Genomic DNA, 72,089 nt, shown 5'->3' with positions numbered 1-72,089 from the left:
CTCTTCTACAGCTTTGGCAACATGGCAGATGTTGATGTAAAAGTCAATGGTAGCTGCCGCTTGAGATAAATGACTTGAAATAGTCATGCTAGATTGCTCGACAACCTTGCAGCACTAGAGGAAGCCATTCTTGATAATAGGCCTTTGCAAGACTTCGAAGGGGATCCTCGAGAAGGATGTCAGCAACTCCAAACAACTGTCCAAGTCTAATGAAGGCAAGGAAGTCCTATTGGTGAAGGAAGAGCTCTCAAAGATTTCTAAGAGAGAATTAGCTAGGACTAATGGCTTAGTTTCATTGCTAACTGTTGGAGTGGTAGAAGGCATGTAAAAAAGGCTAGCTAGTCTAGCTTCAAAAATGTCCACTTCTTCTGTTGACATGGTTGATGCAGAAAGGGCTCTGATAGGAGGAAGAGATGGTTGCATAGGGATAGGAGAGGAATATGAAGTATCCCTATCAGTTTCTATAGTCTTAGCTACCAGTAAGTCAAGAGAAAAAAGACTAGAGCTAGATGGGGATAGTGGACAAGGAACTGGTGAGCTACCAATGTCTTCTCTACGGGAATCAGCTATCACTAGAGATGAAGTAATAGCTGGAATTTCCTCAAGAGGGGAAAGAGCAACAAGGCTTGAAGGGAGAATAAATTGGGTAGAGTTGAAGGATAGAAGAGGAAAGTATGGAGTTAAGCCGAAAGATAGGGATGCAGGAATGCTTTGCCTCAAGAAAGGTATGAAAAATGCAGGACCAAGGAGTGGGAGTATTGCTTGAATTGGCTCCACATTTCGACGTCTTTCAACTTCAGATGAAATTGAAGGAGTCCTTATTGAAGGAGAAGGTAAAATAGTTGTTGCTGCAAAAGAAGAAATACAAAGTAATGTTAAGTCTCAGTATCAAGAATTTGAGAAAGGAAAATAGAGACACGAAAAGAAATTACTAGTTTCAGAAGTGGTGGCAATGGTTAAGGAGCTGCGAAGGGTATAATGTTCAGCAGTTTGTTGTTTTCTTACAGCTTCTCTTTAGAGTTCATTAGCAGCAACAGCTTCATCCCTAAGCATTTGTTGTTGCCTCCTCTTCTCAGCCCTCTGAAATGCAATAAGCTCTTTAGAATGTTCTGCTTCTACTACTTTAGCAGATGCTTCGTGAGTAGGGTCTCTAGTGAAATTAGAAAGAGAGACAGTCATTTTCCTACTTCTTTTTAAGGGTGTCTCTTGATCTTTTTCTATCTCTTCTTTTTCTGCTTCCTTTTCTTCTACATGAACCTCAGGTACCTCCTCTTTAGCGTCAAGCAAGAGCTTTCTTTTCTTTTGTTGTTGTTGTTTGCTCTTGAGAAGATTTAAAGCTTGAACCTTTTGAGGAGAATCTCCCTCTGAGGCACGCGCACCACCTACACCAAAGAAAGAGCTATAAGTGAGGGCAAGAGCATCATAAAGGAGAAGAAGAGAAAAAAAAGCAAGAGTACATACTTTTCTTCGAGGCAGCTCGAGTAACTCTAGGAAGAGGTGAGGCAGTAGGAACATACTTTGTAGTGGCAGGCGCAAGAGTTGAAGTAATATGAGCAGTAGAGGAAATAATAGCTCCAGTCCCTTTGGACTTGGCTTGAGGTACATCCAGTACCATTAACAGATCTTGAGGAGGAATGGCCAAGTGCACCTCCATATTGGCCATCTACCAGTTCTAGCACCTTTTCAGTATGTTGCTTTGAGGTATGAAGGGTAAGGACTCAAAGTCAATTAAATCTTGGATGAATTTGGAAGTTGCTTCTTCCAATCTAGATCTTTGAATCTTCAAATCCCTGCTGGTAAGGCTTAAATTGGTCTGACTACAGAGAGGTATACGGACCCCCTGTGAGAGTCCAAATTGCCTAGCAAATTGGGCAGGACAATGGGGCTCAGAGATACACTTGTAAGCTCTGGGGTTCATAGTCCCAATGAATAATTCCCTGGGACTTAGAATAGAGGCCCACATGTTTTTGTGCTGGGGTGTAGGACAGGACCTATCACTCAAAAAGGTCCTCAACCAGGATGGGCCAATATTGGTAGTTTCGAAGGGACGGAAGCTGTGAGAAGAAGGGGAAGCTGGGAGTTGGTGGAAGAAAGAAAAGTAAAAAGCAAAGTTGGAAGGATAGAGTGAAACATTGGCTAACTTCATACCATGAGTGGTAGGGTTTGGCTCCAAAAACCTTAGGCATTTAGATTGTAAATCGGTGAAGTATGCAAAAAGCCAAAGTTGAAGTATCCAAAATGGGCCTCCTTGATTGACATCCAAGGATTTTTCACAAAAAGGGGAACAAGCTCTATAAACATGACCTAGGACGTATGGAGCTAAGGCCACCTTTCTTTGTAAAACAAGGGTTTGGCAAGAGGGGCAAACTCAGGCATGATCCTCTGAGAAGAGGTGCAAAAGAGGAAATTGCAAAGCTAATACAATATCAGTCACAGGGCCCTCTCTTTTGTTCTCAACCTTGACAAAGTCACTATAGGATGAGTTCAGAGAGGGAAGGGAAAAAAAGGGTTTTAAGGTCAGGATAGTCTGGACCAATGGGGGTACCTGTAGGGGATAATCCTAACAGATGACAAATGTCAAGGACAGCAGGAGTCATCATCCCACATCTGAATTGAAAGAAATTGAAAGCAGAATTCCAAAAACAAAGGGTAACAAGTATTAAAAAAGGGTCCTCTGAAATGGTGAATTTGGATAATTGAAGGGCGTCGAAGAAGCAGAGCTCCTGAAGATCCAATGTCCTATCAGGGACGACCCGATCATACCATTCCTCTCACTCTGGTCTCACTATGGGCCAGCAACGATGGGGTCGGTTCATCCTCCAGCTTCCCCAATCAAGACCACCTTCATAAAGGAGACAATGATTTTCTAGATGTGGATACAGAGCTGGAAGTTCTATGGGAATCTCCTTAAAAATGGGCTCAAGCATATATTCTTGTTGTTCATGGCGACGGGGAATGAAGATGCGTCCGTCGATGGCACTTTTCTCACCAGCTTTGTATTTCTCACACTCTTCATCAATGATCCTTTTCAAGGCTACGGATGGACTCGCACGCTCCACAACTGGTATTTTCAAGGAAGAAGAAGCCATTGACAAGAGTTTTTTCAGAAGCCGAAGTTGGGAAAGAGAGTAAAGGGAAAGAGAAAGCCAACAGAAGATGAAGGGTTTGTGTGTTAAGCGACCAAGTGAATTCGGAGCACAAAATAAAAGGGTTTTTAAACCTTTCTCTCTGAAAAACACCCAGTCGTTTTATGTGGGCGGAATTCATAAAGAAGTACTAAAGGTACGAGTGCGAAGAGTTTCCCTCAATATTGATAGTTATAGAGGGAAACGTATCTCAAATACTAATATTAACTTCGAAATAAAATGTGTGGCTTCAAAGCCAAGTTTTGGCGCCAAAATCAAGTGACGAACAACTTCGAAAGTAGGAAGTTGACTTCGAAGCACATTCCTCACCTAAGGGCGCAGGAATGCTCATGTATTTGTTTACTTCAAAAGGATTAAAGACCTGCTTTTAGGTTTCTTGATGAGAGTAAAATCCTTCGAAGTAAAATTTGAAATATCTTGCGGTTAGAGTTTGTTTGTTCTAGGTTTCAAACCAATAGTTGGTTTAGTAGTATACAGAAGGAATCACTTTTTTAGAATAAAACAGTGCAGTCCTTAAAAGAGGTTTTCATATTTTGGAAAATATAGACTATTTGTTCGAAGCAAAATTAATTGATTTGAAACTGCTTGATTGTATTAAACATATGTTGGGGAATTGGATATGATCAAATCAAGTTTCAAAGGGAAAAATTGGTGAATTCAAAGTTCTGATTCTAAAAGGAGAGCTAAGACAAAGGTTATCAATTATACTCCATATGTTGGAAAAGTTCAGATTGGATTTCCAGCCTTTTATTGGGTATGATCGAATCAAGTTTTGAAGGACAAAATTGGTGAATTCGAAGCCTTAACTTTGTTTGTTTTTGACAAATAGGGTAAAATTAGACCATGCCAAATAAAGAGAAAACATCTTAGCTTTATTAAGACAAAAGCAATTACATCTGAAACCTTTCTCGGCTACATATTCAAGTTCATAAAAATAAGGAATAGAGTAAATGACAAGGTTATGGAATTTGTTCCAACTATGGTCAATGAACTTCTGTTCCTTTTTAATTCTATCTTCTCCAGGCTAGGTTGCTGAAGTTTTTTTTGGGTGAATAAGTCATAAAATAAAACAGAGAAATTACAAATTTACAAGGGGCATGCCCCAGGCCCTAACCTACAATTACAAACAAAAACAAACCAAAACTACCAAACAAAATCAAAGCCTAATGAACTATCCACACAAAAGTCACAGACTACAGCACTTTATACAAAAACAAGGTACTCCAAAAAAGAAATGCCCGAGAATACAAATATGTTCATGCATCCTATAATAAACATATGGGACATATGAACACATCCGAACGGGTACTGAACCATACAACATAAAAAGACCTTGCACAGCCTGCAGGTATAGGCATGAAACAAAATACAAACTAAGCATCTAGCAAGCATTAAGTGCAAAACAATAAAGTATATAAGAAACAAGGAATTCATCACATCTTGGGCGCTACCAGTAGCCACAGTCAACAGAACAAACCATCCCACTGTCCCATAAAACATATGACCTGGGACTCTTTCCACGAACCATTTTCCATAGCAAAACAATAGTACAATGTTAAAGAAATAAGGCAAACAATTCTCCATCGGACAGACTCCCAGTGACTGGCGCAACAGTACAGCCTAGTTTGAGACTCCCCATCAAACCTTGACGCCTCAATCTGGACAGCAAAGGAGTTATATCCATTCAGTTGATCATCCCAACAAATATTAGTAGAACCTGAGAATAACAGCAATACCCGAATAATATGAGATTCAAACAACTCACATAACATTGTAAAAAAACAAATCTCACAATATAGGGGAGCTAACGCACTCAACCCACAATTTTCACACAACTCAATAACAAAAATTAGTGTTAGGGCATTGGGAAACCACCGCAACATGTGAGAGAGTAAGAAAGGATTTAAAACAACAATATATGGCTCACCCTCAACAACAGATTCCCTAATAACCCCCAGACCAGCATAAAACCCATCCTGCAAAACAACAAAGAGTAGAAGTTAGCTCTCAATTTTTGGCTACCATCACTCAACCCACATATAGAGAACTCACATCCCTCATTGAGAACCTGCCACACCACATACCTGCAAAATGAAAGAATCATTAGGAAACAACAGAAAAACCTCACTATAGAGCCTGGCCAAACTCAACCCACAGTATTGAGCTCACAGTCACTCAACCCACTCATGGTGCCACTCCTTTCAGTTTTAAGGATGGTTGGAGGCAACCTCCATTCTTGTAAGAACCATATATCAGTTGGGAACCTCTTAATGTTGCTAAGAGCAAGAGCTCTATATCTAACCATACATACAATGTTTTTCAAAAGAACCTCTTCGGGAATCCTTTCATTACTGAAAATTCTGTTATTTCTCGCCAACCAAACATGATACACAGTACAACTGAAAGCAAGCCTTTTGATAATAATGGCAAGGGATTCACCCCTACAATCATCGGCTACCACCTCCACAAGGCCCAGCCAGTCGGTACTATACCACTGCGAGTTACATTTGGAATGCATAGCAGCCCAAACAGTGGATGAGAAAGCACACTTAAAGAACAAATGGTCATGATCCTCCCCAATGATCCCACATAGAGGGCAAACAGGGTTGGGGTTGATACCAAAGATGGCAAGCCTATCTCCAGTATTTAACCTACCCAGGATAGCCATTCAGACAATGAACCCCACCCTAGGTATAGAGTAGGGGCTCCACACTAGATTGGCCCAAGTAACTTTAGGCCATTTCATTCTCCAAGAATTCCAGACAGAGCCAATACTAAAATTACCATCATTGTGGAGGAGCCAAATAGGTTTATCAAGACAACCAGAAGTGAGCACAATATCAGGAGGTATATGGGCAGTAATCTCCCTAACCTCCCAAGAAGAGGCATTAGGCCAGGTCCACCCATTATCCCCCAGCGCAAAGGCAACCTTAGATTGAGCATTTAAAGCAGTATTATGCATTAATCTATTGCCATACTTAGACCACAAAGAACCAAAAGGGTGCCAGTTATCATACCAAAGAAATGTATCTTCCCCATTGCCAATTTTGTACCTAATTAAAGGATACATAACTTCCCTCAAGGATAAAAGCTTCCTCCACACCCAAGATGGATTACCAGGCACATTGACCGCCCAAAAACTTTTACCTTTTAACAAATAAGACTTCACCCATTGACACCACATAGATTGTTCCCCACCTGCCACCATGAACCAAATGTGCTTGGACACAGCAGCTCTATTCCAAATCTCCAAAGACTTAAAACCTAAACCCCCTTCATTTTTGGGAACACAAATTCTATCCCAGGCAACCTTGGCCTCAAAATTTTTAAGCTCCAAGCCAGACCAAAGGAAAGACCTACACAAAGCTTCCACCTCCTTAATAGCTTTTTTGAGAGGATGAACAGGGAGGACCAGTAGACTTTCACAGAGAAAAGAATAGTGCTAATCAATTGAGCCCTCCCAGCATAAGACAGAGTTAAGTTAGTCCAAGATTTGAACCTATTTGTAATCCTGTCCACAAGACCCTTACAATCAATGGCTTTCAGACGGGTGGGAATAAGGGGGACACCTAAGTATCTCACAGGTAACTTTCCCTCCTGAAATTGTATAATCCTCAAAATATTATCAATAAGAGAGGAATCACAACCAGAAAAGAAAACTTGACTCTTCTGAGGGTTAAGAGCTAAGCCAGAGAGAGCCTGGAACTCTAAAAGGCCACTCTTAATGAGTTGGAAAGAAGGGGAATGCCCTTTACAAAAGACCATAAGGTCATCAGCAAAGCAGAGATTGATAATTTTATATTTCCCACATCTCCAATGAAATTTAAAAAGAGGGTCTTTGGCTTTATCATCAAGGATTCTGGCAAGCACCTCTATAACAATAACAAAGAGATAGGGAGACATAGGATCACCTTGTCTCAGCCCCTTAGACCCATAAAAGTAACCATGGACACTCCCATTAATACAAACCGAGAAACTAGCAGACGCGACACAAGCTTTAATCCAATGAATCATCCTAGTGGGAAAAGACATAGCCTTAAGCACATCAAAGAGGAAATCCCAACGAACATTATCGTAAGCTTTCATAAGGTCCACTTTCATAGCACACTTAGGGGAGGGGGAATTTTTATGGTACCCCCTCATTAACTCCTGAGATAAAAAGATATTGTTAGCAATTCTCCTCCCATGGACAAAAGCGGACTGAACGGGATCAATGAGATAAGGGAGAACAAGCTTAATCCTATTGGCAATGATTTTGGCAATGCACTTGTAGATGGTATTACAACAAGAGATGGGTCTATAATCACCAACCTTAGAGGGATTGGGGACTTTAGGAACCAAAGAAATAGTTGTGCTATTAATCTCCTTAAGGAGCTCACCCGAATCAAAGAAAGATTTAATGGCCTAGGTAACTTCAAGGCCAACAACCTCCCAAGCACTATGGAAGAACCCCGCAGAGTACCCATCAGGGCCCGGGGCTTTATTGGGGTTGAGAGACTTAAAAACACTTATTATCTCATCAGCAGTCACATCTTGGGCCATGGTGAACATCTGATCAATAGTTAATCTCTTATTAATAACAGAGTTAACCCTATCAAACCCAACATAAGTATCTTCATGAGGAGTGCCAAACAAATTTGAAAAATATGTAACAAATGCATTTTGGACATCAGAAGGGCTAGTGAGCAGGACCCCATTCTCTAAGGTAATCCCACTGATTCTACTCCTATTCTGGTTGTTTCTAATAGATCGGAAGAAGAAGTTTGTGTTCCTATCCCCCAGGTTAAGCCAATTGACCTAGCCTTTTGCTGGGCAAGACTCTCCTCAGCCTTGCACAGATCGACATATTTTTTATACAAATCCCTCTCATAAGCTTGAACAGCCAGATTCAAAGGGTCCTTCTCAAGCTTAATTTGGGCAGATTCTAACTCAAACTTAAGACATTGGACCCGGGAGGTTAAATCACAGAAATCTTTTTTATTCAAATCTTTCAAAAGGGGTTTCAAAGATCTCAGCTTGCAGCAAGTTCTAAGCATGGGAGAGCCCTTCACATATTTACACCAAATGCTACTAACAACAGGAATGAAATCCTTATGGTCAACCCAAAAATTAAAATATTTGAACGGTTTCCTGAAACTAGTCCCTTTAGGAGCAACTGACAACACAACAGGAGAGCGGTCAAAAAGACCAGCAAGACAGAATCTGACATGAGACATAGGAAAGGAACTAAGCCATTGGTCACTCCCTAAGACTCTATCAATCTTTGAGGCAATGTAGTGGCCACCAGTCTGCTTATTGGCCCAAGTAAACTGGCAGGCACTCTACGAGATATCAACTAAAGAGGCACTAAGAAGAGAGAGATTACATAGCTCTTTAGCAGCGGACCAAGTCTGAGAGCCCCCAATCTTTTCAGAGTGGAACCTAATGGCATTAAAATTACCTAGCCAAATAGAAGGGGTGTTGGACATAGGGAGGAGAGCTCAACAATTTTTTGAAAGAAAGGAATCCTCAAAATATGTTTATTCTCAACATAAACAAAACCAACAGCAAAGGAAATATCAGCTTCAAAAAGGTCGATTTTACAAAAAATGATTTGATCAGATTGGTAAATTGGGTTAATAGTACAAAAATTGGGATCCCAACACAGCCAAATACGACCAAGCGTAGTATTGTCTGAGTTAGAAACAAAAGCCCATTTATTCTTAAAGATTTTCTCAAAAACAATTTGCTCATTAGCTAGCTTAACTTTAGTTTCCAAAATACCAATAATTTTCAGATCCTCCTTAAGGACAAAATTCCTTATTTCTTTTTGTTTTAGAGGTTCTTTTAAACCTCTGATATTCCATGAAGATATTTTAAAATCCATAATGAGCAAAAAGACATGAAAATCACTATTAACCCAAACAAAAAAATCTCAATACTTACCTGTGCTTTTTCCTCTGGCTCCTAGAGGATTTCCCTGCTGCTTTCTTTTTATTGCTACCTGAAGCTGGAGTATTATGTTGCTCCCTCTCACAGATAACAGTACCCCTACTAACCATTGGACTTTTTGCTACCAACACTTCTCTCTCCACCTCCTCTATGATTTGGCTAGCTCTAGGACTCAAGGCTTGGGCCAGACCCAGAATTTCATCATGCACTAACTTGAGTGGAACTTCTTGGTTAATGTCAGGTATGAGACTCTCCCTTAGAAGGGGATCTTGTTGAGGTTGTGCAACACTGGGAGCATTGTGGAGTGACAAAATTGGTTGCACCTGTAGTTCTGGCTGAATATGTGGGTCTTGTTGGCTTGACTCAGAAGCAGAAGCAGAACCGTTACCCTCAGGTTCACCCGTCTTCTTCTTACCTTTTGCCTTGACAGCTTGCCAACCTTCATCCTTTTCATTTTTTGTCTCTTTTTGCATTTGAACTAGTTGTGCAACTTGGTTTATAATGCACTTCTTAGTGTCATGCCCAAACACCTTGAAATATTCACACTTAGCAGGGAGACCTTGGTATTCAACCCTAATTTCAACTACTTCCTCCTCACATTTGACAAAGAAGCTCTGGAGAAGTGTAGATTCCACATTAACCCCCACACAAACTCTAGCAAAAGAAATTCGAATGCCAGAAGAAGTTAAATTATCCATAAAGAGGGAGGTCCCTATTAGGCTTGCAATCCTACTGAGACCTTCAAAATCCCAGTATTCCATAGGGACATGGAATAACTTGACCCACACAGGGATTTGGGACACATACCCTTTAGTTAACTTCATCATTCTCTTCCATCTCTTAAGAAGGAGAAGCTGGTTCCCCACATAGCATGGCCCCCCCTCTAATACCCTCTCATAGGAGTCAGCATTATTGAAACAGAAGAACATGAAACCTTCCCCATTAGCTAAAACCTCACTCAGACCCATATGTTTCCATTGGTTTGAGACACTATTTTTAACATAGTTGTAAGGCAGTTTCTTGTCAAGGAAATACCCCACTAAATAGGATTCCCACTTACCTAGGTCCTCCTTCTGAGGGGGTAATTCCACCAAATTGGGGTTATCAGAAGAGGGGGGGGGGGAGGGATATACCTTAACTTGACTGGAGATCTACTAGGCATGTTAGCCACCTCCGCCCAGGTTTTCGTCGACCCCAGAGGAACAACCTCATGTCTATCTTCAAAACCCTTACCACCTCTACCACGACCACCCCGATAAACGCCATGACCTCTTCCTCCATGATCCCCTTTACTAGACTGACCCCTGTCCACTTCGTCAACCAAACGGACTTCAACATCTTGAAGACCTAGAACATCCGGGCAACTGGGTGTTTTCCCTTGAGAAAGATCCATACCTTCAAGACTCGTCATCACAATCTCGCTTACTGGTATAGAGCCCTCAAGACTTATCCCTTGGGATATGCCCTGAATCCTCGTAAGAGGAAGGCTATCTTTAACCCAATCAAAATGGTTAGTCTCAATACCTTCCTCAACCACATCGCCCCATCACAGATTACCAATCTAGCTGAGAGGAGTGTTCACCACAGTCCCCATCGAAGATCCGAACACAGATGGATCCTGATCCCCTTCCAATATACCATGCTTGTCAATATTGCTCTGCTCCTTCATCCTTTGAAGCCGCTCTACTAACTCATACATCGTTGTTCCAGAATAGTTTTCCATTCGACCACTGCGTCTCACGATATCCACAATAGTGGTGAGATCTTGCTCAGAGATCTGGCCCTCCTCTAAGTTTTGCCCTAACATTTCTGTAGAAACCGATTTGGGGGTTTCACTAAGTTTGTGATCCAAAACATTGACAATATCTACGTCCTTAATTGTCGTAGAGGCAACTTTAGAAACACGATCAGGCTCATTAATTACAGGCAAAAGGTCATTTACTCCAGTCATTTCAAACAAGACGGTTGAAAATAGAAACCCTAGAAACAAGGTGTTTCTAGAGAGAAGCCAGAGTCTCTCTCTCTGTAATTCATTTTCTAGGTTGCTGAAGTTGGTATGCTCTTATTTGATAAAAAAGTTTTTCGGCCTTTATTTCAAACTCTATTTCTTTCAACCCTTGTTCTATCTCATTCATGTCCAAGTCATCCCAGTATACAGAGTCTTTATTTTTGAAATCATTATATTCGTCGATAAGGTTCTCCGCTTCATACCAGGTATGAACTGATCGAGTGGTGGCCACAGAAATTTGATGCCAATGAAAAAGCAGTGGAAGTTGGTCTAAAAACATCTGGAGCACTGGTTGGGCGATGGAGTTGAGGACATGACCCCGAGTCATAACATCACAAGCCCATCGAAAGTTCTTAAGAGGAACATCATCCTTGAGAACATTGAAGGGCAAGTGAGAAAAGGCCGCAAGCAGAAGTTGGGCTTGATATCGCTGAAATATAGTAGGGGGAGATGGAGGGCTATAGGAGGGAAGGAACTAGTCCTCAAAGAGAGTAAGTCTAAGTTCCTCCATCCAGTGAGGGTTTTGCGGAAGAGGAAGTACAGGAGCTTCCATCTAGAAAGATGGAGGGAATTGGGGGTTGCTGACGTAGTCAAGCTAGTCAGAAGAGCAAAGTTTTGCCTTCCGGGCTAAGAATGACAGGCTGTACCCTTGTGCCTCTTCTGGACGACAAGTGGCTTGTACTATCTTCGTAGGCATGGAGGATGTGTACTGTGCTACAAGTAAATTGTCTTCCAAACGGCGTCGGCGGTCGATGGGTACATCTGGGTAAACCACCGAGCTCCGAGCAAAGGAAGGGAAAGTTAGAGAATCAACAAATTCGACAAAGTAATGATTGATTCGCTCTCTTAACTTGGACTCCTCAGGTTCTGGCCAGCTTCTCCAGCTAGAAGCCTTAGAAGAAGAAGCTGCAGCCTCATCCCACGGAGAAAGCTGTGGAACAGAAGAAGAGCTTCCAATATCCATTTTTGTAAAATTTTGGTTTAAAGAATTGTGGACAATAGGTTTGTAATCCAAAGGTTGATAGTTTGCAAAAGCTTCCATGACTTGAATATAGGGAGGTGGATAAAGGTGGCTAATCAATGCATGAAGGTTCTTTCAAGGACGAACATTATTATCAAACAACTCTTCATATGCTTGATCAGGGTAAGAAAAGGTTTGCTTGGCCATCAAAGCTATACCAGCCTTTTCGAATACTGAGATAGTAGGAATGTTCAAAGGATAGAAGAGAATTTAATGCAAATGTTTCATTCATAAATGACGGTTGCATTTCTGAAAAAATGCAAAGCCCATGCACGTTCTACGACGTGGATAAAATGCCTTGATCCACTAATTTCACCAAGTATTGGGTATATTAGTGCGGGGGGTAATGTTGGCTACATATTTTGTACAGGCCAATTACAGTTCAACACGTGGCATGGTGAGGGCAATACGAGAAGATAATTTAAATATTCAATCATAATCACACACATGGCAGTTAGTATTGGTTATTGTGGATTTGCATAACACTGAATCAGTAAAGAGATGCAAGATAACGTGGCTTTAACAGTTACTCATATATTTAAATTCAAAATCAGGAGGGAAGCGTAACTGCAAACAGGGCATAGTGGAGCTAACTATGAGGAAATATGATCAGCAATCATGGAATGATGATTCGACGGCTAGAAACTCATTTTAACGGTTATCATTGAAAAGTATAAATAGCAGAGAAGGCTCCAGAAAGAGCCCCCGAAATTCAAATCCAGAAACCAGTTTTATTTATTTTATTTTCCTTCCAGTTTTTACATTTCTTGTTCTTTACATTTCTGTACTTCAAATTCCTGCACTGTATTTCATTCATAGGAGTAGTTTCAAGTAACTTGTTACTGTAAACTTCTACGAGGTTGAATCAGATCATTGTAAGTCTTTCATTTTTACTTAATGAAATGTTACAATTGTTCTTCATTTAATTATTGTTTGCTAAATTCTCCTAAACAAAGCCACCAATAAAGTCCTCTTCGTTGAAGCTGAAAGAACTGAAACACAATCATTTGATAATTGGTTGGTAATTAATCTTCTGTAAAGACTGATTGATCCTTGCTGACACGCTTAAAATTACAATATTAACCTTTGAAAGCCAAAAAAGTCAACAGATAAATTGTAATATTAGTTATGATTTATTGTGATATTGATTATGATATTATTTTAGTTATAATCCAAAATGTTTTTAAATATACTTTATATAGTGTTTGATTATAATATTTTTTTTAATTATAACTAAAAATAATTCAATTATAATATATCTAATAATTAACCTCACAAACATCATAACTTCTACCCGCGAAACACCTTTCAACCCATGTTTATAATAAGAAAATTAGTTACAAGACAACATCTTCATGCGCACTTACCTTTTGACAATGTCAACTAGTGACATCTCACTTTTTTGGTCAACTCTAGCACAGTGCATATATACAGCCATGAATCTTGAAATCCATTGTATTCTCTGAAGTCAACTCTTTTATTAATATATATATATTAATAAAAAATATTACTTCCAAGATTAATTTCTACTGATATGAAAAGTAAAAAATTACATTAAAACATATATAAATAAATATATTTATTTATATCTATGTTGAGATATAAAATATAACAATTGTATCTTAAGTTGTGTCCAATGCATATTTTAAGCAATGGACTTGTGTCCAATCCATATTGTGGACGATAACACTGTACAAGTCCATGGCCCTTCACAGACCTTAGTTTGTTGATCAAATTCATTCATTTTTTTAAATTTTTTTTAATCATGTGTAGATCATTCACTAAAAAAAATATTAGATTGGTTTTGTACGAGCACGAAATATTCGCCGCAAGTATAATCTTGGTAACCAAGTTCGCGATCCTCCAAACGTCGTCATTTCCTTTGAAATCACATGAACATGAGCTTATTGACGGATGTGTGCTAGAAAATCCCTCCAATGCTTAAGTTAGCACTCAAGGGGCTATTTTGAATTTTTGCCCTCGAAACGCCCTTTTTCGAGTAAGTTTAAGGCGTATTTGGCTCTAACTCTCTACCTACGGGTCCGAATTATATTCCGTCAATTGTCACAAGTCCTATTTGTCATGGGAAAGATGTCCGTGAGAGTCACACGGTGGTTCGGGGGCTGTTTTAAATTTTCACCCCCGAAACGCCCTTTTTCGAGTAAGTTTAAGGCGTATTCGGCTCTAACTCCCAACCTACGGGTCCAGTTTACATTCCGTCAGTTGTCACAAGTCCTATTTGTCATGGTGAAACTGTTCGTGTTAGCCACATGGTGGTTCAGGGGCTGTTTTGAATTTTCACCCCCGAAATGCCTTTTTTCGAGTAAGTTTATGGCGTATTCGACTCTAACTCTCTACCTACGGGTCCGAATTACATTCCGTCAGTTGTCACAAGTCCTATTTGTCATGGGGAAACTGTCCGTGAGAGTCACATGGTGGTTCATGTGCTGTTTTGAATTTTCACCCCCGAAACGCCCTTTTTCGAGTAAATTTTAGGCGTATTCGGCTCTAACTCCCAATCAACGGGGCCGGATTACATTCCGTTAGCTGTCACAAGTCCTATTTGTCATGGGGAAGCTGTTCGTGAGAGTGACACAGTGGTTCGGAGGCTGTTTTCAATTTTCCCCCCCGAAACGCCCAGTCTCACGGAAGCAATGGTCAATCAGAATACAAAAGGTCATATTTCCTTATTCCATATTTTCCCTGTAATATTTACCACAAATGGGCCTTCAACAAGAATGAATAATGTATCTTTAAAAAAAAGTAAACAATTTTACACTGCCTTACAGACCCTTGTCGCTGACCTCAAAGGCATTTTTCAGAGGGGCCCAAAAGTTCAAACCTAAGCATCACACATTTCTAATTAGTGATCATCAACACCCTCTATAATAATACTAGCAGGAATCCCTGCAGGATCAATCTTTTCCAAATTTCAAGTTAATCCCAGAAATGGTAATTCTTTTTTTCCGCATACATTAGATTGCTTACTTACCAATTCTCTTCATACAGTTGGATGCAACGAACTATGCTACGAGGAATTCCTTGTCAAGAAATCATTCACGGCGAGACTGGCATCTCCATAGGCTACAACATCTTCGGGTTCTGGCATGTAGAGTGTTGATGAAGAAGCCTGCATGTCAAAAGCCCAATTAGTAGGGTCATAGAAACAATTAATACCAGCCCAAAACGGGCAAGAAAAATCACCAAGGTTGCAAGACAAACATTATGAAGATAATAATAGCAGTTCCCTTCAATGAACAGGAAATGTACTAACATTTATAGGTACAAAATCCTTAAAATAATGGTGGACCCCCATGAAGCAGCAGTTAATGTCAGAATTTCAAACTAGGAAGTTGCAAATACCCCAAACTATGAATCATTCAACAATATATGACAATTGGCAAAAATAATATAGTTTCATAACTAGAATAGAAAAATTACATCAGATAGTTCAGAATCATTTGATTAATCCCATTTTATGAGCACAGGTTATACAGTTTAAGCCACATGACATTTACCATTAGCGGCACGAACTGCAAGAGCATGTTTTCCAGCCTCATCCTTTTTGGTTTCAACTGATAATCTGAAAGCCAATACAATGCATATGTCAGTTTAGCATTCTATATGAACTCATAGGCTGAAAGAATAGAATGGAAAAACAGATTTTCTTAGCAAATAGACTTAGCTATGTTATGATTCACTCGCATTAAAGGCATAGTAGACACAAGGGAAACAAGAAAAAAAATGCACACGGACGGAGACAAATTTCCATAGGATCCCTCCAGCCATGTAGCACTAATGTTTGCATGACTATGAAATACACAAGAATTCATAAAAGTAGAGCCAAAACCATGCCAAGTTTTTCCAGACATATAATAACATGAACCCAATCCATATCTTTTTTAAATATCAATTTTCAGTTATACATGACATTACCATCACCATCACCATAATTTCTGGCAACAAAAAAAAAAAACTGATAAATTGACCAGGTTTCAGTTGTTCAGGACATAATTCCACGATTTTGACTTCATGAGGTCAAATGTTATCTAGCAAGATGAAAACATAGACCAGATTTCTTCAAGTGTTTCTCAAATGGGATTTACTTTACTTTTTTTTTTTTTTAATCAAGTACATAGCTTGAGAAATCAGAAGAGAAAAGATAAACCAGCTCTATTTTGAGCATCCAGTAAGTCATATATTTTGATTGATTAGAGTAGGTTTCAACCCCCATGTAGTTGGGATAAGGCATCGTTGGGTTTGATTAGGTTTTAGACATTCATTCAACAGTCTACTATCAAGTTTTCAAAATAGTCTTACGCTAACCATCAAGTTGCTGAAATGAAATGTCTTATCAAAAATGAAAAGAAATTAAATTCCTTACCAAACAATGCATCGAAAGGCAATACTATTGTCAATAGTTTTCCGAAGTACTCACACCAAAATTCCACTTTAGCAAAATTCAGTGGTTTTCTTCGGTGCATCTAACTTGGGCACAAAAATATCTATGATTTGATATACAAATAAGTTGACCACCCACACATAACTTTTCATGACAGTTCAAGGTATTAAATAAAAAGCCAAGTACAAAACACAATTTAAAATTTAAATTTAGTCTGCAACATATCAACAAAATTATCAGTGATTGTAACCAACACAATGTAACAACTCCGAAAGCAGCAATGACATAATAAGAGATCAACAAACAAGATCAATGAGAAATAACACGAATGCAAGATGGATGTACTAACCTTGACATTGCTGATACCAGATCTCTGCTATTGTTGGCGTGCAAGATAACACAGAGTAAATTGTAAGCAGAAAATTCCATGTGGCACCCCTTAATTCCCTCCGCATAAAGTGTTTTCAACTGTGATTGACACTGCAAATCGGATGGAAGAAAGTCAGCCAATGCCTCTAATCAACATGAACATTTAAATGGAATCAACATTCAATTTACTGAGCTCCATAAACAATTCTAAAAGAAATTGCCCTAGTTCCAATAACATATGTCGAACATATATCTCATACCCTTACTAAAGTAGTGTCTTGACACGAGTACATTATACATTTAGAAGAGTTCATAGACTACAACTAAAAGCCAAATTTGAGACAAGAGTTTCAACTTTCAAATAATAGAAATTTTCAGGTTTAAAAACTGGAAGTTGTTATCATCCTATTCTCCACACACAAAATAATGCCTATAAGAATCCTAGAGAAGAAGGGAGGCATGGTGCGAAGCAGTCCTGGAACCTACACCAAAGGTTAAATTGGTTTTGATCATGAACAATGAACACCTAGAGATACAATGACAAAGAAGAGTGGTATAATCACTATAAATAAAAATGTTAGGGAGAGGAAAAGGTGAAAATTGACATGGGATGTAGTAGTAAAAAAGGCTATGAATTTATTTAATTTAACTAAGCATATAGCCCTTAAGATAACAAAATTGTAAAAAGGATTTATGTAGCTAAACCCACTTGATTTGAACACATGGCTTAGTTTGGCTTTGATTTTTTTAATTCATTTTCCATGTATATATATTCTACGATGGGCTATGGGGGACCCCTTTGGACAATGAGGGCTTTTATTTCATAGGGTTTTAGATGAGGAGTTTATTTTGTTTTGGCTTGGTCTTTCAACAAGAAGTGTTTTATTCTGCCTTTATTATTGGGGCCCCTGAATGAGGAAGGTTTTTAGTTTGTTGGAACTTCGGACGGAGAATTTTATTTTTTATAAGTTTTTGGATAAGAACTATTTTATTTTATTGAGCCTTTGGATAGGATGTTTTTTTTATTTTGTAGAGCCTTCAGACAAGAAGATTTTTTTTATTTTTATTTTATTTTTGGATAAGATTTATTTTATTTTATTTGGGGCCGTCAAATAATTGGGGATCTTAGGCAAGCAACTATCTCGCCTAAGTGATGGGCGCTGGCCCTGTAGGATACAAGCAACTAAAACAACTATTACCTAGCCTCAAAAAGAACATATTATAAATGTGAAACAGCAGAACAAATTAACAAGGGGCAAATTAACAAGCCACACCAACTGGGACAGTTTCAATGTTAAAATGGTCATACCAAAGCAGGTATCAACCTGATTATATTCTGCCAAGTCTCTAACTTCTATTGCCAAGCGAGCATGAGTTTCATAAACCTGAAACAAAAGTATGAACACTATAAATATTTTCGAGGTACCATTCATCAAAGAATTGGGAATCTAATTCATTATAGAAAAAGAAAGATGGTTCTTTCTGTGAGGCTAAATAAAGATATTCACACCACATAAAAGTGAAACACAGAACCTGCTATGTGCAAGAAGAAATAATGCCCTCCATGTAGCACAGTTATCTGAACAGTATGGGATTTCTTTCTCGGTGCATGGTGATAGGATGAAGGGCTGTAGGGAGTTGGTTGGCCACTGCGGTGGTGGAGAAGGGGGAAGGACTATTGCAGCAGCAGCAGCAGCAACATGGAGTTGCTTTGCTGCGTAGCAGAACAAAAAGAAATGAAAGAAGGGAGAAAAAAATAAAGGACAAGAAGAAAGGAAAGCGAAAAAAGAGGAAACACAAGAGTTGCTGCCTCAGGCAAGAGTAATGAAGACAAGGAAGGAAAGAAAGAGAAACAGAATAAAGAGGAGGACAAAGAAAATAAACGACAAGAGAAATCAATTAGGAAAAAAGAAAGTTTGGGACTGCAATACTGGTGGCATACAAAAGAAAATTAGCATTATCCAAAGTGAAGAAAACTTATAATTACTCTAAACAAGCAAACTGTACACAAAAAATTAAGGTGAAAAAGTTTCAAATTGCTCTAGTCAATAACCAAACAAACTTTAAATACAATATAAGGTGAACATTTTTCAAGTAAACAAGGTTCAAAGATTTCACTTCTGCTTGTTCTTCTTTTTTTTCTTTTTTTTAGATCGGCAAAGAAAAGAATTTATTGTAGTTAGAAGAACCTGTGCAATGGAAAGAGCTACATCTTGAGGAGGAAACCAATACCATTAAGGGTAAAAGAACTCCTGACAGCCAAATGTAAAACTAGAACACAGAAGCTAAAAAAAGACAACTACATCAAACATTCCCCTCATGGGAATACATATCATTCTTCATTGAACCACCACGATACAGCTAAGAGACTCTCCTTTACATGATTTTTTTTTTTTTTTTTTGGCTATGATGATACACCATCAATTGCATTTAAAAATTCTCTGTGAAAGAACAATCAGAATTCAACAAAAGTAATGCAAAAATTTTATCCAAAATGACATGATAGTAACTTTAAGATAAATCTTTAGCTTTAGATGATAGAATCATAAAAATTAATATGATTTGTTCATATATTAAACATCATCTTTGTAATTTTTAATAAATTACAGCCCCATACATTAAATTTTGAAAAAACCCTAAATATCATCTTTGCAAATTTCAATCAATTACAGAGACATCATCTTTGAATAAAATTTGAAAAAACCCTAAACATCATCTTTGACAAAACCCTAAACATCATCTTTGCAAATTTGAATCAAACCAACAATGTCAGAAAAGGGGGAAACAAAGAAAGGGAGGGAGGGAGGGAGAGAGAGAGAGAAGCCTGCAATACGTGTACAAAGCATTATATATACACAGACACACACATATTAAACATCATCTTCGCAAATTTGAATAAATTACAGCCACATATTTGAATGAACCCTACAGCAACAATGCCAGAAAAGGGGGAAACAGTGAAAGAGAGAGAGAGAGGGAGAGAGAGAGAGAGAGAGAATGAGACAGAGAGACTATGAAATAGCTCGAACGAGAGAGCGAGAGACGGACGCACAGACAGACCGAGAAGGAGAGCGCCAAAGAGAGAGAGAGAGAGAGAGAGAGAGAGAGAGAGAACCTGTGATGTGCGCTATGACGGTGGTGATTTGCGCCGGTGGCGGTGGCCGTCGCAATGTCGTCGTACGGTAGGCTACGGTGAGGGGGTGATTTCTGTGAGGTTTGGTGAGGTGTGTGTGATACACTGTTGTGAAGTTACGTTGCCTATCAGAGATCAATGCGCGCGTAGCAAATAAAGGAATTGGCGCGCATTGAAATTTCAACCTTTAGCGACAAATGTGTTTTTTTGTCGGCAAAGGAATAAATTATGCCGACTAACTGCTTTTGTAGCCAAATATCACTCAACAGCGACGAAAATATTAGTCGCCAAAAGTCCTATTTAGCGACTATTTTCTATTTTAGTCGGGAAAAAGCAATATTGCCGATTAAATTTTTTTTTTGCCTAAAATGTGAACTAACGGTAACTAATATCCTGTTTAGTAACTAAAAGTGGAATTCTAGCCGACTAAATTTGAATGTAGTCGCCAATAATAAATATTTTTCGACAAAAATATTTTAGTATCTAGATCTTGAACCAATGCCGACAAAATTAATTTTTAATCGCCAAATGTGCATTTTGTTGTAGTGAGTCTCCACCTATACATAGACAAAGAATCCTTCCTCAGGTAACATAGGGTACCTTCCAATCCAATCTAAAACCAACTAGGAAACATTAAATCCAAAACTTTAGGAATCCAAAACTTTAGAAATTCCAAATCAAATCAAATAGTTCTCTTACAAATCCAATCCAATACTTGATTCAAAACCAAGTCAATGTTTGACTACCTACAAATCCTATTCCAATTAGAAAATAGAATACCAAATCCAAATCATATTGCACTACAAGAATTTACACATTTGCCGACCACTTTTGCCGACCAAAAAAATTTTGGTCGCAGAAAAATTCCATTTGCCGACCAAAAGTAAATTTCGTCGCTAAAAATTCAGACTATTACCGACCAAAATATTTGGTCGCAAATAAGTAATTTTTTGCGACCAAATTGCAGTATTTGTCGCCAAAAATATAAGCAGGAGCATGACATTTAAAAGGGAGCTGTGTATGCTATTTTAGCGACTAAAAAAATTTGGTCGCTGATACCAAAACGACGTCGTTTTGGTATCAAAAATCATTACCCGACCATCAGCTTGGTAGGGGATAACTTTACTAATTCAAACACACAAAAATTGTAGGCGCGCCTCTTTCACACCTCAGGCGAATACGATCAAAGCTCAGTCGCGCCAATCACCTCACCTTACCATCAACCTTGCCGTCCTCCGTCAGCGCCTCCCCACCGTCTGCGCCTCCGTCCCTCGTCGCCATTTCTGTTCGTCTTGGGGATTTCTGATTCATCTACGTATTTTTTTCAACTTATAATAGTTTCTCTCTGTTTATAAAATTCAGGTCTCATTTTTTCTCTTTGATTCCTCATACTCGTCTTGTTCTACAATGTCTCACCCACCAGGGCCCTCACCATCGCGATTTGTCAGAGCATCTTCAACTCGCCCTAAAATCAATTTCAGGTATAAATCCTCTGTGTCACTCTCATGAACTCAGTCTCGGCCTGTTTCTCCCTCTCACTGTCAATGTTTGTGTTGATGTTTGCTACTGGGATATGTCGATTATAAGATTTCGTGTTATTGTTTGTGAAGTCCCCCAATCTGTGATGTTCTTGTAGTGTTTTTTTGCTCCTATTTCTTTAAGGATCCCTGTTTATATTGGGAAATATACTTAATGAGAATATAATTTTTTGGGTGCTTTTGTAAGTTATTTGTAATTTGATTTCCGAACAAATTAGTTGGTTAATAGGATTTATTCCTGAGATTTTTTAAGTACCCTTAAATGAGGCACAGGCTGTACAAGGACTTACCGTATATACCATCCTTTAGAAGTTGGAGTTGAATTTTTAAAAAGAGACAGGGTAGCACATCTTATTTTAGCCAAGTTGGACTTACCATATATGCTCATCATTTTTCAGTTTGAAGTTTCTTTTCCCATTGTGCTAGCAAGTTCACAGTCATGTTTACTCTTAAGGGAAAGTATAATGGTCTAAGTAATACCGTGGATCCGATTTTTTTTCATACCATGGGATGTTGGATAGATTTATATATATTATGAAATTACAGTACTATGTTCAGTAAGAGTTGGGATGCAGGAAAGTTAATCCGATGAGTACTCGTGCGAAATTAATTATGCCAAGGCCCTGAGAAATTTAACCCATGGTTTTGAGGGAGTATTAATCTGTCTGCACAACTAATCCCCTTATTGGTGAATCAAATGTGAGACATTACAAAATTAGGAGACAAATCCTAAACATATGGGGTCTTATGTTTTTTAGTTTAATACCCTAATCCTGACACAATCATGTCGAAAAGGGTAGAATATGTATATGTTTATCTTTCATCTTCAATGTTGATATGTACAAGATGTTTTGAAGCTTTAAGTTTTCAGCCCTTGAACTACTTATCAAGTTTTTATATTGTTCATCCTATAATTGCTAAGAAAGGCTTGCAAATTGTTTTCTAAATTTGCAATTCCATTTTTCCGTAGGAAACAAAAAATGAAAACAATATAAAAGCAATGAGACTTTTCAAACTTCAAAAACAACAAAATAAAAAGGATAAATTACGCGCAAGTAGTCCTTGTAGTTTGCTCTCTGTAGTTTTAATTGACTGACTTTTAATCCTAGATATTGAATTATGTGTCATTTTGGTCCAACTAAAAATTTAGGTTAAGAAACATTGGATGGAAAATTAGCATGTCATGTGATTGGTTATCAAGGGCAAAATAGACATTTTATTCTCCCCTTTCTTTCATTTCCTTCCTCACTCACAAACAGAGCCACCAACCCACCACCGTTCCACTGCCATTAGGAGCCGGCAACCAAACAACAATCCCAACATCCATTTTAGATCTGCAAGACATCATAACTATCGAAAATTATAAAACAAAATCCAATTTCCAACCCTAACATAAAAATCACAACACAAAACAAAACTAACATAAAAATCCTAGCTACCTTTGCCAATTATTTTCAAAGGTATTATTATTATGTAGCTCTCTTTTGGATCCGAGAAAAAGGTTGGGTTATGCGTCTCATTAAGAGCTTTGGGAAGACAATTGTAGCAAGATTTAATATATATATATTATGAGCCATTACTTTACATCTCATTTGGGACATCTAGACAAGATATATAGTTATTATTTATTTTGCCTCATAAGTAGGAGTTCAACTTAGACCATTTTGTCATGCTTTATCCCGGATTTGACATATTTATTTATTTGTATTTTTCATAGCCATTCATAATCTCGTGCTCTTGATTGGTTGTTTTTTATTTTTATTTTATGTGTCAATCTTCATTTCTTAGTTCAAAAACAAATGATACGAAACATGATACCAGCAAATTAACTGTAATGAAGATAAAACACTATATGCATATTTCCTATTTACCTCTTGTAAACTCTCTCTATTGTGAGTGGGAGTTTTGTACACTTATAAAGTAATTAGCATATATGTTTTTTCGGCTGTGAAGCTGTGACTTTTAGGAAATGATTGCATGGGTTAACAAATAATAATAATCGTAATATATAAAAGAAAGAAAGGAAAGAGAAACTATTAGCCAACACCAATAATTGGGATGGACACTAAATAAATAGTTGAGATGAGAAATCAACATATGAAGCATTAAAGTAATTAGTAAAAAAACAATTTTAATGATGTAATTTTCAAAATTAGCTGCTAAATTCAAATGGGTGCTCATCAAGTGCTCGAAAAACAAAAGCAAATGGGGTAATGATTTCCATAATAGTAGGTTGTTTGGCACAAAAAAGTTATCTCATATAAAAAAATATTACATAGAGAGAGAGAGAGAGAGAGAGAGAGAGAGAGCATCATTTAGGGTTGTCCTAGTGCTGGGATCTAAGACTCCAAAGGCAATCTAGTTGATAGGTTAGACTTTTTTTTTAGTGTTTCCCCCATTCAAACTGTCATCTCTATGTTCACTTCCCTATCCTTCCTCTGAGCCTCTTTCCCACACAGAGCCTAACCCTCCCAGGCCCCTACAGACCCCAATATTGATACATCTGCTAAAATCAGCAAAACTAAAAGGCCACAAGGAGGATTGAGAACAAATAGTATTGTGATTGTAACTGTGTGGAAAAAAAGTACCAAGGTAAGTGGAATGTTTCTATATTTTGTGAGGGTTGAAGCTGTTAGTCTTGCTAATTGTCTGCCAGTCTGCTAATAGTGTTGCTGATCTGTTAGTTTGCCAATATTCTTGGAATTAGTCTTCCATTGAGTGTAGCTGGCTGCTTTTGTTGGGCTACTTGAACTAAATTCTCGACATACATTAAATGTGTTTAGTCTAATTATATGAAATTGATGAGATATGTTGTATGTTTTCCAAATTAATAGTGTAATTTATTTATTTAAAACTCAAATGTTGTTCATGTATGTAGAATCAGCTCTTTTACTCTGCTGATTTTCAACTCTTGGCTGCCCCTTGTTGGTCTGATTGTGCTCAGCAGTGGCTATTGGCTGATTTGTTTGTTGGTTCTGTTGCTTCGCTTTGTTTGTTGGTTTCTCACCAACTAAAGCTTGGAGCTTGTGCTAGCTCCAAGCTCCTCTTTATTGAAGAAGAGTTTGGTCTAATATTAACTTGTGAACTGCTGCCCTGCTTGTTGTTATGTTTTGGTGCATTTGATTTAGAGTGTGTTCTGTGCTGTGTGTCTGCTGTAGTGCCTGTTCTGTCTGTCTGTTGTAGTGTACATAACTGAAGGGCTGGCTGTCTGGACATATTTTACTAATTTATGCATTAACAAATTTAATATAGTTGATGTGTATGTGTATCTATGCTTGTGTACATATATATATATATATATATACCTGGACAGATATATACACAAGATTTATATATATAGGTAAATATGCCTTCAGAATAACCGGACGGAGCAAGGATATGCAGTCTCTGTTCAGTTCAGACAGAGGCACAAAATGAGTGAGAGAGAAAAGAGAGTCTCTCAGTCTCTCCCCTGAATCAGCTTTTTAAGTGTAAGGAACTAGTTTCCTTTCTATGTTCCTTTCTTAGATTGCTTCAGATATATGCATTTTTTTCCATTTTAATTTTAATGAAAGTTTTATAATACACACCTGTGTACCAGATCACTCATTATGGTGTTTGTTACATGACATAATGTGATGTTATTTTGATTATAATTTATATGGTTTTTGATCTTAACTCTCACTGATAGTTTTATTCAAAATTGACAATAAAATCATAATTATTTCATTCAGGAAATTCTACTATAAACATCCCCTATCACAAGCACTCCTAAGTTATGCCATTTCCTGTTTTAGTTATGATTAATTTTTTTCTTTAGTTTTGATTTTATTTTAGTTATGACTCGTGTTGTTTGGTTATAACTTTTTTTTTTAGTTATAGCTCGTAAAGTATGAAGGTATGTTATTTTCTTCTTTAGTTATAAGGTGCATATGTACCATAGTTTTTCTCATTTCATTAGAACGAAAATATTATATTTAAGTTCAACTAAAAAATAACATAAAAATTAAAGATTATCATTAAATCTACAAATAAAATTTTAAAAAGCAAGAAAATATGATTTTGTGGACACTTTTATGTTGTATGAAACATGATGTTACTTAGAGCTTTAAAAGTATAAAGATTTTAACCAAATACCACTTAAAAAAAGTGCATATAAATTCATTTGGTTCATATACAACACTACATTTTAATCAAATACCACTGAGTTCATAACATAAAGCAAAAACATCAATGGATCATAACCAAACATCACTAATTTCATAACTTTTCAGAACTCATTTTGATTTAATAGTGGTGACAATTGGATGTGTTTTGGTAACTCATTTTGATTTAATAGTGATGACATTCGATATAGAGTACTAAAATCGTCAAATTGAAATTTGGTGAAGTAAAAGCTTGGTGAGTGGCAGAGGGATGGCACCCTTTGCATTATACAGAAAGAACTAAAACAATAAGAATTAATACAATTTTTGTGACCATAGCAGGGGCCACAAGCCACCCTTAGGCCCCTGCGTTCACAGGTGGATTTGGCAAGTGTGTCATTCAATATAGAATACTAAAATGTACTAAAATGGTCAAGCTGAAATTTGGTAATAGCTTGGTGAGTGGTGGAGTCGTAGATCAAAGTGTCTCTTGATTTGAGTAAAGAAAACAAGTTTGGGCAAGGTTGGAGAGATTTTACTGAAATTGGGATTATTAGAGTTAAGGCAATAAATGACAAATTTATTCGAGTTAAATTCATCAAATTAAAAAATTTCCGCTACAATCTTTATATTATGGACATGTTATTCATCAGTCAAAAATATGGTTGAAGAGTCTTTTTTGCCCATGCTCCATCCCTTCCCATTCTCTCTCTCTCTCTCTCTCTCTCTCTCTCTCCTTGCCGATTCTCAACAGGTTTGTAGAGCGAAAGGATCACACAAATCTCTCTATGGACACCTTTTTTGTCTTGTTCTATCTACTTCCATAAATGGGTAGGATGACATGGTTTACTTCAGCATTGAGTTCTTCAAGCATAACCACTCCCAGGATTGATATGCATCGATTACATATAATACATGTGCATGGTAATTCTGCTTATGTGATGTGAGGCCTATGATTTTTGTGCTATCCAATTGATTTGTGCTATATATTGAGCTCATATAGGTCTGATCTGTCAACTGCCAAACACATTAGAACCACACCACAAAAAAAAAAAGAACATTGTTCTATTATTGTGGATTTGAGTTTTGAACATTTTCTTGCAGTCTTGCAGATTTGATTTTTGGGACTTTTTCCCCCTAGTTTAGATTGCTTAGTTGCTTGCCTTTTGTTAGTTCCTCTAGTTTAGGGGCATTAGTCGGAGAATGTAGGAGGAATGGTTAAAAATGACTTTTTAGTTGTGTTCTTGACTGGATTATACATATGTAGACTTGAGAAGAAATTTTTTATTTAATGAACTCAAGTGTAATGAATTTGCCATCTAGTGCCTTAATAATAATTCCTTTTAAATTTGATATGGGTAAAAAATAAGGACTGGAGATGTTGTCTTTGCTCAAATTATAACTCAAGTTCATATTTGATTAAGAACACACTCCAAACCACTCTCTAGCCTCCATTTTGTCTCAAACTCATATCAAATTGAGTTTATCATTTTTCTACCCAAATAAAGGGAGATACTTTTGCAAACTCAAATTCTAACTATTTGGTGACATGTAGCATTATTTAATTAGCCATTTGCAAGGAACAGATGAGATTTTATTTTAAAATTTAAGTTTAATAGTGATAATGTTATAGATCCATTGAAAATTTTGTTCAAATTTTTACTCTAATCTTTAGTGAAGAGTTGAGTCATGATTGGAGATAAGAGTAACTTGCTTGATGAGGTACCTTCAACTCATTTATATATCTAGCCCTCTACGTGATACTTTCCTTGAATTCTTTTCTTTCCAAGAGTACGCATTGAGAGGGAAGAATTTGTTGGTTAATATTATGTTGTAATCTTGTGATCTTATTGATAATGTGACATATTGAAATCTGTCATGAGTCAGGTATTTGCATTTATTTGTCTGTCAAGCACACCATTAGATAGCTTCCTTGAATTTTGGCTACCAATGTTATTAAAAGCGATAGGCGCACCGAGGTGCCAAGGTCTCTTGGGGCCCAGGTGCAAGACGCAAGACACAAGGTGAGGTGCAGGTTTTACCGAAGTGAGGCGTACCTTGTACGAGAAAACAATGTAGAGAAGAAGAAACGTAGATAAGAGAAGTGGAGAAGACAACGATGTAGAGAAGAAGAGAAGAGAAAAGAATGAGAGAGAAATGTAAGAAGAAGAAGATAGCAACGTGAAGAAGATTTTTTGGAGCTGCTGGACTCGATAACGAAAGCAGGCAGTAGTAAAGTGTTCTTTAGAGATTAGAAATTAAGACAAATTTTTCTTCTATTGTTGATTTGTGGCTGAATGCCCAATGTATTGGCATGTGTACTTAAGAGTGTGGATCTTTTATAGTTGCATCATGTTTAATCAATGGTTAGATTTTAAACAAAACCAATCAAAATAACAATAAAAATAAAAAAAAATAAAAAAAGCCCTCAAGGCGCAAGCCTTGGGCTTTTTTGCGCCTTGGGTTTTCTTGTGTACCCACCAACTATGTTGATCCTACTTGCTAGTTGGTAATCCAGTCATCTTTTTCTATAAAGCCCATGGAGTTGCAAAGAGTTTGAGCTACACACACACACACACACACAGTAGTAAAAGAAATGGAAGCTCCAAAGAAGTACATTTGTGTTCTGGGGTTTCTTTTGTTTCTAGGCATTGCAGAGCTTGGAGGGGTTAATGGGGCTGGTGAATGTGGAAAGGCTTCTCCAGACACAGAAGCTTTCAAGTTGATTCCTTGTGCATCAGCAGCAAAGGATGAAAATGCTACACCTTCTAGTGCTTGCTGCCTTCAGGTGAAGAAGTTGGGCCAGAACCCTGGATGCCTTTGCGCTGTTATGCTTTCCAACACTACTAAAAACTCTGGAGTCAACCCTGAAATTGCCATAACCATTCCCAAACGCTGCAACCTCTCTGACCGTCCTGTTGGCTATAAGTGTGGAGGTTTGTTATATCCAATAACATCCGTCTCTTAATCACCCTTATATTTATTCTCTTGGAAAATTATTCATTACTCTCATAGCACCACCACTGAGTCATATGCACATGCGTGGTGCTTTCGAACTCAATCAATAAGGTTCACCTAAAAAGGATGGTGATCACTGTTTTGGCTGGCCTCCACCATGCCAGCACTGGTGTTGGAAGTTGGTGCTTTGAGATTTCTTTTCTCACCCATGCAATGTTGTTTTTACCATCTTTTCAGACGTAAGAACTTTAGCAAAGAACAAAAGAAAAGAAAAGAAAATAAAATAAAAACTAGCTGTCCATGGTTATATTGCATTGAATTGATTGCTGGATTTTTTTGGTTGTGCAGGGAGTTCTGCTGTTGAGCCACTTTCTTGGGACATACGGCTCAAAATAGCCATTGGTGCAGCACAGGGCCTTGCTTGCTTGCACACATCAGACAAGAAAGTCATTTACAGGGACTTCAAAGCATCTAATATACTGCTTGATGGGGTGAGAATTTATATGATCGTGCCTCGTAAGTTAATGAGTTGGATTTTATACTTGTGTTCTGAAAAGGCACTGACAATAAGAATAAGTAGGAAAAGGAACTTTGAATATGGTGACTATCTTGGAATGGAATGTGTGTCCTCTGTTTGAGTGACAAGGGAATGTAAGAAAAGAGTTGAGTACATTTTTTTTTTGGGCGGGGGAAGGGGAGGGGAAGTTGATCCCGGGGCTCGAACCTGGGTTTTAAGCTTGGCTTACCCCTAGGTATCCATATATTTTTTTTTTGCAAAAATTTGTATCAATTAGAGGGGGAGGGAATGTCAAACTTGTGACCTCCTCCTAGTGAGGAACGAATCGTGAATTATGGCCAGTACTTGTTATCTGTGTTTTCTTAATGACAAGGTCTATAATAAGGTCTCAAGACTTGGGAGAGTGACTTGAGCACTTATCTAGAATACAGGGACTGCCATTTCATCTTTTTAAATCATTCAACAAAACAAGTGGTGTATCAACATCACAATCATGTAGATAGATATTTCCTCTAACGGCATTCATGTAATGAGATTCATCCTGTGCATTTTCCATTGAAACAAACATGACCTACGATAAAATGGGGCAAACATGGAAAACAATTATTCTGAAAGCTTTTGTGTGTTTTGTTTTCTTTTTACAGAACTACAATGCAAAAATCTCAAATTTTGGCTTGGCGAAATTGGGGCCCTCAGGTGGAGAATCGCATGTGACAACACGAGTTATGGGCACATATGGTTATGCTGCTCCAGAATATGTTGCAACAGGTAAATAAGAATCCTTTTTTGTTAAAATGTTTAGAGAATTGAACCATAGAAATTATTCCCAAAAGACATCTTCTATGAACAAGCACATGAAAGGCAAAGGTTCCTGCTTATATGTTTTATTTGGTCGATAGTTCATATGATCTAGGTCGAAAAATAAAAAATAAAAAAACCCGTCCCTTATGGTAAAATGAATTAGTTCAAATTTTCAACAGGTCATTTATATGTGAAGAGCGACGTGTACGGTTTCAGTGTTGTGCTGCTGGAAATGCTGACAGGTTTGCGGGCACTTGATTCCAAACGCCCCAGTGGGCAGCATAATCTGATTGATTGGACAAAGCCCTTTCTCTCCAACAAAAGGAAGCTGAAATCAATTATGGATGTGCAGATAGAAGGGCAATATTCTTCAAAGGTAGCGTTGATTGCTGCTCAACTCACTATACAGTGCCTGGAATCAGAACCTAGAAAACGCCCCCCCATGAAAGAAGTTGTAGATATCTTAGAACGGATTGAAGCCATGAAGCAAAAACCAAAAGAATCCCAAGCCATCTCTACACACTCTACAGCTCATCGTCATCAAAATGAACTAGTGCATATTTAGTATAATCTTTTCTTGTCATCAAAATGAACTAGTGCATATTTAGTATGTTAATTTTGTCGGCAAGTAAGTGAAACTGATAGTCATCTCTCAACCACTCTCTCTCTGCTATTCATTCAGTAGTGATATTTAGTATCTTTTTTTTTTAAATTTTAATTTAATTTTTTTTGTAGCTTTTTTACAAATGAAAGAGGCAGAGAATACAAGACAACGTGAAGAGATGCAGCGGCAGCTTTTTGGACTTCAGAGCATGTTGGCGCAAGTTTTGGAAAATCATAATCCACCAAATTCTCGACAATAGATAGTCATGGTAATTGGTAAGTGTGTTAAACCATATTTGATTATATTTATGTTCAAAGTAAAGGCAAATAAACGTTTGATGAGAATATCATAGAGAAATGATTGTCTTTAAACTAATTTAGTTCAATATTTAAAAGATGGAATTTACATTTTAGTTTATGTTGACTAGTATAGAAACTTCAAACATTGTAATGTTCCACTGATCCAAGGATGAATAGTTAAACAAGAATTTTTGACTGTTCCATGGAAACCAAAATGTGATAGAGAAGGCAAAAAACGAGCCGGTTGGGACAAATAGTTGGAAATAGCCTGGAAACAACCCGAGATCGTAGTGGTCACCTCGGCCTAGATCAAACAAACTTGTGAAAGAAAGCAATGCTTCGATAGGACGCATTATTAGTTATGTAGGACATAAAAGTGTGACAAAGTAGGCAAAACCGGGGCGTTTAGGGTCCAAAACTGCTCTGAATTAGCTCCTCTCTATTGTTTTATTTACAATTTGATAATGGTAGTCATTTAATTTGCTAATGTGACCTTTGCTTTTCATGGACATTTTTCATTATTTGTCCAATTTTAACTAACATTATTTATCTTTTTCTTTGGTATAGATGGATGAACTCGTGCACAAAGCTAAATTGTACAGGACAAATTGGCACTTTTTGCATTTTTGGAAGGATTATATATTTTTGTATAGATATATATGGAAAATATTAGGGTAGACTAGTAGTTATATTTTTGGATACACTACTAGTTATATTTTTTGATGGGTGTGTATAGAAAATATTTGGTAGACTAGTAGTTATTTTTTTGGGTTGATGTACATGGATAAAAATTTCAAACATAATAACAAGTACTTGTTATGTTTTAAATTTTATGCTAGATGAAATATGTAGTTTCGAATTATTTGTGGCTGTAAACTTATAATAGTTGCTGACTTTAATTAAAGAGGTTCAAAAATGGTTGATATATGTATTTTGTTGAATGTTGATGATTCAACTTATTTGTTGGTTTGAATGATTTCTTCTTTTTACAGATTATATTGAATAAATTGGATGGATTATTATAAATTACAGGTTTATTTTGTTGGATGTTGGCGACCAAAATTTGGTTTTGTTTTTATAGTTTTGGCGACCAATTGATTAGTCGCGAAATGTCACAATTGGCGACCAAAAAAATTTTGGTCGCAGAATGTCACAATTGGCGACCAAGTGATTAGTCACGAAATATGACATTTGGCGACCAAACAAATTTTGGTCGCAGAATGTCACAATTGGTGACAGTTTTTTGGTCGCAAAATGTCACAATTGGCGACCAAACAAATTTTGGTCGCAGAATGAGACTATTGGCGACCAAAATTATTGGTTGCGAAATGTCACAATTGGCGACCAAAATTTTTTGTCGTCAATTGTCACAATTGGCGACAAAAAAATTTTTGACGACAAAAAATTTGGTCGTTGAATGTGCTAATTGGCAACCAAAATTATTGGTTGTGGAATGTGACAATTGGCGACTAAGATATTTGGTCGGCAAAAGGCGACTTTTCGCGACCAAAATGTTTTTGCGACAAAATAGATTAGTCGCAGTAATGATATATTTAGCGACCAAAAATTTAGTCGGCAAATCCAACTTTTCCCGACCAACGAAAATTTTGGTCGCGAATTACTTTTGCCGACCCTCAATTGGCGACCAAACTAGCGACAACAAAAATTGGTCGCGGATAACTTTTGCCTACCAAAAATCGACTTTTAGCGACCAATTTTTTTGTTGCCAAAAGTGTTAATTCTTGTAGTGTTGGCAATAGACATTGAGCCAATAATCCAACAAAATCTAACCTATAATTCACATCCCTGTTTGGCAATTGGCTATTTTACTTGATTTATATATATATATATTTTTACGAAAAGATGTGCAAAAAATAGAGAGAGTGATGCGACACCTTAGAGTATTTTTTGACTTTTTAGCTGAAAACCTCACTTGCCAACCTGATAGAGCTTTTTTGAAAATTGATTTTTTAGTGACTTTCAGTTTTTTAAGAAATGAAGTGTAAAAAAGTAGAGAAAATGGTTAATTTTTTCTTTATTTTTTTATTTTTTTTGGTAGAGACTTTTTGATTTTTTTAACTAAAATGTGGTGTTGTCAAAATAGGCTTTAATGTTAAAAGCAATTGTATAAACTAAAATTAAATGTCATTGCATTAAATAACTTACAAATCATAATTTAATTTTAAAATCATACTAACATAATGATAATAATAAAATTCAATAGAACTAATTTTACTTTTATATTAGAAGAAATACTATTTCGACTGAGGAATAGCTTAATTTTAAAATTATGTTAAACATACTAATAAAAGAGTCCAATGAAACTAATTTGACATTTATATTAGAAGAAATACTATTTTGACTGAAGTGGGTATATATTAAATATGTCTCAAGTATGACAAAAATTAAAAAAAAAAAACTTAAATATGTATTTCATATATCTGATACATATATAAAAGTATCATACAAAATACTAGTACCCTATAACTAGCCATACTTCATAAGTTCTGACATTCTATTCCTAAATTTAAATTTTGATTTTTTTTTTCTTTTTACACAATAAAAACCCACCTGCCTCCCCCCCCCCTCAATCCAGTGAGAGGGCAATTCTCTCTTGATTCTGTGAAGAACAATAATTTATGATGAAACAATAGTTTGGGTTTCACTGGTTTACTTGTTTTTTAACATAGAGGTCCTGTTTGACTAAAGAGAATTAATGGCGAGGAAATTAAAAATATATGATTAGTTATTGAATTGAATTAGTAAATAATCTTTTTTTCTATTCACGTTTGTTTGTAATGGATATATAGAAATATTGTAACATCGCTCGGGGGTATTCGTCTGTGTTAAATAGTTAGAAAATCTGGTTTATTGCAGGAACATTTGCCAAAAATGGACTACATTACATGATCTTAGAATCGCCACCTAATATTTTAGGAAAATTAGGAAACCTGTGACTCGTGCCAAGGCCACTGTTCATCGTAACCAAAGATGCTTAGCTCAAAACCTTAGGTATGAGAGGGGAATGTTATTAATTGAGTACCCCAACTCACCTGATCAAAGATCAGCCTCTACTAAACCATGATATGATTTTTACTTACTTTATATGTTCATATTCCGATTATCCAATAAATCCTAAAATTTACTATGTGAAACGTACAAGTATAGACTATGTCATTCATTTTAGAAGAATTTGATTTTATGTGTTTTGAAAAAGTTTTGAAACTATACAATCCAAAGAAATTGAGTTTACAAATATGAAAATCAATATCATTCCAAATTAAGCGATACAACCTTCATCCACCGGCATTCATACAGTTATATCAAGTAAGCAAGTAGACTCATGGTAGGATGCTAAACATAATAAGAAAAAATACACACAAGTAGGATGCTAAAACATAAAAACTTACATGTTTACCGACGTCCCGCAAACAGTTACAAAACAAACTTAACGAAATATGCATGATCTTATATACAGAATCCTAATACAATTCACTCATGAAATGTAACTAAAGATTTGGCTTCTAATATATAACATGTGAATCATCTCAAGAATATGAGTTAGCGCACAAAATCACATACGAATTGCTTAAATCCACAAATGCAAATGTAGCCTAATCAAGATGCATGAAACATGGATGCAAAATATGGACATGATGAAAAGCAAAATATAATATTTATTCACAAATAAGGAAAGCAAATAAAGAACGGAATAGAAAAAATAGGGCGGGAAATTATTACAATACTTTGAATAAATAATTACAAATTGAATGAAAGAGGGAGGCCAAAGATATTACAAAAAAAAAAAAAAAAAAACACTCAAATGAAAACAAAATAGAAGCTTCATGCGCCTTGGAGGCCACCAAAAATTGGTATGTTCAACACCAAAAGACTACTCCATTTTGTCCAAAAAAAGCTAACCAGCCGGCCAAATAGGTCGGCCAACCAACTTAGCCTAGCAAAACTTGTTTTATTGCAATACCGAGAAAAGAACAAATAAGGAATATATAGGTGGCTCAACTAACCACTTCCGGTTAGATTACAATAAAACAAACATACAACTTAAAAGAAAGTGTAAGAAAATGAAAGAATTGACAACTGCTTCCGGTTAGATTAAAATAAAACAATATGAAACAAAAAAAAAAAAAAATGAATTTGAAATCGAAAATGAAAGAATTGAAATTTCACTTTCCAAAGAAAGCTTGAACTTCTTGATTTCCAAACTTCCTCTTAATCACCCTCAAGGTTATAGAATATATTTTTGAAAGCTCAACAAGAAAATCAAGTTTTTAGCTTTAGTGAAATTTTGGGTGGTATGTCAATGGATATTAGTGAAAGGTAAGAAGATGGAGGTTTATATCTCACTTTATATCTTTTCTCAGTTTTGACAAAACAAACTCTTTCTTTGATCCAAACTTAGACCTCTCTTAAATCAAAATTTTCCACCTTTTTCCTTTCATAGCTCTAATGGTCTTCTATATATAGGCCAAGACCTAGGACCCCTTCAATTTTTGAGGAGTCAATTTTGAAAAGCCAAAACTTTTTCATCTTTTTGAGAGCCAATTTTGAATGGCCAATGCCCCTTCCTTTTTTTGAAAAGCCAATTTTGAAGAGCCAAAACCCATTCATTTTTTGAAGAGCCAAAGCAACCCATTCATTTTTTAAAGAGCCAATTTTAGCAAAATTGCTAAATTTTCCAAACAAGAAAAAATATAGAATTTTTTTTAATAGGTCTAAAATAATTTGGCCAAAACGGGTGTAAGGATGGAATTAAAGCTTAAACCTGACTTTTTTGCTGAGAAATTCATAAAATAGCATATTCTAATTTTCATCATTAGGTGATCAAAAGAAAGCGCCAAAGTATTAAGGCCGGTCAAAATGGGGTGTCTACAGTTGCCCCTCTTTGATAGAGCTTGAAGTCATTTCATGACGTGAGTGAATGTCAAAGCATGAAGATGACCCTATTGACAACGCTCTAAGACTTAGGAAAGCAAACAAGATGCAGACGAAATTGGTTGAACCTGAGGGTTGCATACGTATCCCTTTGCAAGGAATTGAACCAGTGTAGTTTAGCGGCAAGATGCAAATGACATGCTCGAAATATAATTTTGAAAGTTAGACTTACTCGCTTTGCGAAGCTGATTGCTTTTAAAATTCATGATTCATGCAATGCAATGTAATGATCATAAAGTTGAAAAGATGGCATATGAAATAAGGAAACAACACGATGCATACTAACTGATGTGAGTACAGTAAATAATATTGTTCAATCATGTTTTCTACATGATTGATGCTAACATGTTTTCTACATGAATGCAAGAAATGGAAATCCAAACATGCTAAAATTGTATGAGGAGAAATATACTATAACCATGCTGCAGTCGTGAAAGGTGGACTATACTCTAACCATGTTGTAATCATGAGAAGAGAAATACACTCTAACCATGTTGAAATCATGAGAGGAGGAAGAACACATTCCAAGCATGCTGGAATTGTGTGAGGAATGACACACTCTAACCACACGATAATCGTGAGAAGAGGAACACACTCCACCCATGCTGAAATCATGAGAGAAGGAACAAACTCCAATCACGATAGAATCGTGAGAGGAGGAAGAACACATTTCAAACACGTTGAAATCGTGTGAGGAATGATGTACTCTAACCATGCTGTAATCGTAAGAAGAGGAACACACTCCAACCATGTTGAAATCATGAGAGGAGGAACAAACTCCAATCATGCTGGAATCGTGAGAGGATGAAGAACACATTCCAAACATGCTGAAATCGTGTGAGGAATGACATACACTAACCACGTTGTAATTGTGAGAAGAAGAACACACCCCAACAATGCTGAAATCATGAGAGGAGGAAGAACACATTCCAAACATGCTAAAATCGTGTGAGGAAGGACACACTCTAACCACAATGTAATCATGGGAAGAGGAACACACTCCAAGCATACTAAAATTATGAGAGGAGGAAGAACACATTCCAAATATGTTAAAATTGTGTGAGGAAGGACACATTCTGACCACACTGTAATCATGAGAAGAGAAACACACTCCAACCATGCAGAAATCATGAGAAGAGAAAGAACACGTTCCAAACACGCTGAAATTGTGTGAGGAAGGACACACTCTAACCACGCTATAATCATGAGAAGAGGAACAGATTCCAACTATACTGAAATTATGAGAGGAGGAACAGACTCCAATCACACTAGAATTGTGAGAGGATGAAAAACACATTCCAAACACACTGAAATCGTGTGAGGAAGAACACATCCAACTATGCTAAAATCATGAGAGGAGGAACATACTCCAATCATGCTGGAATTATGAAAGGAGGAAGAACACATTCCAAACACACTAAAATCGTGTGAGGAACGACATACTCTAACCATGCTGTAATCACGAGAAGAGAAACACACTCCAACCATTCTGAAATCATAAAAGAACGAACAAACTCAAATCATGCTGGAATTGTGAGAGAAGGAAGAACACATTCCAAACACGTTGAAATTGTATGAGGAACGACACACTCTAACCATGCTGTAATCGTGAGAAGATGAATACACTCTAACCATGCTGAAATCGTGAGAAGAGGAACATACTCCAATCATGTTGGAATCGTGAGATGAGGAAGAACGCATTCCAAACATACTGAAATTCGTGTGAAAAAGGACACACTCTAACCACGTTGTAATCGTGAGAAGAAGAACAGACTCCAACCATGCTGAAATCATGAGAGGGGGAAAAATGGTCTTAATCAACAAGCAAGACCCAAATCGTACCTTAATACGACATAAGGGATTGATTTCAACCAAGAAAAGAGAAATGAGTCTTAACCAACATGCGAGACTTAGACCGTACCTCAATACGAAATGGAGGATGGGTTTCAACTGGGTAAAAGAGAAAAGTTATAACCAAATGTTTGAATAATTGTAAGTGATATGAATGGATTGTAACCAAAAGATGCAACACTGTGACAATTGTAACCACAAATGATAGATGTAATAGTTTGTGCGAGTATGATAGTGATTACAAAAACACGAAGAGGTAATATGAGACATACTATATGCAATGTGATATGATAGATGCACAACAATAAAATGATGGATGTACAACAGATGAATACACAAACTGATTTTTTTTTTCTTTTTTTTTTTTCAAAATTTTCTCTTTGTTTTTTTTTTTATTTTGATTTTTTCTCTGTTTTTTTTATTTATTTTTGATTTTTTGTATTTTGATTTTATTGAAAATTTCTTTTTGAATTTTTGATTTTTTTTTGTATTTTTGATTTTGATTTTGATTTTGATTTTGATTTTTTTTTCTTTTTTTCTTTTATTTTTTTTGTTTTTGAAATTATTGGATTTATATACATACCACATATACATATACACATGAACAAACTATATACATATACTGATACTGCAGACCGCCCGAACTCTCCTCCGCGCACCCCCCTTTCGGAGAGGGCGTGAATTGGGTTCTAGCTTCTACAGTTCGGGCTCCTGTCACGGTTCTGAATCTAATCTCGCAAAGTGCAATGTAAGACTGATAAATCACCAAAGAGTCCAAATCTGGCAATTGGTTTTGAAAAATCAATTTTGAATCAAAAAACGCCAAACATGGACTGCTTTTCCAGATTACAGAGTCGCCACCTAAATATTTTATTTTGGGAAATTTAGGAAACCCTGACTCGTGCCTAAGGCCACGTGTCTGTCATCACCAAAGTTGCCTCGGCTCGAGAACTCGGGTATGAGAGGGGAAGGTCATAACATAAGCACCCCCGCTCACCCGATCAAAGATCGGCCTCTACTAACATGATATGTTGTTTTATAAACCTCATGTATTTTTATTCCGATTATTAATCTAACTTTACTAGGTGATGCGCACAACATACAAGTATAGACTAAAATCACGAGAATTAGAACAATTCAATTAATGTTTGTTTTTTGAAAATGGTTTGAAAGAACTACTCGCAAGTAGGCTAAAACGCGGATTTGCCACCCTCAAGTGGGCTTGAAAACATGATTTTGCCACTTCGCAAAGTGGGCTTAAAACTCACAATCATCGAGTTGTCACAATTCAAACAATCAAGCCTTCATCCACAGGCATTCATGCAGTTAATCATATAAGCAAATAACCTCATGGCAAGTATGCTATCATGGCAACACTCACACTCATGCAAGTATGCTAAAGCGTAAACACATACAGTGTACTCCGAGCCAAAACAGAAAGCTAGTTAGAAACAATACATGAATCCTAACTATGCTAGATGCCTAATGCAACACATGCAATATGCAATTAAAATAGGCTCGGCTATCTAAAATGGCATATGAATGCAGCACTCAATAACATGCTTTGAAACACGTATTCAAGTAAGTGTATTGAAATACGATGCAGTTTGTATGATGCGCCGAGCCCGGTGCATGCAATACAAATGAATGATGCAAACATGCGAAGCATAAGGATGCTAATTGAACATGTCCTAAACTAACCATCAAAAGCTGATAAGTAAAAGGGAGAAAGAAGTAGGGATTGGAAGACATGCACACACACGCACCCTTATTACAACATTTGTCCTCTCGACGGAGGGTCCAAATGAATAAAAGCTAAGCTAATCTACTAACTAATTAACTAACTTAGCTAATTAATTACAACACAATTGAAATTGAATAACTAGCTAATCTAAGCTAATTAATTACAAACCGAACTAATTAATTAAATGCTTAACCAATTAATTACAAAATGACTAAGCTAATAAACTAATTAGCTAAGCAATTGGCATGAACGACCTCGGGAAACGAGGGGGATATGCATGCTCGGTTGGCTTCGCCCCGAAAATCCACCGCCTTGCCTCAAAATGCATTTGTTTGCACTCTTTTAGACCTCTGAAAATTGTGCCAGCTTCCAAACTGCTTCTGTCTGATCTCAAGAACATTCTGAGGGCTCATCGGCCAGAGATGGTGGCCATGGGCCAGTAATGATGGCCGGTCGGCTGGCTTGGGTGGCCGGTCGGCTAGGGCATGTGGTTGGTCGGCAACTGATTCCTGAAATTTCTCCTTTTGCTGCAACAGAGCACAAACAGAGGCATGTCAATGCATTTGCAAGGAAATGTGTGTGCAACTACCCTCCTAATCATGTTTCAAGCTCAAAAGAGCATAGTACTCGGCTCTCAAGCCACAAACCACGCATCTCAATGCATGATGACCAAAGAATCAGGCTTGTACAATGTTAGTGAATGCACACATAAGACTCTAAGTGTCATCACCCTATCATGCATGATCAAGGGTGACAACGACCAAGAAACGCAGCACGTTTCATCACTTTGAGTATGAAACGTGCTACATTCCTTGCGTTTGGATTAACTTTCGATCCAAACACATGCAATGCAACAACATGCTTATCTTAGTCATGTTTTACTTGGTCCAATTCTTGTTCACACATTTTAGATTACCACTTAATTCTTTAACCGGTTAGTCTAATTGTGAAAGTCCTCTAATGGGAGGGGCCGACCAAACAGTGGTTTAGGACATGAGAGGGATCATGCCTTTGACTAGGAGGAATCCTCAAAAGAGGATTAAAACAATTTGGGCATAAACCCTACCTCATGTTTAAACACAAACTTAAGGCCAAACAATCCTTAAACAAAAGGAAAAATGAAGAAATGGGGGGGATTGCAGGTGCTTTTAGCACTGAAATGGCATGACAAATAAGACCATAGCATGCAAACACCTCATGTATACAATGTTTAGAACTAAAACGATGAAACTAGTGAAGGACACAACACTAGAGACATGCAATACAATGCTCGAATGATTAAACCAGCCCAAAACAGAGCTATAGCAGGCCAAAACAGTGGTAGAAATGAGCTGAGAAGATAGCATGACAAGCAAGAAAAACATGCTCATGTATTGGCTCATAAATAAGGCATAAGACTCAACTCTCAAACACATTTAAAAAGTGATATACGTAAGAGTATGACACAAGTATATGCTCTGAAATCACATGAGAAATGATACTAAGGCATGCAAACATCACAAGTAAAGCATGCAAGAGGGCCTAAAACTCAAAGCTAGCTAAGGCATTCTCACTATAGGCATACAAGGCAAGCCTCAAAGGACCGAGACCACTCAAAATAGTCCTCAAGCATGCTAAATCAAAGCCAAAAGCATGCTGGAATCAAGCTAATTCATGGTAGAATGATAGGCTAAATCATCACACATGCTAGGCTAGTAAGCAAGATTACACTACAAGTGCAAGAAGCATGCAAGCGGTGACCAAACCAGCCAAAAACAGAGTTATAACATGGCAAATCAGTAGCAAAAACATGCTTAGACCAAGCTTCAAAAGGGTAGAAAAGCATGCTCACTTTGTAGGCCATCAACACATGTAAACAAGAGATGAAGAGGGGGGACCACCCCCTCCTATTTTGGACTCCAAAACCACCTTTCCACCACTGAAATTCCTCTAGAATTCAGTGGTTTAAAGGCCAAGAAAAGATTGGTTTAAAGGCTTTAAAAGATGGCAAGAAACTTAGCAAATAAGCAACAAACAAGAGTGGATCACCTCCATATCTAAAGAGACCTCAAACTACCTTTTTTAACACTTAAAAATAAAGGTTTTTGCAGTTGATAACTTAACCAAAATAGCATGCAAAGGTGGCCAAACCATGTAATTAAACAATGCTTTAAAGAGGGTAAAACCTTACCCTTGAAGCACAGCAACAAAACCAGCAACTTCTGAGCCAAAAAACCAACTTCAAAACCTCCAAACAAGCCTAAAAAAACCTCAGCTCTGAGGTGGGGGTGTTTGGCTAAGGGGTTGTATGAAAATATGTGAAAAAAAGTCACTTTCAAGCACAATATAACACAATATATAAAGAGAGAGAGAATTTTCAACTCTGAAAATTTGTAACCCCAAAAATGGGGAAGAGAGCTCCCCTTTTATGGAAAATGCAAGCAAGAGCTTGGCTTCATCCCTCCATACACGTGTATGGAGGATGCAATTAGTGACCAAAAGCAAGAACAGCTGTCATATAAAATATCTGAAAAAGCAGAAAAAAGGCCCTCGGCCAACACATGTGGCCGACCGGCCATCAGTGAGGCCGACTGGCCACCACTGATGGCTGATGGGAACAAGGCCTGGCCGATGGGCATAGGGCTTGGCCGATGGGTTATAGGGCTGGCCAAAAGGCCACCCTCTTCCCTCAGAAACAAAGCTACAAGCTTTTGGTACACAACCAAGCACAAAACAGACAAATTAAGAGGTCTGAAGGCAAGGCACTCCACCAAGAACTTCAGGTACTCATAACGAACATGAATATAGATGTCATCGAGTGTTTAAACGATGACGTCCAAGTCTTGTGGACGGTCAAAAATGGGATGTCTACAGTTGCCCCTCTTTGACAGAACTCGAAAGTCATGAAATGACGGGAGTGAATGTCAAAGCCCAGAGACGGCCCATTTTTGACAAGGCCGAAGACTTAGACAAACAGGAAAGATAACAAAAGAGGCTCCTGCAAGCAGAGACAAAATGCAAATGATATGCATGATGCAGAACACAACTTATGGTCATGCAAAGAAGGCTGTAATGAAACATCAGATGCAAATGTTATGCAAAGAGATGCTATAGCAAACTTTTAAGTGAACACGCTACGCATGGGAACTACAAACCGAACTACACTTCATGCAGAAAGGATGTAAGAAAATTATGCCATCTTCACTGCGCTTCACGCGGGAAAGGCCAAAAGCAACCATTGGGTACACCCGAGGTCTCAAACAAGATTCCGACGCGTTGCACGCAAAAGGAAAAGGAGCGGTATAAGCATTGGAACACGTTCCAAATGCTCTTAACCAAAGAAGGAGAAACATAGGGACACATCCCAGTGTTTCGGAGTGGTAGAAGCATTTGAACACGTTCCAAATGCTCTTAACCAAAAAGGGGAAAACATAGGGACACGTCCCAGTGTTTCGGAGTGGTATAAGCATTGGAACACGTTCCAAATGCTCTTAACCAAAGAGGGCCTAACACACCGCGCGCACGAGGAGAAAGAACAACAATGCCTAAGGCATACAAGATTAAATGCGATAGATACACAAAGTGAACATGTGCGATAGATACACAAAGTGAGCATGTGTGATAGATACACAAAGTGTGCATGTGTGATAGATACACAAGATGAGCATGTGTGATAGATACACAAAATGAGCATGTGTGATAGATACACAAAGTGAGCATGTGTGATAGATACACAATCAATCTTAACCAGAGCTTCTTTGAATGAACCGCACATACGAAATCGTCTGGTTGTATCAGCTTTGAATGAACTGTACATACAATATCGTGCCTGCATAACGAAAGAAACTCAACAGGTACAATACAATACCATGCATATTCTATGCATGATCAATGTCATGCTTTATATTAAATGCGAAATGCATGTTCCATGCGAATGCGAGAAGTGCATATTCTATGCGAGCAAGAAATGCATATTCCATGCAAGTATGGCGAATGCATGTTCCATGCAATATTATGATGCAAATTCTAAGCAAGAGAGTGAAATGCATATTCCATGCAAACGTGAACGAGAGCAAATTCTATGAAAAACAACAATAATGCATGTGCAAAGCAACCTGCATATGCTATGCAATGTAATCACGGATACATATCTCATACAGTATACATATATTATGCAAGCGGAACAACGCATATTCTAAGCGACAATGCGAAACGCATGTTCCATGCAACGGCATAGAGATGCACATATTCAATACAAGCAAGGTAAAGGCGTGTTCCCTGCAATGTTGAGATACAATTTCAAAACCAGACAAGGCATGCTCAATGCAAAAGGCATATAACAAATGCAAACCTTGCCAACATGGTAAAAACATCATAATGCAACGTATTCAAAAGCAACTTTCGAACCTTGTAATATACAAAAGGATATGAAAAGGATACATTTTGTGCATATTGAGCGCCACACACTGAGAACATAGTTCGGGGCTACCACGAAGGCCGTTTAAGCTCCGAAAAGGATACATTTTTTGGTGCTTTCTTGAGAGATGAGGGTATGTAAGAACATAACAACACCTAGGGGGAGTACTGGAGGCCCACCGGCCACTCTGAGAAGCCATCGGCCTTGAGACTAGTTCATCGGCCAACAAATTGGCCAGTCGGCCAACAATGTGGCCGGTAAGCCAAAAGCAGCAGATTCGGGGCAGTTCAGTCTTTCCGCACGGATGGCTTTAAAAACACAACCCCAAATCACAAATCCTCACACCTTCAAGTCCGAACAACATCCCCTTTCCTTCCTAGACCATTTTTCTCCTTAGATCCGGGCTTTACACGCATTTTCCAATGCCTCTCGCGAAGTTGATTCGCTAAGACTTTTCAATTTCCTTCTCTTTGAACTAAACAAAAGTTGTTTTCGGAGCCTTTTCCTCCATTTTCACCATTTGAGGTATGTTTTCCACAAGTTTGCCTTGAGTTTGATGCCTTTTTCCCAGGTTTTAGCTTTTTTGACTTTTCCTCTTCCCGACAGTTGACTTTTGTTGACTTTTGGTATTTTTTGCCCATTTTGCTCATTTTTCAACCTCTTTTCAGATGGCAGAAAACATTCCACACGGCGGAGCTCCTCCGAGAATGGAGATGGATCCCAAGTTTGAGCCTTTACCGTTAGGCATTCGGTCCTTTGACCCGGTGACGTATGAGCCAGAGGTACATGTATTACCCCCCAATGGCATCCGTCAGTTTAGGAGGTTTACGCGAGGTGCACCAGAGGACCTCTTACTGTGCAAGTCGAAGTTACACTTATTCCATGGCACTTCTGAGGTACACACTTCGTCTTTACTTTTCACAATGTAGATCACATATCCTGGATAGCCCACACTACTCTTCATCTGATTATCCCAAACACACTTGTACACCACATGCCTTGTTCATTCTGAGCATTTTCATACACTGTACTTTTGTCAATTTTGAACACATGCATACACTGCATTTATATCAATTCTGAACACATGCATACATTGTATTTCTGACACTGCCCTGCATCTGTTTATCTTGGACACAGGGAGATTCTCATGCCTTATGAGGCTACGAGACCATTGCCGCACGGGACTGGTACATAGAGCTACTCGATGCTGTTCACCACATCATCGATGAGGCTGGTTTTGGTGCATTCTGTATGGGACTCTTGTGCCTTACTGCGAGTCGGCCTCTTCTAGGCACCTTAGTGGAGAGGTGGTGGGACACCACCAATTCCTTCCATCTCTCTACAGTAGGGGAGATGACGATGACTCCCTTCGACTTCTCCATGCTCACCGGCGTAGGAGTAAGGGGTGATCTGATCCCTTACGACACTGATATGGACGAGTGGGATGCTGCTCAGATCTACTTGCTAGGGACTCGCCCACCTCTCTCCCGACTAGGGATGGTGCGATATTCGTGGTTTGTCAACCACTTCAGGGGGGAGACCCTGACGACCTATGAGGAGATCGAGCACTACACCCAAGGGTTCCTCATGTTCTTGTTTGGCACCACTCTTTTCGCCGACCGGGCGAACACCGTTGGCCTTTACCTCTTGAGTGCACCAGTGGACTTGTCTTGCGTCCGTCTTTACGACTGGGGCGGTGCAGGCTTGCCCACACTGTATGGATACATGAGTTCTTCATCTTGCTGGAGCGGGCACCTGCTAGGAGGCTACTGGAGAGCTTGGGAGGTATATTTTTCCCTTTACTTTACAATCCTGCTTTACATTATCTGTACATCGTACACACTGCGCAACACATAATTGCTTTACATTACTTGTACACCGCATACACTGCGCAACACACAATCTGCTTCACATTACTTGTATACCGCACAGACTGCGCAACACACAATCTGCTTTACATTACTTGTACACCGCATACACCGCACAAGACACTGCATATAACTCTTTAATGTCTGCTTTATCTGCATATTGATTTACATCTGATAAACATACTCATTATTACCCTTTCACATTCCGTAGCTGTGGGTATATGCTTACTTCCCAAGACTTGCCCCAGAGCCAGAGGTAGAGACGCCTCACATGGTCCCGTATTCACACAGATACGATGTGAGGTGCGAGCGGAGACCCTGAGAGTCCTTCTCATTCTTCCGCCGATATTTTGATAGTGTAGCCGCAGCTGAGGTATTTCAAACCTTACAGTTTATCTGAGTTTTGCTTCATATTACACTTTCAATAGCATATAACAACCTGTATATCTGTCATTTGCAGATCACTTGGCAGCCCTAGGTAGTGCTGCCTGACGCGGTTAAAGATCAGTTTGTGGGCACTCGAGAGGCTTCCTAATTCTGGCTCTTACTCGAGGGTCTGGTTTGTCGGGCGTGGTACTTGGGAGAGCACTTCTTGCGACAGAGCCTCGGTTAGCTTGAGCAGATAGTCCCGATGCCACCTCCCACCTGTATGAGGATCACAGAGAGGTACATTGAGCAGGAGATGATTGACTTCACCAAAGGCTGGGATGCTGACTTCTTCAAGCTCGACGGTGACTACCGTCTTTATCTAGACATATCTCATGCAGCCTCTGGCCAGTGTTCGCCGAGGTGAGAGAGACAGACATATAGTCGCAGCAGGAGGAGTGGGAGGATCCGGGGCGACTCAGGCCCATGGTAGAAGAGGTTCCTAGAGGAGACAGAAGGCGGGGTGGCCAGACCTGCCCACTACTATGACATACCGAGGACATACTGGAGAGACTTATCAGATTCTTATCGCTCCCGCCCCAGCTGATCACGAGCTCGTTGGAGTTCGAGGCTCGACCTCGGCATGTACTATATTTTATGTTTTTCACATTCATTTCAATTCAGTTTATACTCCGCAAATTACTAATCATCTCAGCACTTTTGCATGCTTCCATAGAGTACACCGGGCAGGCTCTAGAGCTATCGGCTTCTCTGATGGGGATGGTATAGACGAGCATGGACCTGCTCAGTATTTACGGCATTCCGGTAAGTTCTTTTAACCTACACCCCAAAACTCTCTACAATCTGCTCCACACTATTTTGATGCATTTAACCATACTGCATTAATACACTACACTCGTATACCACTCACAGCATTTATACACTGCATTTAATACCATACTCAACTTCGCATGTCATAACTGATACATTTTCCAAATTATTCTTTTCAGGTCCCATTCTAGATGCCAGCCACAACGGGCGCCCCAGCGGGACCTCTAGTGCCTCCTTGAGCAGCAGGGAGAGAGGGACGAGGGACGTCAGTACACAGTCGAAACAAAGTTAGGCGTACTCATACCGGGAGCAATTCGCGGGAGCCTGCCCCAGATGATGATGAGTCTGACGAGGAGCCAGTGAGTCTGCAGTCAGAGTCGTCTCAGGACGGAGATGAGGTTAGAGATGGCTCGGGTTCAGACTCGGGCAGCGGTGCTGGCAGCAGTAGTTCTGGGCCTATGCCGAGGAAGAGGGCAAAAAGGGCTTCCCGTTCTTGAGGCGACTAGTGCCGATTCAGAGCCTTTCTGCTTTTAGTTTCTTTTCCTTTTGCTTTGTTTTCTATTTTTGGACTTGTATTGGCATTTTGCACAAACTTTGACTGTTTTATTCTCTTTAAAAACTTTTATTGTGAAAAGTGACCATGATTGGAAATAAAACAGCTTTTTGTATGAAAAGTGTTGCAATTTTATATTCCGAGTATCGCATAACATCGCACAGTATGAAAATGAGAATGATCTTTGTTCAAAAACTGCACAGTCAAGTTGCATTGGTCTTAATCAGGTAGTGAACCAACTAACAACTGAAAGAACAAAACAACTCGATAAACAAAACTAGGACTTGACATGCTAATCAAATGTGAATACAACTCGATAAGCAAGGCAAGGACTTAATAATCAATGCAAATACAACTCAATAAACAAAATTGCAACAACTCAATAAACAAATGAAACAACCTAGTTACAACTTCGCAAAATCGTCACAAAAATGCATCCACAGTGGAACAAGATAGAAGTTCTCAGCACTTCCAATACATGGACAACCCAGAGAGCAAAAGGAGAGGCTATCGACCAAAGTAGGAGGCCACCAGCCACCACAGAGGGTCATCGGCCAACATCACTAGCCGATCGGCTATAAAAATGGTCGATCGGCCATCAAACTTGGCCGATCGGCCATTAATGTAGAAAGTCTCCAGATTGTTGCCACCTGTCTTCCACTCAACACCTTATCGTCTACAAAAGCTCCAGCTTCGTAGTTTCTCCATTTCAACACTATTTTTGCCCCAAATAGAAGCATTTCTTGCCCAAAAACTCTCCGACTGGCTTGTAGCTTTAGATGGCTCGAAAAAGTTGAATTTTTGGGGTTTTGGAGTAAATGCACTATTCATGCTGAGCCGCACCCCGCTGCGTTTTCCGTTCCTCCATGCCGCGGCAAGGTGTTGGAATTCGGTAACTCATGTTTTTAGCTTTGGCGGACAAGAGATGTGTCCCACTTTTGAAGATTTCCAAACTTTGATGGAATCTCGGCGTGATGAAGAGATCTTGCCCTAATTCCGTTTCAGCCATATCTAGGCTTTAGGACGGATGTGTGGGCTTACTTTGCATGACGCTCGGTCTTTGATTCGCGACGGGGAGCTAGATATTTCGAGCTTGATTCATTGGTTTTCTGACGTCGGTGATTGCAGCGACCATCTTTGGTAGAGTTTTCGGCGACACGCCCTCTACTTGCGCATGTTGTCCCATTTCTTGCTTGCCCCCGACTTCGGAGGGTCCAGCGTCCGTTTGATTAAGGTTGCCCAAGGTTTGAAAGAGGGCAAGAGCTGCATCGGCATAACACTAGCTGAGACTCTGATGGGTTTGGATGCTTTCCATCGCTAGGAGACAACCAGATTCGCAGGGAGTCCACTACTTTCCCACCTTTCTTACATGTGTATTTCTCACATCACTCGGCCCTCAGGCTCTATTTTTCTCTCAAAACCATTTCTCACTTTTCTCTCCACGTACACTTCTCTATTCTTTAATCTCTCTTATTTTTCATCCCTCCCCAGATATGGCTCATGAATAAGTTTAAAGTAATGGACTCTTGCCCATCATATTCAGCACGTGGCTATTTCTTCTGACAACGACTAGTTGATGCCCCAGATGAGGGATGATGGTGCGAATGGATGTGCAGCCTATCTGCTGCCGACATTGCTTGGTGCTGTCCCTAGCTTAACCTGTCGGCGATAAGTTACAGCATGTCCCGGCAACCTGGGATTCAGCTGATCGACCTGACACACTTTGTCTTCCATTTCTGTTCAAGCGTCAATTTGGGCACGATCAAATCTGCCTGGAAAAGGGATAGAGTATCTAGTTTCATTTCCGATCCAAGGCTTACAGCTAGCTCGGTATGCCACAGCATGGAGAATAAGAGAATTTCTGGCCCCCGCTCCCAGTTTCAGTTGTGCCCTTTCTGGCGAGTGCATAGCTTGGCTTGATGACAAGGCACAAACCAAGCCTACTTTGGCATTTGAAGCTTCCACGAGCTCTTGGAGGGGACGCAGGAACACCTGACTATGTCCCGAGTTTATTGCTTTAATTTGTACTTTCAAGTTTTTTTTTATGAATGTAATAAAAAGCAACTTCAATTTGTATCAAGAGCCGGAGAACTCTGTATTGAAATCAACGAAATTGAAGGTTGTGGGTACTGAAATTTTTTTCATTTGGTCCAAAAATGGTCTAAGTCGTAAAAGGATTAATTTGAGCAAGATCAACTTTTATTAAAACTTTTCAAAACCATTTTCGATATGGATCACAACTGGACATGCCAGAGATCTATCCTTGAGATGTACAACCCCGGATCCAGCAACTGAAAAGTTGCCCCTAGTCTGAACAGCACTGTACTGGAGATCACAATCGAGCTCTTGAATGCAGAAAAGACAGAGATGACCAACATGATCACATGGACAAAGTCGATTTTGGAAGTGTTTATGGCTGGACTTCAGAATGAAGTTCCTATGTATCCTGAAGATGGGAATCAAGCCTTACGTAGTTCGGTTCAAGTTCACTCGTGTACTAACACTCTTCTTTTGCTCTCTAACTTTTGCCAAGGCCGCCCTTTCTGGGTTTTCAACCTTGCGAGCTCAATTTTTATTATTTCAAATTTTCCGTGCTCTAATTTTTGCCTAGGTCGCCCTTTTGGATTTTCAGCCTAGCGAGCCACTCAGGGATAGTATTTCTTCAACTTGTCCATGTTGATCGGCTGGGAAAACTCAAGGCCATCTAGGTCCACAAAAATGACAGCTCCACTTGACTAGATTGACTTGATGATATAAGAACCAGTCCAATTAGGTCTGAACTTGCCCCTAGGGTCTTGGATGGGAGCTCGGTTGTCTTTAAGCACCAAATCCCCTTCTTTTAAACTCCTGGACTTAACCTTCTTGTTGAAAGCTCTGGCAATTCTCCGTTGATAACCCTAGACGTGATACAGTGTTTTCAGCCTTCGCTTGTCAAACAGCATGAGTTCTTCGAACCTGCTCTGCTGCCAATCTGCTTTAGCTCTCTTGCATTCAGCTATGACCCGTAATGACGGAACCTCCACTTCGATAGGCAGAACAGCCTCCATCCCATAAACCAAGGAATACGGAGTTTCCCCAATAGAAGTTCGAATTGAAGTCTGGTAGCCCCAAAGAGCAAATGGCAGCTTATCTGGCCAGTCCTTGTAGGTTTCCACTATCTTCTGCAGAATGTGTTTGATGTTCTTGTTGGCGGCCTCAATAGCTCCGTTGGTTTGCGGCCGATATGTGGACGACTTATGAAAAGCCACGTTGTATTTCTCCAACAAGTCGATCACCTCCTTCTTGAAGTGGGAACCATTATCCGAAATAATCTCATTTGGGACCCCATAGCGATAGATGATGTTGTTCCTGATAAACTTAGCAACATGTGATGCCTTCAACACTGCATAGGATTGGGCCTCAACCCACTTCGTAAAGTAATCTATCGCTACCAGAATATACTCATGCCCGTTCAATCCCTTCGGGGTGACTGCCCTAATCACATCAATCCCCCAGACTGAAAATGGCCATGGTGAAGTCATGTTGTACAGCTTCGACGGCGGAATGTTCATGCAGTTTGCATGGATTTGGCATTTGTGGCAATGCCGGACAAAGCCAATACAATCCTCCTCCATGGTTGACCAATAATAACCCTGTCTAAGGATCTTCCGGGCTAGCATTATCCGCTCATGTGCGCTCTGCACTCTCCTCCACGGATGGCCTCCATCAGGCGCTTTGACTCATCAATATCAACACACAGCTTGTGCATCCCAATATGACCCCGCTTGTACAGTTTTCCTCCGCATACGATGAATTGAGCAGCCATTCTTCGTATCGCCCTCTTATCCTTGGCATTTGCCCCTGGTGGATAAGTCTCATTTTCCAAGAATGTCGTGGTACCAGGGGTTCTAATCTTGTACTTCGTCTATGGTAGCAATCAGCTCATAGGCTGACACAAATTTCTGTTCAACGATGATTGGACGCATCCGAACTCTAAAAGGGATGTCTATCATAGAAGATAGAGTTGCTAATAAATCAGTGAACCTGTTGTTTTCTCTTAACGGATGAGCGAAGTTCAACTTTTCAAACCGAGGAATTAAAATGTCCAAGGTCTGGTGATAGATTTTCATTTTTTCTTCTTTAACTTTCTAGTCTCCTTTTGCTTGAGATATAACCAGGTCCGAGCCCCTGATGACGTCCAACCGCTTTGCCCCTAGTTCCAGGGCGACTTCTAGTCCAGTAATACATGCCTCATATTTTGCTTCATTATTCGATACCTTGAACCAGAGCTTAAAGGCTAAGGGTATGTGAGAATTGTCGGGTGCTATCAGCAACACCCTTATCCTATACCCGTACTGGTTTGACGCTTCGTCAAAGTACATAGTCCAAGTTTTTTCTTCAACATGCAGAATGGCCTCATCTGGGAACAGATATTCTACTGCTTCATCCCCTTCTACCGGGTGATCGGCTAGGAACTCCGCTATCACTCTTCCTTTCACAAACTTGCGCGTCATGTACTTCAGATCAAATTCGGAGAGAAGAAGCAACCAACGGGCTAGCCTACCCGTAAGTTCTTGTTTCTCAAAGAGATATTTGATAGGATCTAATCTCGAAACCAGTATTACGGAGTGAGCTAGCAGGTAGTGCCTTAACTTCCTGGTAGCCCATACCAAGGCCAAACAAGCCTTCTCCAATGAAGTGTAGCGAGTCTCGTAATCCAGCATTTTCTTGCTCATGTAGTAGATAGCCTTCTCCACCTTATCGTCAGATTCCTGCGCAAGCATGCAGCCCATTGTCCTGTCGGTCACTGATAGGTACAGAATCAACGATTTTCCCGGCTCCGGCGTCGACAACACAGGTGGGTTCTGTAGATATTGCTTGATCTGCTCGAAAGTAACTTGGCATCGGTCATCCCACTAGAACTTCTTTCCTTTCTTCAGGAGACCAAACAGTGGTTCACAAGTCAAGGTTAATTTTGTAATAAATCGTCTTACGAATTGCACTTTATCCAAAAAGCCTCGCACCTCATTTTCAGTCCTTGGTGGTGGCATTTCTAAGATGGCCTTGATTTTGGAAGGATCGATACCCCTTTGTGTGATAAAAAACCCTAGCATTTTCCTTGCTATAACACCAAAAGTACATTTATGAGGATTCAGCCGCAACCGATACTCTCTGATCCATTGAAAGAATTTCTTCAAGGCGGCGTAGTGGCCCTCTCTTCCCTTGGACTTGACAATCATGTCGTCCACGTACACCTCAACCACTTTATGGATCATATCGTGTAAAATCGTGGTTGCAGCTCGTTGATATGTAGCCCCAGCATTCTTCAAACCGAACGACATCACCCTATAACAATAAGTTCCCCACAGGGTAGTGAAAGCAGTTTTCTCCCTATCTTCGGGTGCCATCAAAATCTGGTTGTAGCTTGAAAACCTATCCATAAATGAGAGCAGCGCATGCCCAACAGTGAAGTCCACTAATTCGTCGATATGCGGTAGAGGAAAGTCATCCTTTGGACTGACTTGGTTCAAGTCTCTGAAGTCCACACATACCCGAATTATGCCGTCCTTCTTCGGCACCGGAACTGTGTTGGCCAACCAAGTCGGATATTCAGATACTAACAGAAACCCTGCATCAATTTGCTTGGTGACCTCTTCTTTGATTTTTAGAGCCCAATCCGGGCGGATCCTTCAGAGCTTCTGCTTAACAGGTCGAGCCTCTAGGTCAAGAGGGATCCAGTGCTATACAATCTCAAGATCGATTCCAGGCATGTCTTCGTAGGACCACGCGAAAACATCTTTGAAATCTTTTAATAAAGCGACTAAGCGCTTGCGCTCCTCCGAAGACAACGTGGACCCAATCTGGACCAGTCGCGGGTCCTTCTCAGTACCAACATTAATTGAGATGATTTCATCAACCAAAGGTTTTACAAACCTCTCCTGCTCTTGATCAAGCAAATGTTTCAAAACCAGAGGAATTTCGTCCTCATCGTTTTCATCAAAGTTTTAAAAGTCCTAATTAATGCAATAGACTAAAGGCATAAAAAAGTACTCAGAAGCCACAACAGAACCATTCTCATTAACAACATCCAGTTCATCTGATTCTTCTGTTATAACAGACTCAAAGGAAAATGAAAAAGATGACCTGAACAGGACAGTGGCATTCGGGTTATCACCCCCAAGAATACCGGACTCAGACTTAGAAGAGCTGGAATCTGATTCCGACTGCACAGACTCTGTGGAATCAGATTCCGGCTCACTACCTGACCCGAAACTGCTTGACAAAAAGCCTTCCTCGTACTGCTAAACAAAGGAAGGTGCGATAGATGTATCGAGAATACTGGAAGATGGGCCCGCAACCAAGTCATCTCTAATCATGGAAACTGAGAAATCACCCCTTAAGCACTTCGATGTGATCTAAGGATCTAAGAGGAGACAAGCCAGTGCTACCCCCATCTTAATTTCTGTGCTCTCGGACTCATCCTCCTTGCATTGCTCAGCCCCAACTAGTGGGTCTGTCTGCTCTTCCGCAACTTTATCCCTCGACAACTGAAGGTCAAAAAAGATCTCGAAGCCAGGCAAACGCCGCTTCTCTGAATTCAACCATGGCTCTGAAAAGCCGCAAAACGGGAAGTCTTCCTCCTCCCGGACAAAGCGTCCGTTTAGGGTTCCCTGGATAGGTCTGTGCACCAACTCGTAGTGCTTCCTAGCTTGCTTGGCCTTAGCTCTTCTGACCATTTCTCTTCCTTTCCTGGCCTAATCCTCTTTGGTAGGCAGATAACCTAAACCAAAGGTATATGGGTTGTGTAGCACTTCGGCCAATGTAGCGATGCCCTTCCGGCCACTCCGTCCTAGTCTCATTCCGAGCATGTGTTGAAGCCTGTTCATGAGGTAAACAGATTGCGCACTGATGTACAGTCCCTCATAACAGCAAGCATATCCTGTACAACCCAAGCCTTAGGCAAGGTGAATCCTGACAAAAACACATCCTCTACATCGTGCTCAATCTCCAGAACTGGGGTAGAAACCTCTGGCGGTGGATGTATGGATGAGTTCCCAAAAACAATTGCCACCCCCTTCCTGTGGGGGTACTTCAGCATCTGATGTAAGGTGGAAGAGACGGCCCTCACCTGGTGTAACCAAGGTCATCCATGGAGCAGATTGAAGGTGGTTGGAACATCTAAGACATGGAACTCAATGTCATGCTGCCCTGGGCCAATCTTAGTCTTGATCTGTACAGTCTCCATCACCTCCCGACTGGTATTATCATAAGCCCGTATCACCTGGGCTGTTGGTGCAAAATCTGCGGGCTTCAACTTGATAGCATATGCCGTTCACAACGGACATACATTGATTGCAAATCCCGTATTAACCAGGACCACCGGTATCCGCTTATCCTTACACTCCACAGAGATGTACAACGGTTTGTTATGTTCAGAGCCCTCAGGGGGTAGTTCTTTGTCTGTGAAGGTTAGAGTCGGTGAAGCACCACCTGGAAACTCCAATCCCACCAGCTGCTCGGGCGTTGTATCAATTGAAAGCTTGGCCCTGTCTATGGCTATAAGGACGACCTATCTATGAACCCTTGAGGCCATAAGCAGTCCCCAGATGGAGATGTCTGCTTGAATTTTCTTTAGCTATTTCAGCACAGCTTCCTCCTCTAGCAGTTTTTCTTTCTGCCTCTTTGCTTCTTTGTCTTTCCCGGATGCTTCCGGTTGGTCCAAATGTGGGGGCTTGAAGTACTGCCCACTTCGGATCATATGGTCAATCTCCTCGGTGTACCAAGTGTTGTTTGTTTGGTTCTACCCCAAGTCCTCGTCGGTGTGGGCGAGACATAAGTCATCATCTTCCCACCACATCCCATCAGCAACCGACAGACAGCTGTCCGGTTCCGCAGTAGCTGCTTCTGTACTCACAACACATTTTGCGCCCTTAGGTGCCTTGGCTTTTCTAGCCCTGTTATCATTCTCAATTTTCTCTTGCTCAAACCTCTTTAATGTAGCCTCCTGTTCGGTGTCTGCTGTACACAAACTGCCCAAATCCCGAGCAAAATTCTTCGCGCCAGTGCTCTCCGGCGATTCTTCCTTGTTCTCGGCCGTTCTGGCCACTGTAGATGTTCTTATTTCTGAATGACCCTATTCTGATTGAGGCGTCCCAACAACATTTAGCTCGTCACTGAGCCACCCTGTAGCATCTGTTGCTCTATTTAGGTCAAACCAGTTGATGCTTACATCCCCCGGATCCTGCTTGTCAAAGAACTGCAGATTGACAATGTCCTCCTCCAGCTCCACTAGGTCATCGAGCCCCTGACTCGGTCCATCTTCCTAGACCACAATGATCTCTATCCCAGTTGGCTATTCTACCCTTGATTTAACCTGATCTGTTGACACAATATAACCGCACGGGTTGTATACTTCCTCAATAAAGCTCCCAGATCCCTCAGGCTCCGAATCAACATCCCTATTCTGCTCCAAGGTCACCCCAGCTTTGTCTTCGGTAGTCACCACCACCAGCTTGGGTTGGGTTAGAGAGGTGCTCATCATGCACAAATTCGTGCTATTTGGGATGAGCACCTCAGGCTTAAGCAGGTGGGAGGGTGTGATGTATATGCTAGGGTCATACGGGATGGCCGTGGTTTGGATCAGGTTGATTTGCTTGGGTGGTGGAGCTTGGTTATGTGGTGGAAGTGGGTTGGTAGTGACATTTGGTTTTTTGGAAGGCGCGATCACCTTGTTGTCAATAAGATCTTGAATCTCATGACGTAGTCTGAAGCAGAAGCTGGTGTCGTGACCTCGTCGCTAATGGAAGGCACAATATTTAGTCGGGTCATGCTTTAGAGGGAGAGGATCGGGTAGAGGCCGTTGTTCTAACGATTTGAGGTGTCCTTTCCTGAGTAGGACCCCTAGAGCTTTAGACAAAGGCATATAAAGTGGGGTAAAAACCCTCTTGCCTCAAGGTGGATAGTTCGAAGTTTGGGGGTTTGGGTTGGATGTACCAGTGAAGGGTGTGGCTGTTTTGGGTGTGGTGGTGACCATGCCGACATCTGAAGTTCTTACGGCTGCACTACTACTTGTAGTTGCATTCAAACCGCGTGTAAACGCCCTTTTGGGCTACTCCCTTTCCTGGTCGATCAGACCTTGTTTCATAGCATCCTCAATCTGTACCCCAATCTCATGCAAGTCAACAAAGATGGGGAGGGGTAAGAAGATCATTTTTTGCATTAGCTTCAGTTGTAGGTTGCGCACAACCATTCTTATTTGATCTTTCTCAAGCGGCCGAGTTGTCATCATGGAGGCCTTGGCCCTCCATCGAGTGACAAATTCAGAAAAGCCTTCCTTCGGCTCTTGCCTGGTTGTTTCGAGATCACGGGTCATGACCTCGATCTGAGTGTTGTAGGCATATTGGGCGATGAAGGCCTCGGCCATCTCCTCCCACCTTCTTTTCACTGAATCCTCTAGCTTGGCATACCATATGGCCGCAATACCCAACAGGGTTCAACCGAAGAGTGATAGTTTCTAGAGTCTCGTTAAGCCCATCTGGTGCAGAATGTCAGAAAACAGCCTCAAATGAACCATAGGATCACCTGAGCCATCAAAGCGATCTATGTGAGGCATCTTGAACCTGTCCGACAATGTCACCGCTGAATCAGTGTATCCATCTTCAATGTCGGGGATCGAGTTAACTCATTGAGCTCGCTTGAACAGCTTTTCAAGCTTACTTACCTTCAGAGCAGTTGGATCAATCTCAGATTCAAATGGTGTATCTGTTGAGAAGGCCAGTGTCTTTGAAGCCTATTGTAGAATTGGTGTGGGACTGGCCCTGTTGGAGCGTCCATATTCTCCTGGACATTTGCTGCATTCTCGAGTATCGGAACTCTAGGTGGGGGTGGGGGTAGGGGTGGGGGTGGGGATGGATGCGAAGCAGATGCTCCAGCTTGTTGTGGTTGCTGCTGTTGTTGAAGATTGGCAATTAGTTCTGCCTATTGAGCCACAACCTCTGCCTGGCGGGCAGCATCCCGCTGCATGGCCTGCATGGTCTCTTGGAATTGACGCATCATGTCCTCTATACTGGCTATCAAGTGCTGATATGACTGAACAGGTGTGTATCCCCTCTCTGAGGTGGAAGCAGATATCTCAGCCCAACTGCGCACAGGTGAGGTAGATAATGACCGTTGACTTGGTAACTGCTGTACTGATGATCTGTGCCTGGCCGACCTCCGTCTCGTAACTGGGGGTAATGAAACCAACACTGGTTGTCCATCCACTAGATCCTCAGATCGATAAACTCTCCCAACTCTGGTCCAGAGTGCTCGGAGGGGATTTTCCTCGTCGGAAGCAATGATGCAATACTACCTGGCAAAACAAAAAATAAAGCAACAGACAAAAATCAGAAAAATGGACCGCATCTCAGCTTAGATAGCGACAACACACAGTTGAAAATCATAAATTGGACAAACTGTTCTCAAACACTGATTTCTGCCCCCAAATTACTGTCTCAAATCTGATACCCCTAAATACTGATGTCCTCAGACTGATACCCAGACTTGCAACTGATACATGCATCCTGTAGAGACACACCCTAATAGCCCATATCACGTAAGTGAGAGCCAAAACACCCCTATGGTGGAGTAGGGTTTCCCTATCTTATTTTGGTTAGGAGTTAGGGTTTCACTACGCACGCATGCGGTTTCAAACAACCTACATTCGGGTAAGCAACCTGTCCTAATTTGTAATGGTCTCTATGGCTTCCGATATGCAACTAGATCGATTGGTCAAGAAAGGTGCCTCGGCAAAACCGAGGTTTGTGTTCCCATCGTGGCAAAGCCCGTAATCGGTTAGCCTTATGGCACGCTTTTCCAAGTAAGCCTCAGGCAAACCGTTCAGGAATAGCAGATGGCAAACACTGTGACTTAGGTGCACCAATGCAAATGCAATGCAAAGAAACACATAAATGTAGATAAAACAACATATCATGAGTTCGAGTCAAGTTCTCCAAATCCCCAACAGAGTCGCCAGAAATTGTAGACCACCCGAACTCTCCTCCGCGCACCCCCCTTTCGGAGAGGGCGCAAATTGGGTTCAGCTACTACAGTTCGGACTCTTGTCACGGTTCTAAATCTAATCTCACAAAGTGCACTGTAAGACTGATAAATCACCAAAGGGTCCAAATCTGGCAATTTGTTTTGAAAAATCAATTTTGAATCAAAGAGTGCCAAACATGGACTGCTTTGCCAGATTACAGACTCGCCACCTAAATATTTTATTTTGAGAAATTTGGGAAACCCTGACTCGTGCCTAAGGCTATGTGCCCATCATCACTAAAGTTGCCTCGGCTCGGGAACTTGGGTACGAGAGGGGAAGGTCATAACATGAGCACCCCCGCTCGCCCGATCAAAGATCGGCCTCTACTAACATGATATGTTGTTTTATAAACCTCATGTGTTTTTATTCCGATTATTAATCTAACTTTACTAGGTGATGCGCACAGCATACAAGTATAGACTAAAATTGCGAGAATTGGAACAACTCAATTCATATTTGTTTTTGAAAATGGTTTGAAAGTGCTACTCACAAGTAGGCTAAAGCGCGGATTTGCCACCCTCAAGTGGGCTTGAAAACATGATTTTGCCACTTTGCAAAGTGGGCTTAAAACTCATAATCCTCAAGTTGTCCCAATTCAGGCAATCAAGCCTTCACCCACAGGTATTCATGTAGTTAATCATATAAGCAAATAGCCTCATGGCAAGTACGCTATCATGGCAACACTCACACTCATGCAAGTATGCTAAAGCGTAAACACTTACAGTGTACTTCGAGCCAAAATAGAAAACTAGTTAGAAACAATGCATGAATCATAACTATGCTAGATGCCTAATGCAACACATACAATATGCAACTTAAATAGGCTCAGCTATCTAAAATGGCATAAGAATGCAACACTCAATAATATGCTTTGAAACACGTATTCAAGTAAGTGTATTGAAATACGATGTAATTTGTATGATGCGCCGAGCCCGATGCATGCAATACAAATGAATGATGCAAACATGCGAAGCATAAGGATGCTAATTGAACATGCCCTAAACTAACCATCAAAAGCTGATAAGTAAAAGGGAGAAAAAAGTGGGGATTAGAAGACATACACACACGCACGCACCCTTATTACAACATTTGCCCCCTCGACGGAGGCTCCGAAAGAATAAAAGCTAAGCTAATCTACTAACTAATTAACTAACTTAGCTAATTAATTACAACACAATTGAAACTGAATAACTAGCTAATCTAAGTTAATTAATTACAAACCGAACTAATTAATTAAACGCTTAACCAATTAATTACAAAATGACTAGGCTAATAAACTAATTAGCTAAGAAATTGGCATGAACGGCCTCGGGAAGCGAGGGGGATATGCATGTTCGGTTGGCTTCGCCCCGAAAATCCACCGCCTTGCCTCAAGATGCCTCTGTTTGCACTCTTTTGGACCTCTAAAAATTGTGCCAGCTTCCAGACTGCTTCTGTCTGATCTCAAGAACACTCTGAGGGCTCATCGGCCAGAGAAGGTGGCCATGGGCCAGTAATGATGGCCGGTCGGCTAGCTTGGGTGGCCGGTCGGCGAGGGCATGTGGCCGGTCGGCCACTGATTCCTGAAATTTCTCCTTTTGCTGCAACAGAGCACAAACAGAGGCATGGCAGTGTATTTGCAAGGAAATGGGTGTGCAACTACCCTCCTTTTCATGTTTCAAGGTCAAAGGAGCATAGTACATAGCTCTCAAGCCACCAACCACGCATCTCAATGCATGATGGCCAAAAAGTCAAGACTGCACAATGTTAGTGAATGTACACATAAGACTCTAAGTGTAATAACCCAACCCTTGTACATGTTTTCTGGTGTGCTTTCAGTTCCTTATTCTGTGCATTTATGTGCCTATTGTGAAATTCCAGGTGGAATTAAGCTTAATTGAGTGAATCCTATGTTTATAAATTCATATCTGTTTAAGAAGAGAAGTATCTGTTACAATTGAGATGTTTAGGTCAGAAATTGAAAGCCTTAGAAGCTTAATTATCTGAAATTGACTTTATATTTGAGATCAGCATGATTTTTAAGTTATAATATGCAATTTTGTAAAAATTTGATTTGGAATGATTAAACTAATTGATTTTTGTCCTTATTCACATTTTAGATATATATCCATGTTCTTTACACATTTGATTTAGAGCCATTATATAAAACATCTCCTGAGAGAGGGTTAGAGAGAAGAAGAGAGTTTGAGAGGAAGAGGAGAAGTTCTTCAAGGAAGAAGAGTAGGAATTGAGAGAGTTTGTAAAGATTTGGGCCAAAGTATGTATGAATCACCTTCTCTTTAACCTCTTCTTAAACTTCTCTTATTTTCATGGAGTTTTTCATTGAGATCAAGTATGTGGATATTGTTCTCTTGGGAAGTATTCTTAGCATTTAGTTGTTTGGAGGTACTTTGGATTATATGGAGAAATTATGACAAATTCCTTGAATTCTTATGTTGAAATTACATGTTTATGCATGTGTATTGTTTTTATGCTTAAGGGAATTGAGTTGTGGTTGTGAAATTGGAAAGAGTTAACTTAATTGAGCATGTGACTTATGATCCTTGTAGCATTACACACTTGTAAGTCATGTTACTGTAATGTTGAGCCATTATATTGCATCAATTTCCCCTTATTTTATGCTTTGTATTGAGTTTGCCAAGTTGAAAAGTTGCTTGAATTTGGGACTGCAATACAGGGCAAATCGCCGCACGTGCGGGAGTCATGGCCGCATGTGTGGAAAACAGAGCATTTTGGGTCTTTGGCTATTGGAAAAAAAAGCATGTGCGGGGCTACACAGCCGCACGTGCGGGAGCCACTACCGCACGTGCAGGGCTCACAGCCAAACGTGCGGCCCATGTTGGGAAATTTTGTCTGTTCCGTTTTACGTGTTCGACCCTCTGATATTATTGAAATCTGTATTTGATGCCTTTAAATGTTTGTAAATTCATTTGAAACGAAACGAATCAAAAATGATTTAAAAAGGGAAAGGAACTAATTTGTGAGTTGTGCATGTGTGTAGGTCACAATGTGGGAGGAACTATCGCTCCACTACAGCACAGTGAGTAGTAGTACTGTAGTAGTACGCTGTACTTATCGCTAATAATTACTATTAGCACTCTGTAATCGCAAATTAACTGTGTTAACCTATATGAACAATTGAAAGAATCTGTGTACCTCTGTATGACTCTGAAACTAGTCTGCTCTGATGATATCTGGGCCTATGGCTAATCTGTGAAATCCGTTAGGCCTATGGCCAATCTGTGAACTCTGTTAGGCCTAGGGCCATTCTGTATATCTCTGGGCTTGAAGCCGCTCTGAATAAAATCTAGGCCTGAGGCCGTTCTGAAAATATTTACCGAATAAGATTAATCATATGCGCTCTGCACCTATATGTGTTATAATTCAAGTTTATTTGGTGATTTGTTTAGGTACTATTATTCACTGAGCTTGGCTCACTTTGTGTTATGTCTGTTTCTATAGGCAATCAATCTGGAGGTCGGTCTTAGTTCGGCTTCGGTCACCCCCTTTTGGTCAAGTTATATAAAGCAGCTTATGCATTTTGTGGGATTTCCCTAACGACCCCTAGTTGGTCCTTCATCTTTTGTCTAATGTATTAACATGTATAACCTTCTTTTCACCGATGCTTTTGTCACACGCCCAATCATGAAACTGGGTCTGTATATATGTATGTACATAACTGATTCTCATGTGTATGCTCACTGTACGTTTATCTACATGATGCGGTGTTTGTGATCCTGGCATGTTAGTATTACCTCAATGGATATTATTTTGCATTGTTAACTGCTTCTGTTCAGGCCCCATATGTTATGTATATTGAATTTAATGTCCGTTTCGGAAGTGATCACGCCCAAACTTTTAGGGGCAGGTTTAGGGCGTGACAAGTGGTAACAGAGCACGAGTTGCTATCTCACACATGAATCCATTGAGCCTTAGGATGTCTAGAAAAGACTTAGGCATCATGCATAATATTCTGAATGCATATGGAAAGATTGATGGCAACGTTAAATGTAATCTGCTAACGCTAATGATTATGATCCATGTCTATTGTATATTCCTTGTGTATATTGTAATTGATTATCATGTAGAATATGGTGAGAACAAGAACAAAAGACCCGAAAGATGCTACTTCTGCACAGTTTGACAGAATGGAAAGAATGATCATGGAAATGGCGGAGGCTTTACGACAGCAACAACAACAGCCACAGCCACAACTGCCACCGCCACCGGTACCTTCGCCTGTGGTACAAGATTTCCATGCTGAAGACCGAACTATCACTCTCATGAGGGAATTTAAAAAGATGAAGCCGCCAACATTCAAAGGAGGAATAGAACCAATGAAAGCTGAAGCGTGGGTATTGGGAATAGAAAATTTGTTTGAAGTTTTCCCTTGTACCGAAGCCCAAAAAGTACAACTTGCTGCCTTCACTCTTGAAGACGAAGCGCGGAGGTGGTAGATGCTTACGAGAACCGTGCATCAAGGCTTAACATGGGACAGATTCTTGGAACTGTTTTATGACAAGTACTTTCCTCAAAGTTTGCGAGACAAGAAGGTGACAGAATTTGAAACCCTCATATAAGGAAATAAGACCGTTGTAGAGTATGAAGCTCAATTTGCAGAACTAGCCCGGTTTGCACCTCATATGGTGGATACGGATTATAAGAAGGCATGAAAATTTGAACGGGGATTATGGACTGCTATTCTTGACCGAGTCAACATGTTGAAGTTACCCACCTATGTTGATGTGTTGGAGAGGGCTGTTATAGCAGAAGGAAATATTGCTGCTTAGAATTGGATCTCTGAGTGGAAAGGGAATTGGCAGAATAGTCAATTGTCAAAAGGGACAGTCACTCTACCAAACAAGAAACATAATTTAGGGACTTCTAGTACTTCCACCCTTACTACAGACTTGACTCCTGTTTGTTCAGAATGTGGAAAGAAGTACCGTGGGACTTGCTATCGATTGTCTGGAGCATGTTTTCGATGTGGCAAAACGGGTCATTTGGTAAGGGATTGCCCTCAGAGGAATGAACAGAATGGCAATAGGGCTGCTACAAGTTTAGCAGGGTGTACACCAGCTCCCAATACCAAGTCAGCTGCTAAGCCTGTTAACAATAAAGACACCGCAAGACAAGGTAGGGTGTTTGCATTGGTTCCGGGAGATGTGCAAAATGCTTCAACAGTGGTGTCAGGTACATTTATTGTTCACGGTCATTCTGCTCATGTATTGTTTGATTCTGGCTCTACCCATTCCTTTGTGTCAAAATTATTTGCTCAAAATTTAGATAGATCTAAGGAAATGTTATCTTATGTGCTATGTGTGTCCTCACCTTTGGGGGATTCTATGGTCTGTACCTCTGTATATTTTGCTTGTGAACTCCTAGTTGGGGATATTCGGGTCTATGCCAACCTATTGCCTCTTGATATGACTCACTTTGATATTATTCTGGGTATGGACTGGCTGAGTGAATATGGTGCAACTATTGACTGTTTGACTAAGCAAGTCAGTTTCCATCCTCCGGGACAATCAGAATCTACCTTTCAGGGACGTGGAGTGACTTCTCCACCCTATTTGATTTCTACAATGAAGGTCTGTAAATTAATTTAGAAAGGATGTCAGGGTTATTTATGCAGTGTTTTGGAGGGGCAAGCGATGAATGGGAATACCGATATGATTCCAGTTGTTCGTGAATTTCTGGATGTTTTCCCGGAAGAGTTACCAGGGGAGTTAGTGGACCGTGAAAATGAGTTTACAATTGAAGTAGTGCCGGGAACTCAACCCATTTCTAAGACTCCGTATAGAATGTCACTAGTTGAAATGAAGGAATTAAAGGTTCAGTTACAAGATTTACTTAATAAGGGGTTCATTCGCCCGAGTGTCTTTCCTTGGGATGCACCAGTTCTGTTTGTGAAAAAGAAAGACGGAACGCTCCGATTATGTATAGATTACAGGGAACTTAATAAGGTAACGATCAAGAATAAGTACCCATTGCCGCGGATCGATGGTTTGTTTGACCAACTACAAGGGGCACAAGTCTTTTCAAAAATTGACTTACGGTCTGGATACCACCAACTGAAGGTCAAAGCTGATGATGTTGAGAAGACAGCTTTTCGAACCCGGTACGGTCATTATGAATTTCTGATTATGCCCTTTGGAGTTACTAACGCACCAACAGCATTTATGGATTTAATGACCCGTGTCTTTAAGCCCTATCTGGATGAGTTTGTGGTGGTATTTATCGATGACATCCTCATTTACTCGAAGAACGTAGAAGTTCATGAGAATCATCTTCGCTTAATTCTTCAAACACTCCGAGAAAAGAGATTGTATGCAAATCTAAAGAAATGTGAATTCTGGCTACATGAGGTGGCATTTTTGGGGCATGTAATAACAAAGGAAGGAGTTTCTGTCAATCCACACAAGATTGAAGCGATCGTGAATTGACCAACTCCTACTAATGTAACTAAGGTGTGTAGCTTTATGGAATTAGCCGAGTATTACCGGAGGTTTGTTCAAGATTTCTCCAAAATCGCTGTACCACTTACTCAACTAACTCAAAAAGGAGTTATATTTGAATGGTCAGAACAGCGAGAATCTGCTTTTCGAGAATTAAAACTGAAGTTAACTACAACTCCAGTTCTTGCTTTACCGTCTGGTACTGAAGGATTTGTGATTTACAGTGATGCTTCCCATAAGGGATTAGGTTGCGTGCTCATGAAAAATGGAAGGGTTATTGCTTATGCTTTATGTCAACTTAAACCCCATGACAAGAATTATCCCACACATGATCTTGAGCTAGCAGCAGTGGTTTTTGCTTTGAAGATATGGCGGCATATCTGTATGGGACTACTGTGAAGTTTATACTGATCATAAGAGCCTCAACTACCTTTTAAGCAGAAGGAGTTGAATATGCGACAGCAACGATGGTTGGAACTTATTAAGGATTATGATTTACAGATCCATCTCCATCCTGGTAAGGCCGATACAGTTGCAGATGCACTAAACCGGAAAGGCACAGTGAATGTGGCAAATTTACTTACGGAACAAAGAGAGTTAGTGGCTGAATTGGATAGAATGAGTATAGACCTTGTGGTGCAGGAACGAGAAGCCATAGTAGCAGCAGTGGTGGCTCAATCGACATTAATTGAAGAAATCAAACTACGTCAGATGGAGGATGAAACTCTGAAGTGGATATGTGATGAGCTAGAGACAAAACCGAGACCGGGATTCAATTTGATGAATTCAGTACTCAAATTCCAAGACAGATTATGTGTTCCCAATGTGTCAGAAATTAAGCGAAAATTGATGAAAGAAGCACATGCCTTAAGATTTTCAATGCATCCCGGGAGTACCAAAATGTATTGGGACTTAAAGAAAAACTTTTGGTGGCCAAGTATGAAAAAGGAAATTGCGGACTTTCTCTCGAAATGTTTACAATGTCAACAAGTCAAGGCAGAGCAGCAGAGACCGGCAGGATTGTTGCAACCCCTTCCAATTCCGGAGTGGAAGTGGGAACATCTGACTATGGATTTTGTTGTAGGATTACCACGGACCCCCCGGGGTATGAATTCTGTATGGGTCATTGTAGACCGGTTGACTAAGTTTGCCCATTTCCTACCTGTGAAAACTCAGTACAATGAGGACAAACTTGTTGTAATCTATGTGAATGAAACTGTGAGACTTCATGGTGTTCCAGCTTCAATAGTATCAGATAGAGATTTGAAGTTTGTATCTAGATTCTAGCAGAGTCTATAAGAAGCTACGGGTACAGAATTAAAGTTTAGCACCGCTTTCCACCCTCAGATGGACGGACAATCCAAGAGAACGATACAGACGTTAGAGGATATGCTCCGAATGTGTGTTTTGGATTTCCAGGAAAGTTGGGAAACTCATCTACCGTTGGTGGAGTTCACGTACAATAATAGTTACCATTCGAGTATTGGGATGGCACCATATGAGGCTCTGTATGGGAGGCCATGTCGCTCCCCGGTGTGTTGGGTTGAAGTTGGAGATAAATCATTATTAGGGCCTGAAATTATCCAACTGACAACTAAAAAGATTAAAACTATTCGGGAAAGATTAAAAACTGCTCAAGCAGACAGAAGAGATATGCGGATAACTGACGGAGGGATTTGGAATTTGATGTCGACAACCATGTTTTTGTGAAAGTCACTCCAATGAAGGGCACCCAAGATTCGGAAAGAGGGGTAAGTTGACACCCCGATATATTGGTTCATTCCAGATTCTGGAGAAAGTAGGTTCTGTGGCTTATCGAGTTTCTCTTCCTCCAAGTATGAGTCAAGTGCATAATGTGTTCCATATCTCTATGCTCCGAAGCTATCTTCCGGATCCGTCTCATATTATAGATTATCATATCGTTACACTTGATGAAAAATTAACCTATGAAGAAAAGCCAATTCGAATTCTGGATCGGCAAGTGAAACAACTACGGAACCGAGAGATTCCGATGGTGAAAATCGAATGGCAGGAACATTACGGAACCGAAGCTACTTGGGAAAAAGAAGAGGAAATGCAACACCAATATCAGCATCTGTTCCTATCTTGAGGTAAAACAAGTTTGAGGGACCAAACTTATTTAAGGGGGGGAGAGTGTAATAACCCGACCCTTGTACATGTTTTCTGGTGTGCTTTCAGTTCCTTATTCTGTGCATTTATGTGCCTATTATGAAATTCCATGTGGAATTAAGCTTAATTGAGTGAATCCTATGTTTACAAATTCATATCTGTTTAAGAAGAGAAGTATCTGTTACAAATGAGATGTTTAGATCAGAAATCGAAAGCTTTAGAAGCTTAATTATCTGAAATTGACTTTATATTTGAGATCAACATGATTTTTAAGTTATAATATGCATTTTTGTAAAAATTTGATTTGGAATGATTAAACTGATTGATTTTCGTCCTTATTCACATTTAGATATATATCCATGTTCTTTACACATTTGATTTAGAGCCATTATATAAAACATCTCCGAAGAGAGGGTTAGAGAGAAGAAGAGAGCTTGAGAGGAAGAAGAGAAGTTCTTCAAGGAAGAAGAGTAGGAATTGAGAGAGTTTATAAAGATTTGGGCCAAGGTATGTATGAATCACCTTCTCTTTAACCTCTTCTTAAACTTCTCTTACTTTCATGGAGTTTGTCATTGAGATCAAGTATGTGGGTATTGTTCTCTTGGGAAGTATTCTTAGCATTTAGTTGTTTGGAGGTACTTTGGATTATATGGAGAAATTATGACAAATTCCTTGAATTCTTATGTTGAAATTACATGTTTATGCATGTGTATTGTTTGTATGCTTAAGGGAATTGAGTTGTGGTTGTGAAATTGGAAAGGGTTAACTTAATTGAGCATGTGACTTATGATCCTTGTAGCATTACACACTTGAAACTCATGTTACTCTAATGTTGAGTCATTATATTGCATCAATTTCCACTTATTTTATGCTTTGTATTGAGTTTGCCAAGTTGAAAAGTTGCTTGAATTTCGGACTGCAAAATAGGGAAAATCGCCGCACGTGCGGGAGTCATGACCGCACGTGCGGAAAACAGAACATTTTGGGTCTTTGGCTACTGGAAAAAAAGTACGTGCGGGGCTACACAGCTGTACGTGCTGGGCTCACAGCCGCACGTGCGGCCCATGTTGGGAAATTTTGTCTGTTCCGTTTTACGTGTTCGACCCTCTGATATTATTGAAATCTGTATTTGATGCCTTTAAATGTTTGTAAATTCATTTGAAACGAAACGAATCAAAAATGATTTAAAAAGGGAAAGGAACTAATTTGTGAGTTGTGCATGTGTGTAGGTCACAATGTGGGAGGAACTATCGCTCTACTACAGCACAGTGAGTAGTAGTACTGTAGTAGTACGCTTTACTTATCGCTAATAATTACTATTAGCACTCTGTAATCGCAAATTAACTGTGTTAATCTATATGAACGATTGAAAGAATCTGTGTACCTCTGTATGACTCTGAAACTAGTTTGCTCTGATGATATCTGGGCCTATGGCCAATCTGTGAAATCTGTTAGGCCTATGGCCAATCTATGAAGTCTGTTAGGCCTAGGGCCGTTCTGTATATCTCTGGGCTTGAAGCTGCTCTGAATAAAATCTAGGCCTGAGGCCATTCTGAAAATATTTACCGAATAAGATTAATCCTATGCCCTCCGCACCTATATGTGTTATAATTCAAGTTTATTTGGTGATTTGTTTTGGTACTATTATTCACTGAGCTTGGCTCACTTTGTGTTATGTCTGTTTTTGTAGGCAATCAATCCGGAGGTCGGTCTTAGTTCAGCTTCGGTCACCCCTTTTTGGTCAAGCTATATAAAGCAGCTTATGCATTTTGTGGGATTTCCCTAATAACCCCTAGTTGGTCCTTCATCTTTTGTCTAATGTATTAACGTGTATAACCTTCTTTTCACCGATGCTTTTGTCACACGCCCAATGATGGGACTAGGTCTGTATATGTGTATGTACATAAATGATTCTCATGTGTATGCTCACTGTACGTTTATCTACCTGATGCAGTGTTTGTGATCCTGGCGTGTTAGTATTAGCTGAATGGATATTATTTTGTATTGTTAACTGCTTCCACTCAGGCCCCATATGTTATGTATATTGAATTTAATGTCCGTTTCGGAAGTGATCATGCCCAAACTTTTAGGGGCGGGTTTGGAGCGTGACACTAAGTGTCATCACCCTATCATGCATGATCAAGGGTGACAATGACCAAGAAACGCAGTACGTTTCATCACTTTGAGTATGAAACATGCTACATTCCTTGTGTTTGGATTAACGTCCAATCCAAACACATGTAATGCAATAACATGCTTATCTTAGACATGTTTTACTTGGTCCAATTCTTGTTTACACATTTTAGATTACCAATTAATTCTTTAACCGGTTAGTCCAATTGTGAAAGTCCTCTAATGGGAGGGGCCAACCAAAATAGTGGTTTAGGACATGAGAGGGATCATGCCTTTGACTAGGAGGAATCCTCAAAAGAGGATCAAAGCCATTTGGGCACGAACCCTACCTCATGTTTAAACACAAACTTAAGGCCAAATGATCCTCAAACAAAAGGAAAAATGAAGATATTGGGGGGATTGCAGGTGCTTTTAGCGCTGGAATGACATGACAAATAAGACCATAGCATGCAAACACCTCATGTATAACATGTTTAGAACCAAAATAATGAAACTAGTGAAGGACACAACACTAGAGACATGCAATACAATGCTCGAATGATTAAACCAGCCCAAAATAGAGCTATAGCAAGCCAAAATAGTGGCTGAAATGAGCTGAGAAGATAGCATGAAAAGCAAGAAAAATATGCTCATGTATTGGCTCATAAATAAGGCATAAGACTCAACTCTCAAACACATTTAAAGAGTGATATACGTAAGAGTATGACACAAGTATATGCTCTGAAATCACATGAGAAATGATACTAAGGCATGCAAACATCACAAGTAAAGCATGCAAGAGGGCCTAAAACTCAAAGCTAACTAAGGCATTCTCACTATAGCCATACAAGGCAAGCCTCAAAGGACCGAGGCCACTCAAAACAGTCCTCAAGCATGCTAAATTAGAGCCAAAAGCATGCTGGAATCAAGCTAATTCCTGGTAGAATGATAGGCTAAATCATCACACATGCTAGGCTAGTAAGCAAGATTACACTACAAGTGCAAGAAGCATGCAAGAGGTGACCAAACTAGCCAAAAACAGAGTTATAACATGGCAAATCAGTGGCAAAAACATGCTTAGACCAAGCTTCAAAAGGATAGAAAAGCATGCTCACTTTGTAGGCCATTAACACATGTAAACAAGAGATGAAGTGTCACGACCCCATTCCGCCCCTAGTAGAATGGTGCCATGATGGCCAGTAATCCGAGATTACCGAAGGCCAACTTTCAAAATTCACACACAATCAGAGTATTACATATGGGGCTAACATGTGCGGAAGTAATATATACAAATCTAATTAGTCCATAAGAGCTGTGCATAAGTCAAATGGAATGGCATACATTCGTACATAGCTTTAATACAACAAATGAAGTACAAAATACATCTTGACCAAAAGGCTTCTCAGCCATCAAATACAAAATACAACGAAATACAACTAAGAAGCATAATCTTCAAGATGTAGCAAAAGTGCAAAGTCCAAAATAAGTGGCAAGTACATCTAGGCGTCACCGCCGTCCTGCTCGTCACCTACATATATACAGAGAGGGGTGAGCTTGGATACTCAGTGAATGGTACAAATAATAAAGGGTTTACATGAATGATATCCGAAATCTTTATCAAATCAAAGCATAACACATCTTGTACAAAATCCAAGGGCAAATCGAGTTTATCTAACAAATCTTTCAAGTCTCAATAATTTAAGTCTTTCAAGGCTTTCAAGTTTCAAGGGATGACATTAACAAAGGTTGTGCTACAAATGCTTATAGTCCCCTAGCACGTACGGACTTTTCAAGATTGTGCTACAAATGCTTATAGTCCCCTAGCACGTACGGACTTTTCAAGATTGTGCTACAAATGCTTTTAGTCCCCTAGCACGTACGGACTTTTCAAGATTGTGCTACAAATGCTTATAGTCCCCTAGCATGTACAGACTTTTCAAGATTGTGCTACAAATGCTTTTAGTCCCCTAGCACGTATGGACTTTTCAAGATTGTGCTACAAATGCTTATAGTTCCCTAGCACGTACGGACTTATCAAGATTGTGCTACAAATGCTTATAGTCCCCTAGCACGTACGGACTTTTCAAGATTGTGCTACAAATGCTTATAGTCCCCTAGCACGTACGGACTTTTCAAGATTGTGCTACAAATGCTTATAGTCCCCTAGCATGTACGGACTTTTCAAGATTTTCAAGATCAAAGCTAATACTTGATACACAAATAGGGATAGTCATTCATGCTTAGCAAATACTTTTCAAAACAAAGCAAAACCTTATCAAAACTTTATAACGTAGCTTTATCAAAAATACCACTCACCTAGTTCTTCAACGTCGGGGTCAAGCGAGAGTCCAAGTCCTACAAACACATGGCAAGGTCTATTGAATGCACTTTCAAACAAGCTTTACATGGATGCAAATGTTCTCAGCATTCCTTCAAAACTAAGTCGAACCAAGACAAAACACTGTTTCTCCTCTTGGGAAAAACATGTTGGGTACCAACCAAGCTATTGCCGAGGTCCCACACCTCCTTGCCGAGGTGTGGTCCCGATGGCCACGCTCAAGGAAATGAAGTCGGGAAAATCTTGGTTTCCCTTTGCTGAAGAACATGAAACACATGAATGCTCGATCTTGACTTGTCACTACGAAATCTAGAACTTCCTGCTATGAATTTAAAAAAACATGGACCTGGGTACCCATACTCGAAGATCTTATGAAAACAAACACAAAAGCATGAATCTTAATGCAAACTTTCGAATCAAACAAGACTTTTATTCAAGAACACATGAATACTACTTTCTCTTTCTAAACCCAAGCTTTCAATCAATGCATGGCTTGCAAATCAGGTTCGATCATGCAATGCAGCTAGATGATTGACAAGAACTACAAGAGTAGGTCAAGAATCTAACCTTAATACACGA

The 72,089-nt window shown here is 39.7% G+C and overlaps 2 long non-coding RNA genes and 1 other non-coding gene across 6 annotated transcripts; 2 read left to right on the top strand and 1 right to left on the bottom strand.

Moving 5' to 3' along the window:
• Positions 1-14,509: 14,509 nt before the first annotated feature.
• Positions 14,510-20,126, bottom strand: LOC114298023 (uncharacterized). Of its 4 annotated transcripts, none has more exons than XR_014358003.1 (5): positions 19,993-20,126; positions 18,187-18,262; positions 16,858-16,988; positions 15,625-15,689; positions 14,510-15,236 (listed from the first exon to the last, which is right to left on the bottom strand). It is a non-coding gene; the product is annotated as an uncharacterized LOC114298023 (long non-coding RNA). The 4 variants fall into 4 exon arrangements; XR_014358001.1 differs by having other exon boundaries at positions 18,203-18,262; XR_014358004.1 differs by lacking the exon at positions 19,993-20,126 and adding an exon at positions 18,411-19,604.
• Positions 20,127-24,893: 4,767 nt separating this feature from the next.
• Positions 24,894-25,071, top strand: LOC114263459 (small nucleolar RNA snoR138). Its single transcript, XR_003629632.2, has one exon. It is a non-coding gene; the product is annotated as a small nucleolar RNA snoR138 (small nucleolar RNA).
• A 4,426-nt stretch (positions 25,072-29,497) lies between these two features.
• On the top strand, positions 29,498-31,710 carry LOC145814673 (uncharacterized). Its single transcript, XR_014358018.1, has 3 exons — positions 29,498-29,915; positions 30,128-30,827; positions 31,419-31,710. It is a non-coding gene; the product is annotated as an uncharacterized LOC145814673 (long non-coding RNA).
• The last annotated feature ends 40,379 nt before the right edge of the window (positions 31,711-72,089 follow it).

This window comes from Camellia sinensis, unplaced genomic scaffold, assembly GCF_055761805.1.
Source record: "Camellia sinensis isolate YWXY unplaced genomic scaffold, ASM5576180v1 Unanchor12, whole genome shotgun sequence".
Lineage (NCBI taxonomy): Eukaryota > Viridiplantae > Streptophyta > Magnoliopsida > Ericales > Theaceae > Camellia > Camellia sinensis.
The sequence above is the reverse complement of the archived record's forward strand: the minus strand, read 5'-3'. Positions and strand labels throughout refer to the sequence as shown.